At 41.8% G+C, this 72,089-nt stretch overlaps 2 protein-coding genes across 3 annotated transcripts in view; both read right to left on the reverse strand.

Annotated features, from left to right (window-relative positions):
- Nucleotides 1–6,276, reverse strand: part of LOC146629885 (E3 ubiquitin-protein ligase TRIM21-like) — a 14,147-nt gene extending 7,871 nt beyond the window's left edge. Inside the window, exons 1-4 of one of the 2 annotated variants that reach the window (XM_085355446.1) lie at nt 5,812–6,276; nt 5,410–5,438; nt 4,430–4,444; nt 2,434–2,587 (exon numbers count right to left, since the gene is read on the reverse strand). In XM_085355446.1, coding sequence (XP_085211572.1) covers nt 2,434–2,587; nt 4,430–4,444; nt 5,410–5,438; nt 5,812–6,276 — 663 coding nt within the window. Of the gene's footprint in view, nt 1–2,433; nt 2,588–4,429; nt 4,445–5,409; nt 5,439–5,770 lie in introns of both variants that reach the window. The other variant, XM_085355445.1, reaches the window with a different exon arrangement.
- A 6,714-nt stretch (nt 6,277–12,990) lies between these two features.
- Nucleotides 12,991–43,809, reverse strand: LOC146629886 (uncharacterized). The gene is made up of 25 exons (XM_085356704.1): nt 43,694–43,809; nt 33,208–34,897; nt 31,099–31,160; nt 30,115–30,144; nt 29,324–29,514; nt 26,827–26,934; nt 25,429–25,607; nt 23,856–24,071; nt 23,584–23,682; nt 23,296–23,330; nt 22,812–22,858; nt 21,750–21,787; nt 21,516–21,635; nt 20,652–20,783; nt 20,478–20,519; nt 19,560–19,694; nt 19,054–19,218; nt 18,443–18,835; nt 17,858–18,358; nt 17,629–17,769; nt 14,636–14,810; nt 14,325–14,555; nt 14,013–14,138; nt 13,730–13,851; nt 12,991–13,427 (listed from the first exon to the last, which is right to left on the reverse strand). Exons 2-25 carry the CDS (start codon nt 34,537–34,539, stop codon nt 13,371–13,373), a joined length of 4,677 nt encoding a protein of 1,558 aa, XP_085212830.1. The 5' UTR covers nt 34,540–34,897; nt 43,694–43,809; the 3' UTR covers nt 12,991–13,370.
- Nucleotides 43,810–72,089: the final 28,280 nt, after the last annotated feature.

The following is a 72,089-nucleotide window of genomic DNA, read 5'->3' on the forward strand; positions in this document are numbered from 1 at the left end:
AAGACGTGGTCCTCTGAGGCTGGAAGGGTTTGAAGGCCCGAGGGGTGTGGTGAGGCCGCGACATCACTCGTTGGTCGATCTTCAGGGCGAGGTCCACGGCCTCGTCCAGGGTTTTAGGAGCCTCATGGCCGGTCATCTCCTCCCGGATGTAATCAGCCAGTCCCTCCAGAAAAATAGAGCACAGAGAAGCATCCCCCCACTGTAGCTTAGCGGCCAGGGTACGGAATTGAGAAGCAAAGTGGCAGACGGGTCGACTGCCCTGGCGTAGATGAAGCAGCTGTGACTCCACTTCCACTTCGCTGCTAGGGGGAACAAATGTCTTTTTTAATTCCTCCACAAACAGGGCATAGTCATTGCAAGCTGCCGATTTATTGTTGTAGAGAGCCACGCCCCATTCCTGAGCCTGGCCAGACAAGAGAGAGGTTAGTAGTGCGACCTTTGCACGGGCGGTGGTGTATTTAGTGGGCTGACACTCGAACAGCATGTCTAAAGTGGTGAGCAAACCATCAGGCCGGCCATCAACTCCGTTCCACTTGTCTGGCAGTCCGATCCGGGGCTCCGCGCTCACCGGCACTGGCTGACATTGCAGCGAGGTAACGGAAGTGGAAAGTTGGAGGACGGTTTCGGTGAGGGACTCCATTTTTGTGCACATCCGATCTACCACACCGCGAAGATATAGCACTTCGGCTTTCAGCCGTTCGAATTCCGCTGGGTCTATAGGAGGCTCAGACATCCTGTCACAGCGGGGCGAGCTACACACAGTAGGACGGTGTGCCCGTGTGGTGTGCTGGCTAGACCCAAACGCGGCGAAGGCTAGCGGTGGGTTGGAACAGACACGCAGTTATTCTAGTAACGATCAGTGCACGAAGCGTGGCTTCGGAACTGTCATTACAGACAGAGAGCTAGCGGAGCCGGGATGAAAAAGAGGATCGAAGGGAAAAACACTCACGGTTGCTGAATCAGGCGGAGACTGACGTCGGCAGAGTTTCGGAGCTCCTGACATGAAGAGAATGATGTCTGAGCGGCGAACAGGTGGGTGGTGTCTCTCTTTTAAACCCGACCCCGTGATCAGCTGATCCCCGGCTGACACCTGTAAAGCAGGAGTGGGGCAGGCGGAGGTTTACCCTGGTGCAGGTGAGCCGCAGCAGTCAGTGGAAGAATCCGCGAGTTTCTCTGTGAGTTTCCCATTACGTCGTAGCGCACTTGTTGCTTGTTTGGAAGTTTAGGGGTTTTTCGCTGTAAAAAGAAGTTTTCTTCCCACGCACAGCGGACACTAATGTTTTTGTCACTTTTTATGGAATCAAACTCAAAGTAAGGTCAGTACTTCCACGCTTTAAACGCTGCACGCTCATACTCTCTCCCACAATCGATATATGATCCACTGTTGATCTGCACACAGCTGTTGTCACGAACGACACGCTCGCTTACGTCACTGTCGTGAGACATTCTCCCAAAAAAATCACGGTTTTAGTAACGCAGTAACGCAGCGTTCCTACGGGAAAGTAACGTAATCTAATTACCGTTTTTGCAATAGTAATCCCTTACTTTACTCGTTACTTGAAAAAAGTAATCAGATTACAGTAACGTGTTACTTGTAACGCGTTACTGCCCATCTCTGCCGAAGAGTTTATCAAGATAAAGAAATGGGATATTATAACAAAGTCAGTCACCCTAACTGAACTCTATAGAGCAGCTTATTGAATACAAAACTGAAGGCACAGAGACGCACGAACAAGCAGCAGCTGGAGATGGTTACAGTTTAGGGTTCGAAACATCAGGGAGCCGTTTTTCATTAAAATATTAAATACAAGTGTTATATTTAAATGTGTGTGTATTAATACATAATTCAACTTTTAAAAATTAAAATGTTGAAAATACTCTCGTTCACCTTGAGCCTCTGAAAAAGGGAGACTGTGTAGAAAAGCTTCTAATTCCTGAACAGTGAGTGCAGGAGTTTTGCTAAAGCTGCTGAATCAAAGCTGAAAGCCTGCAGTCACATCTGGATTCATCTCAATCCACTGTGGTTCTGCACAGACACAAACCTAGAGACATAGTTCTAACAGACTGTGCATGATAGCACAGCTGTGTGGTCCAGCCCAGAGTTTAGCAGTGAGGATGTTCACAGCTCCACCTGATACTCTGACCTTTGGACATGCCAGCCCAAACTGGAATCCATCGTTCCAGTTATTCTGTTGTGAAAATTAGAATCATGCCATGACAGCATATCAGGAGCCTGTGAGGAAAAAAACCTTCAACATTCTGAAAATTAAAGAAATACATATCAACATCACAATAACTGTAAGAATTCCCAACCCTACAACAAAGTTGCAACAAATCCCCGCAGCATGATGGTTTAATCTTCTCAAAGAGAACTTTTACTAAACCAGTCAGTGAGGCCCAGTTAGCTGTGAGCCAACCACCACATGCACAAACCTTCTTCAAGTGCCACTCTCGTTTGGCGGGGGTGATGTTGTGTCCTAGGTGATCTGACGTCCCCACACACGTGCTGCACACGCACACGTTATCAGTGCGACAGAAGAATTCCAGACCTCTCAGGTGGATGGGGCACGGCGGCAAATCCGAGTCACTGGACATGTCAACATTTGAATAAAGCCGTAACATGTAAGTGACTGATTAACCTGTCGTCTGGTTTCCAGGACATATTATTCAGTTGTTTACAGTTTGACACGTGTATGGTTACATTTAGCTGTTAACACAAAAGGTTTCCTTACTCTGCTTTTCTTATTTCCTGTCATATGTACACTGATACTACATGCAAACACTCCTCTAAACAATCTGTTTCACACAGTTTTTTTCCCGTCCGTTCATGATGTCATACTGACGAGATATCTTTGTGAACACAGCACAACCACTCACCTCCTGTTCAAACCTCCTGTTTGCAATGGCCAACCAGTCAAGAAACACTTGTTTTAGGCGGTGGGTGACCTGAGCAACACCCAGTATAAAACAAAAGATGCTTTTGAGCTGTGAGTAATGCAAAAATACTCCAGTGGTCTAAAAATGAGAATGGGAGGCCAGAAACGTGCACCATACAAATGTTTCTGTTGTAAACATCAGTGCTAAAACCTTGTCTCACTTGAGGACTAATACCATTAGTAATGGTTAAGAAGTCTCAGTACTCCTTCCAAGAGGACAACCATTACTAGAGTCTGCGTCTGTTGTTTTAAAAGTGAAGAAGCCTCGTGGATGCCAGGCCGGATGTCTTCACAAACCTAAAGAAGCCCACTCGCCTTCTCTTCAATCGTTTGAAACTGCTGAGTTGGTTTAATAACATGTATATTTCAATAAGTGATGAAACATTTGAACCTTTTTCTTTTTTTCCAAAGAAGAGGAGTGGAGGGGCTCAGGTCGTTCCAACGCAAATGACGGCTCGTGCTATTCATCGTAACAAAGGGAATCTCTGTGGCTTTGGACTGTTTATCAAACAGGCATAAACATAAAATGTGCTTAATACTGGAAAGTAGTTTTGTTGTAAAGTGTTGTAAACAGTCGGCGTGGTAAGGACTCCCTGAGAGCAGGGGTCGGAGACTATCTGAAGCATTTAAACTACCAAACAGCCACGAGGTGCTGATCTCTCCATACAGCAGAGCACAGAGCAGCCAAACGTCATATAACACTGTTATTAGTTTACAAACCCACGAGGAATGAAAAGTATTAGCAGGTTGTCTAGGCCTATATGTTTTTAAGACGTGTCTGTAGTTTAACTAATTGATTTGTGTGAGATGGATGTTTATTCACGTAAAATCTCTGAGCATGTATTTGATTGTTTTTTTCATTTTCCGATTTCTCGCTCCCTCATCGGGTCTGCTTGTCCACTGCTGCTGCTGAATCCTCCCATCAAAGCGTTTCTGCTGTTGTGGCATCAAGCTAATGTGTCCACTTAGTAAATCTGGTCCTCTCTGTGGGAGCCTTGTAGCATTTACAGTGGTATGCAAAAGTTTGGGCACCCTTGATCATTTTCATGATTTTCCTTCATAAATCACTGGTTGTTTGGATCAGCAGTTTCATTTCCCAGTACCTGCACTGGCCACACAGCCCCACAGCATGACGGAAGTGCCACCACATTTTACTGTGGGCAGCAAGTGTTCCTCTTGGAGTGCTGTGTTCTGTTTCCATACCACCTCTTGTTATGTCTAAATAACTCAGTTTTAGCTTCATCAGTCCACAGCACCTTATTCCAGAATGAAGCCGGCTTGTCCAAATGTGCTTTAGCAAACCTCAAGCGACTCTGTTTGTGGCAGGTGCACAGAAAGGCTTCCTCTGCATCACTCTCTCATACAGCATCTCTTTGTGTAAAGTGTGCAGAATAGTTGAACAATGGTAAATGGCCTGTATTTGTATAGCGCTTTACTAGTCCCTAAGGACCCCAAAGCGCTTTACACATCCAGTCATCCACCCATTCACACACACTGGTGACGGTAAGCTACTGTGTAGCCACAGCCACCCTGGGGCGCACTGACAGAGGCGAGGCTGCCAGACACTGGCGCCGGTGGTGCTGGTGTGTGGGTCGACTCTAACTGTTCTCACCATCCTTCGTCTCTCCTTATCTAAGATTTTCCTCGACCTGTCACTTCCGGCCTTAACCAGGACTGTGTCTGTGGTTTTCCATTTCCTCACTATTTTCCTCACAGTGGAAACTGACAGCTGAAATCTCTGCGACAGCTTTTTGTATCCTTCCCTTAAACCATGATGTGAACAATCTTTGTTTTCAGGTCATTTGAGAGCTGTTTTGAGGCTCCCTTGTAGCCACTCTCGAGAGAAGATGCAAAGAGGAGAAAAACTTGCAATTGGCCACCTTAAATACCTGTTCTCATGATTGGATTCACCTGTGTATGTAGGTCAAGGGTCAATGAGCTTACCAAACACATTTTATGTTTCAATAATTAGTGCTAAAGGTATTCAAGTCAATAAAACAACAAGGGTGCCCGAATTTATGCACCTGCCTAATTTAGTTGAAGTAACTATTGCACACTTTCTGTAAATCCTATAAACTTCATTTCACTTCTCAAATATCATTGCGTGTGTCTCCTATATGACACATTGAAATGAAATTGCTGATCCAAACAAATAATGATTTATGAAGGAAAAATATGAGGATTATCAGGGGTGCCCAAACATTCACATGACTCTGTGTAGAGGATATGAAAATGTCCCCCCACATACCTCACCACTACAGGCATAGACCTGAAAAGTTATAAAGTCAAATTTGGAACAAATAAAAAAAAAAATTAAATAATTTATGCTTTGTTGTGGCACTACTCTCACAAACATCCCGCTGACACACTAATGACAAACAATCATCCAGAGAAATCTGGATGATTGTTTGGTACTATTTGGTAACTTCGTGAACGTCTCTTTACAAATGTGAAGTCATTTACTGAGTCCAACTTTACAGACTTTTTGTGGCCCTCAGGTGACTGCTGCTGTGATTTGGAGATATATGAATAAAACTGAACAGTAGAGCAGGTCATCTATTAGCTACAGTGTTAGTGGTTTAATCCCTGGCTGCACCAGTCTGCGTGCCAAATGTCCTCAGTGAAGACAGTAACTCCAAGCTGCTGACGCATCCATCAGAGTGTGAATGTGTGACTGCTACATGGGAAGCACTGAAGTGTAGAAAAAGGTGGCTGCATGAACGGGTGAATGAGGCATGTATAAAGCACTTGGAAAACATAAGATCCAGTCCATTTACTATTAATGTGGTTCAGTCAAATATATTGTAATGCAATATTTCAGTATATTTCGGTACCTGGGGTAAGGTGGTGGGGGGTCGTGATGCTCCGTCCTGACAAAGGGAGCACCATCTCGACTCTGGCTTTGGGGGAGTGCAGCGTGAGGCAGCCCGGGGTCTGGCAGGTGCTGAAAACGTGACATCATTTCTGCAAAGATGTTCTCGGGCATCTCCCCCTGCCTCTGGAATCTGGGTGGCAGTGGTTGATTATGATGGGAAGGGGACCTGGAAGGCTCCGTTCCTCCAAGTCTGTCAACCACAGGAGAGCCGGCCATCTGCTTGAATTGTTCAGTTATTTCCTTCAGGGTCAGGTTGATATGGAGAGCTGGTCTCTTGAGGAAGGACTCTTTGCAGAGAGGGCACTGGTACATTTTTGTACTGTTTCCGTCCCAGTAGGAGGAAATGCAGGTTTGGCAGAAACTGTGTCCACATGGTAGTGTGACCGGTTTGGTAAATACTTCCAGACATATAGGGCAGGTGAACTGTTCTTCAGACAGGAAGGCAGCAGGTAGTGACATAGCCATTTAGTTTTAAGCTGCATATAGAGACAGACAGAAGATTAGAAAAATATTAAACCGTGTGCATCAGCAGACATGACTTTCAAAAGCTTTACTGTTCAGATCTCATCTAATTCTCGTTGCCACAGGAAAAGACTGAGTTTATACAGAACTGGTCTGGAGCTTGTTCATGGGAACTCCAAACTACGCTGAATCAGAACCAGAACTCTTTAATTATCCCTGAAAATATGTGTTCCCAGTTACTCGAGGCAGTGAGAACAGTAACCGACTAATTAATACAATATGTTACAAAGTTACAAAATAGAAACAAAATAGCTCTAAGAGATACTAATAGCAGAGAATATTAAATATATATACATGGATATGTATGGTTAAGATCCCGTACTTTGTTATTTTCTCTGTAGAGGATGCAGTAGTAATGCTGGAACTACTGCACTGTGTGCTGTGAATGAAATGGAGGAGTTGTACAGAGATATCCAGAGACAGGAATGATATCCTGTCATTTAGTGGTGCATTATGGGTAATCTCATTCTGCTCCTGTGATTGGCCAGTGAGTGATGGAGTGGATGGAGGTATTATCTTGGGCAACATCCACCTCTCCAATACAAGCTGAAGTGATAAACTTTGAATTATTAGATGTTTTTATCTATCCATCCACCTGTTCTTCAAGTGTCTGACACACCCAAGCCACGCCCTCTGACCAGCTTCCTTCATTTCCTGTCGAAGCACCTGTTGGTCACTGCTATGAAAGATGGGAGCCATATTCCATTCAGCAAGTCCTGGCCCAGCTAACGTACTCAAAATTCATGACCGCAGACGAGGAACAGTCACTGTTACACAATAATATACAGAACAGTGACAGTAGTGCTGCAAACACTCGCTTCATCCTGAAACCTGGACGAGCTGGACTGATAGGCTGGTTTCACTCGTCCAGCCTGGATATCTGCACTCTGATACAGCCTAACAGCCCCAGTCTTAGCTCATATATTACTATCATTAAAATGATCTCATTATCACCGGTCTAAAGCTCGACTTCAGCAATATCCATCAAGAACCAAAAGTGAAGGACAAACAGGTACCGAGAGGATTCATGCCCCTTTTTGCTGGGTAACATGTAACCTAAGTGTACTCTAAAACATTCATTGTTCGCCTAATCCATCAACTGATTCAGAAGCTCTTTGGAGCTGCTGGCAGCATGAGACTCTCAGTGTGAGTGTGCACTTCCTTAACTTAAACACACTAAAGCTAAAACACACAGTGAAAATATACAAAGGAGTAGTTGCGCAAGATCAAGAAATTCAGGCTCGGCTGGAATATTCTCGGCCAGGACGTCATCATTACCGAGTTAAACGAGGCAATGAGGAAAAAATACTGCAAGTCATTCGTGTTTCTTTAGTGTGTGCTGTACTGAGATCAGCTGACTCTGACTGGCAGGATAATATGTATTTATGTCGTATAAGCACCTCGCTCCAGCATTCAACAATAAACTGTTATTTCATGAATAAGAGAAGTGAAAGGAAGCCTGCTTCTGTCACAGTGACCTCATGAGAGCGATCTTTCTGTTAGTTTCTTCATACCAGGCAGAAATGTGCTGTCGTGTGAAATTAGCAGAGTGGAAGCTTCACTAATCCAAACATCAGCTGCTTTTTGTACAGCACTGGAAAAAATGATGGAACACAATATATGAGTGCTTTAGGAAAGTAAAGAAGCAAAATAAAATAAATAACAGACAGATTTACTGGCTCATGAAAACGTGCGAGCAGCCACCGTACAGGAAGCACCACCAGCATTGTTGAGCCATTACTCAGTCATGTGGTAAACAATCCGAAGACAGTGGTCATTACTGAAATATGCAAGACATCACAGAGCTGTCGTGTATCCGAAAGCTTCCTCAGAGAAGATGATAACATTTATGAAAAGTAATGTGTAAAATCTGTGTGTAACACTTTATACCAGTGCTTTATATTAACACTGGTGAACCTATGATGGAGGTGAGGTTTTGTGTTGTTCTCACAACCTCAGTGCTAAGAAAAAGTATAGGTCACAATTAAACGTGTGAGATTAATGATCACTTTTTTTATCAGACAAAGATGAACTGAATACAAAACGTGGTTTTTAAATAGTGATTTAGCCACGCCTACCCAGTCCTATGTGAAAAAGTGCCAAAATGGCCATCATGACAGAGAATCACTGTTGACCAATAAGAACACAAAGACCATGTGAAATTTGACCATTTTGACGAGACTTTGGGGGAAACACTGGTATAAAACCAAAAGGCTGAATTTGAACCTGATCAACAGTCAGTGTGACCGACAATGACCCATCACTGTCGTTGTGATTCTGTTAATGTTTTTGGTTTATAAATCCAGCTTTGGTAAAAGTATCGTGACGGCGCACACATGTCAACAACAGACTGTATAACTGTTGAGCACACTGGTGTCAAAGGCTTATATAAAGTTTCATGTGGCGTAGCGACCCACACCCACGGCTGCCTTTCTCTGCTGATTTCTTTCACGTCGTCATGAAACAGATTTGGAGTATCAGACCGTACAGGCACACAGCTCGATAACACCTGCCTGCACAACCATTTCCTGAAGTTACATCATTTAGCTTTGATATTAAAGCTGTAAAGCTGCAGTATAAACAGGTAGCGTGTGTTGTTGCATGTTTTTACACACTTTCACACACTGCATGATAACATTAAATATCAGTACTTGTGTTACATATAGGCATATACAGAGCTTCCTTTGACATAGTGCACAGACAGCTGACGCTCTACAGGCTGCTGGGTGAACTGATCCTATTCAGACACCAACTAACAACAGGAACAGAGTCCACAGTTCACATGTTAGTGAACATGTCTTACCTGCAGTTTCAGCAGAGAGGTTGTATTTGAGTGTTTGTACGAGATGTTCCCTGTAGCTCGTTCCTCTCCTTCTCTTGCTCCTGTCAGTCTGGATTTCACTTTTCTCATTCGTGTCATTTTTCCTTCATTGTTTTGTTGATCCCTCCTCTTAACCCCCCCACCCCACCCACGACATTTATCCAAACAGACCTGCTCGACAGGTGCAGCTGCAGAGGTATGCTGTTTTAGATCAACTCTGTCTCACAGCTCTTTAGCAAACACAGCTCTAATTAGATAATGCACATGCTTTTTATTTCAAGAAACTGTCGCGAAATCAATCAATGTAGAGCAGTGTCACAAACCACGGAGGCCCCAGAAAAGTGCAATCAAACGATGAGTTTGTAACAGCCCGGAGAAAACATCAACATATGTCTTCTGACCAACATACATGTTGTGGATACTTATAAAGCAGTGGGGTACACGCCCCCCCATGGCGTCAATGACAGATTAAAATAGGTTCCAGACATTAGTCACAGTCAATCGTACATCTTTAATAGCTATAAGCAGACATAGAACTTCTCTTTTCTATAACACCTTCCATACAAGGTAATAAACTTCAAGCCCTCAGGGTCTCTGAGGCTAATTATTGACTCTGATCATCTGTTACCAAGTAGAATAAAATATAGTGAGACACCAAATGAGTTAAGGCCTCAGGTCTGACACATTCCTAGATTATATGTATTGTAAGCATGCATTGCAGTTATCCTTCTATGTTCTAGTTTCCCTCAGCATGGATCACCTGGACAGTCACGCCAGTGAAGCTTAAGACCCTTAATGAACCGAACATCAACTCAAAATAAGCACAGATATGCAATGTGTATAAAATACTTCTAACCGTACCTGTAATAAAAGTTAACATAATGGAAGGATCCTCAAATGGACATCTTCAATAAACAGCTGTAATGCAGTATCAATACTGTGAGAAATATTATTAGATGGAATAATGCTGTAAAGAATGTTATCAATGCAGTTATAATGATGCAGATTATATGGCAGCAATATAAGAATTTCTGTATCTCCACATTGTCTGTTAAATCATACAGGACACTTGATGCCCACATCAGAGTTTTGCACACTGTCATGATGCGTGTTTGTTCTGGGAGTTGAAGCAATAAAGAGATAGAGTCTGTTTGAGATGCTTCATTACATGCACCTGGGTGTAGCTAAGACTGATTAACTGAACTGTGTGATGAATTAGGATCTCTACTGCCGTTCCACAAGTCCTGGTATGATTTCTTTCTCCAAGCCACCTTTTTTTTAGCTTGCAGAGACTATAAGGAATGCCCATTTAGGCCTGCACGGTTCACGATGTTCTCCACCTCACACTGAAGTGCTTCAAGTTTTCTCCTTTCCATTTCTGATGCCTTCTTCCACTGTTTCTTAAACCTCCTAACTTTCACCAACCTGTCAATGTCTTGCTGCGCCCTGATGTAGCGCTTCCCATTTTAAAAAATGATTAGGGACGGACTTTATCGACACTCACTCACAGGAAGAGCACAACCAGTTATTGGTGCCAAAAAAGCCGTTAGTAAATCATTTCCCAGGTGGCTGATGGCAAATGTTCATCTACAACGCTTTTCTACTCTTCCTGAGCACTCAAAGTACTTGATACAATTGCCTTACTCACCCATTCATACAAGCAAGAAGGGGATGAGCACACTGTACTTTCTAATGAAGCTCATATCCTTTGATGATGGAGATCTTCTTCTGTGGTAGTGAGTACCATCTAGTTTGCTGCTGTCTGCTGGGGGGCAGCGTCAGTGCCAGAAATGCCAGCAGGATGAACAAACTACTCTGCGAGGCCGGAAGCATCATTGGTCAGAATTTGGGCCAGGAGGTCACTGAACCTACCCTCTCCATCACAGACAGCCCATCACACCCACTCCACACCTCTGAGGCAGCAGAGTGATTCAGCCTCGCTGCCATAAAGAACACTTTAGAAAACCTCTCTCTATAAAGCTGTACAATAACTTCATTCTGGGACAGGTTTACACGCCTGTCAGGCAAAAGACTTTAAAGCAATTTGCACTTCTCTCCTACACATCAGTCTTAATTTTACTGTTTTTAACCAACTTCATTTGAACTTTTATCACTTTTTTATATATTTACATTTCTGTATTATCTCAGAGTATAAGGCACTTTTATTTAACTGTGTTTATTGTAGACTGTACTGGTTTCACTCTTGCTGCTAGGGATGGGTATTGATAAGATTTTCACGATTCCGATTCCATTTTCGATTCTGTTTAACGATTCGATTCTTTATCGATTCTTTTTAAAAAAGGAGAACACTAAGGTCGATTAGCTTAGAACTTTGTTTTATATCGTCTCTTTGAACAGGATAGACATTTAGGAGTAACATGGCCTTACAAACCCAACAGTGAGATCTTAAGAGATCCAGCCTACGGCTCTTCAATGGGGTGTCACAGGATCCCCAGGAAAAACATTGTAAATGTAAAATAATAAAATGAATATTCTTCAGTAGCAATTACACAAGAATATCCAGTAATGTCCCTGCCTACAATTAAACACATTCACTTACTGAAAATCATCTGCTGTGGCAAATGGGTGCAAGCCTTTGACCAAAAACGTAGTCACTGCTCGGTGACATTCGTCTATCCTGGCCTGAAAGGAGACGCTACCGGCAGCCTGCAGCGAGAACTGCCAGCATCTGAGCCAGACTCTGTCTCATCATGGTCACTAAACGCACAGTAATGGCAGGTTTGTAATAAGGCAGATCGCGCTAACATAATATGCACTGTTGTTGATTATTTACCTGCCGCATTAACGGGAGAGGACGTGCAAACGTTACTGAATTAAAAACACGACATTCATTTAAGGTCATCGCGTGTTTTGTGAGCAAATGCTTTTGCATATTCGTAGTGTTTCCTCCCTTAAATGAAATATCTACTTTTCAAATATTGCAAGTTGCCCTGTTGTCATCCGTTCTCGTGAAGTATAACCAAACTTTTGAGCGTTTGAGCCGCCATGTTTCCTGCCAGGTAAATGAAGCTCCGCAACGTGGTGACGTCGTTCTGGAATCGATAAGGGAATCGTTTGCAAACATGGCAAACAATTCCAAGGAGTTGAAACAGTGGGAACCGGTTCTCAACAAGAACCGGTTTTCGATACCCAGCCCTACTTGCTGCTGTAAATCAATTTCTCTTGTGGGATCAATAAAGTCTATCAGGGAGCCCACACCCCTGACGCTTGAGGCTGTTTCATTTCAGCTGGAAGATGTTCAAACAGGAACACTGGTACAGTCTGGAAAAAAAAAAGTGTTTGGCAACCTGGTGGGCATTCGCCTCCCATTGGGTAATAATTGCTGGGAGGCCCGTTCAGCCTCTGTTGCCCTGCTGTAATGGCTCCACCGATGCCATCAAGCTGGAGACTCGTTGGATGGAAACATGTCGAGAGCCAAGTGCACGATAACAGTAATCGTTTTCTTACTGCAAACAAAACATCACTACCCTGCAAACACAGACTGTGTGTGATGCTAGGCTGTGTTATGGAAATCTCTGATCAGTAACAGCTGTACAGCCTGACCAACAAGTTTGTTTTGGTAACTGAGCTTCTAGTATTCCATGACTCTGTTACTCAGCACTGATCAGCAGCTGTACTGTGCATTTCCCCTTATTCTATAATGCGAGTTCTCCTTCTCTCTTCAGATGTACGTAGATGCTCCAAACGCTCGCCAGTCAGTGTGCAGAACATTTTTACACTTTTTACCCTGACTGTGAAACCTAAACGCTGCATGCTTATTGGATAACAGCTTGTGATGGACACATCTGGCCAATCAAATATTACAGATGTGGGTGCTCAGAATATTGATATCTTTATTTCACAACTGAAATGAGACTCAGGAGGAAAACAACAGTTCACTAAAAACATTTCGATTGTGTACGATTCCTGATGGAGTTCATCTTCAGCCGCACAGTTTCCATCATTAATGTTATCTATCAGATGCAATCAAAATTCAGCATCCCCCACCCATCAAGAACCAAAATAAACATCAGATTTGGATGTGGCGACCGCCGTGAAGCAAACAGCCACGGTCTTTAGAATTAGCTCGAGTAGTTAAAGTGATCAATGAAACCTCGAACATTACAAAAAAAACTTAACAGTTCAAGTTTAAAATGTGACACAAACTAAATCTACATCGACATGAGAATCTGGACCCAAAGTATCAGGAGCACATTCAGCTGGAGTCGGGCTTGGCAGTCTCGCTCGTTGTTTTGGACGTCTTCAAGTATTTCTAGGAGAACGTGGACAGAATCCATAAGAAACCGATTAGAGCAGAACAAGTTCTTTGTGATCAAACAAATGTGTGGACATGTAAAATGGTCTGTTACAATCAGAGCCTAAAGTATAAGATGAATCTAACCTACGCCAGGTGTGTTTTACCTGTAAGGCTTTTATTTTGGTCACGTTAGCAAACTTCTTGCCTACTTAAGTCCTACTTATTTAAAGGTGCACTCAGACTGGTAATAAGTAGGAAACAAAAACCAGACTGAGCTCCATCGTCATACATCCAGACTAATAACTGCGTGTTGCTACCTGCAGGGTCTCGTAGTGTTTGCGGGTTTTGCAGTGGCTGATTTCAGCCTCCTTGGAGCCGCTGAAGAACCGAGCGCACACCTTACAGAAAAAACCCGTCTTTGGGACCAGGAACTCCATACCTGTGGATGGACACACAGAATGACTCTTGGTCTAACTGTGGGGTGCATTTTAGCAGTAATGCATAAATCCTGCTGACTCAGAGTTTAAATTCAGATGTCAGGACATCCAAACAGCTGTGAATGAGCCATGCTAAACAAATACAGACAATACAGTTTCTTACCAACTGGGTTGCTGGGGTCAAAAGGAGGGAGGGAATGTTCTGTTTTTCTGGGAATTTCCATTTCTAATTTGGGCTTCTCGCTCTCCTCTTCAGCATTGGAGTTTCTTTCAGATTGCTCCTGTTTCCCTGCAACAGACCGGACAAAAACAGGGCTTAACTCAACCCCTCGATCTTATCCCAGGTGACCAGTGCTGTTTGTTCAAACAGAGTCCAGTGATTTCTTCGGGGGGCAAATCTGTGTATGGCACCATCAGCCAACCACTTCTTCTTCTTAAGGTGCTAAATGTAAGAGGCTAAATGAATCCACCTCACCAGTTTCTGCAGCTGTCTCTCTCCTGTCCTTGTTCTCCTGATCCTGCACCTTCAAGTGTTCCTCCTGCTTGACCAATCCCATCTTCTCTTCTTCAACAGACTCACGAGGTTTCAGAGGATTCTCCTCATCGCCATCTTGGCTTCTTTCTGCTGCTAAGGAGGAAGCTGCTGCAGGGACAGGGATGGGAACACTTTGGTCCTCTGGGGTGAACTCAGCAGTTAATGAGGTATCTGAAGGGCAATGACAGACTTCAGGTTCAAGTATGCCACATACAAAAGGGCTGAAAAAAAACATGGTTTATTCAGAGTACCTGGCTGAGGTGTGATGTCAGCCTCGGATGGTTTATGCACTGGGCTGTGTGCAGGCTTGGCTTGTGAAGCTGGCGGTGGGGACACAGCAGCACTGGGAAGCAGATCAGCTGTTACATCCCCCTCAGGTGTGAGCTCACACTTCGCTGGAGCTGCTGTGACATCAATGGCTGCGTCCTAGAAGTAGAAAACAAGAGGCGGCACATGCTGCTGTAAAGTTTCTCACTCACACTCAGGTCCACCTCATGTACCAATGACACAAGGATCAATAATGCACACACCAAACCCACATTAAAATCACTTTCTCAGTATCTCTAAAGTTAGAAATATCCTGTCTCAGAGTGACACTGAAAAACTAGTTCCTGCATTTATTACTTCCAGGCTGGACGACTGTAATTCATTATTATCAGGACGTCCTAAAAACTCTCTTCAGCTGATCCAAAATACTGCAGCAGGAACTATTTCTCCCACAGTGGCAGTAAATCCAGAACTGAATTTAAAATCCTTCTCCTCACATACAAGTGAATCTTCAGGCTCCATTTCATCTTCTAGACGGTGCTGCATCAGCCCCACAGAGCTCTCACACTGCTGTTTACCTGCTGTTAGTAGACTGGGAGGCGGAGCCAGTTTCAGAGGCTTTTCCTGTTATAAAGGAGTTTTTGCTTCCCACTGTGGGGTTTCTCTGTATTATTGTCCCAGCCTATAATACAAAAATGCAGTGAGGCGACTGTCTCTGTAATTTAGTTCTGTAAAAATAAAACTCCTTCAGTGTTGAGAGCCTCTGAGTGGATTAGACATGCTGGCTCTCTGTGACTCTCTATAACACAACACTTGTGCTGCTACACAACAGGCTGCAGTCCACAGACTAGCAGCTGTTGTTCTAAGACTCCCCAACAGATCTTTTTGATTTCTTCTTATCAAATATGTATGAATAATTAAAAAGTCATTAAGATCGCAATTACTGACCGAAAGAATGGCCTGCTTAATAATTCCCAGATTTGTAGCAGCCCTTACTCCAGCTTCATATCAGGCTTTTAAAGTCTTCTTTGAGCTCTGGTGTAGATTTAGTTTCAGTTTGACTAAAGAACTGAAACACAGGATCTTTGTTTTTACCACAAGCCTGCAGCATCCATTCTGGGGCGACCGTGGCTCAGGGGACGCACATCTGTAACCGGAAGGTCGCCGGTTCGATCCCCGGGCTCTCTGTCCTGGTCGTTGTGTCCTTGGACAAGACACTTTACCCTACTTGCCTACTGGTGTTGGCCAGAGGGGCCGATGGTGCGATATGGCAGCCTCGCTTCTGTCAGTCTGCCCCAGGGCAGCTGTGGCTACGACTGTAGCTGCCTCCACCAGTGTGTGAGAGTGAATGAATAGTGGGATTGTAAAGCGCTTTGGGTGCCTTGAAAAGCGCTATATAAATCCAATCCATTATTATTATTGGATGTCTGTGGGTGCAGATGAAGCAGTGGAGTCATGAAGATTAGGAGACTTAAAGTGTAAACATGGATAGAGTGATGGAGACAGGCAACCAGCCTGTGGACAGCTAAAACCAGGAGGGTCTGTGGTGACAAGAAACCAAACAGACCCATAAATAAATAATGGCGGTGTTACCGGTCACCCTCCTAGTAGAAACACCCGTGGTATCTATTGGAAGCTCCTAAAGCTCGTTCTCTGGTTACTGCATTCACACTAGGGCTGCCACAAACGATTATTTTGATAGTCGACTAGTCACCGATTATTTTTGCGATTAGTCGACTAATCACATCATCATCCATTGGATGTAAAACGTACAGCTTATTGCACCAGCAGCATCTGCTCTTATATAACTATCATTAGCTTACAGCTTGAAGTGTTTAAGTTAAGTGCTAATTAAAAATAAAGACAAGATGATAGTTTATTAAAGTTTAATGAAGTTTGCAGATTGTTTCGGTGAAGTTTAATAAACTCCTTGCTATCTAAAATATAACAGGACACCGGAGTAAACTCTCGAGCATCTCACACTTCTGATAATCAGCTGTCTGCTTGACGTTTATTCAGCTGTGTAAAAACTATAACTTTAATCTCAGCCAAACCGATTTACTCAGGAACAAATAAAATACTAAAAAAAAGCCAAACAATAACATTTTAAGCTAAGTGATGGCAGTGGGTTTGAAAACGATTTGCCGGGAGTCCGGTGTTCTCACGGCGCTAGTGAGCCTAGCCCCCGGCTAGCTATCGAGCTAGTGGGTAACAGACGTCTCCGAAAACGTCGGAGCGCTTTTGAAAATACGTGGTGTCCTGATAAACTGAGCAGATATTTGAGGTTTACACAGCTACATTCTCCATGAAAATATGTTAAACGTTTATTTTGTGACCCGGAAAGAATAATAAGAGTAATATTAAAACTAACTAGCTGCCGCCATTGTTGACAACAGAGCTGGGCTGCGCTATGAATTCTGGGACACAGCTGCTTCTTCTTCTTCTTCGGGGTTTAACGGCAGCTAGCATCCTCGTACATGCAGTGCTGCCATCTTCTGTTTCAGTCCGTTATTACACTCTTAAATCCTGCTATTATTCCTGCGTCTGTTGTGATCTTACAAAGCTTCAAACGACGCGTCGACTATTAAATCAGTCGTCGATGATTTTGATAGTCGACGTAATCGTGACTAGTCGACTAATCGTGGCAGCCCTAATTCACACAGGTGTCCGTGCCACCCGCCTGGCAGGGTGATGGAAGCACCCCATCAGCCTTTACAGCTGAGGGGTAAAAACATATTCTGGGTATTTCTTCTTTATAATCCCCGAGAGCCTCCATGTCATTTCAAGGTTAAATGAACTGCCACACCTAGTGACAGGTTGGACTTCAGAATTCACCGAGTATAAAAACACCAGTGGCTAATAGGAGAACAGAGCATCGGCTGAAACGTCCTTAATCACAAGTGATAACCGCAGGAGAATAAAAAGTCCCTACCTGTCGATTTCAAGCTCTATGTGCACACAGCCACGGTGAAGCTACCTGTGGAGTGTCCTGTGGGACACATGTGGGCGGGGTCTCCCCTTCTTCTGATCTTTCGAGTGGAAGCTCGGCCACATCTCCGACTTCGTCCACTGTGACAAAGTCACTCATGTCGAACGGGAACTCATCCAGCTCCTCCTCCTACGTTCAGGGAAGGACAAAGAAACAGAATTGCGAATAAAACGATGCCCTCCACACGCTTTAAACTTCAGCCTTTGCGTCTCCTCACCGCTTTGGTTTCAGCCTCCATACTGTGGCGCTCATCCCTCCCGTAGCTTTGCCTGGATCCCTCCGACCTGGAGGACAACCTCGACCCCGATAAACCGTTGCCGTGGGCCCTCTTCCTCTCCCTTCTTTCCCTTTCCTTCCTCTCCCACTCCCTTCGTTCCTCCTCCCTCCTCTCCCTCCTGGATTTTTCAGTCCACTCCCTCTTAGCTCTCTCCTCCTTCTCCCAGCCCCTTCTGTCCCTCTCCCGCTGCCTCTTCATTCTCTCCCTCACCTCCTTCTCCTTTCTTGCGTCCTTTTTCTCCTTCTCCTGCCTTTTCACCTCACCTTCCACACCCATCTGTTTTTTGGTCATCTCTTTAGTCTCTGTTGTTTTTTGGCCCAGCTTAGTCTCTGTCTGGTTTTCCCCCTTTTCTCCACTGGGGGGTGCTGCTCTGCTGCTGGAGTGGCCGGTGGGTCCTGTTCTGCACTCCACAAGCAGCGCATTAACCATGGCTTGAGTTACCTGGTGACGTTACAGCAGAAACACTGTTTTAATTGTCAAAGATCATTTTGTATGCATGTAATCACACGTTTTGTGCGTACACACCTTGGGCAGCTCGGCTGCTTCCTCAGAATCTGCTTTGCCATCCAGGCGAGGTGGCTGTGACTCTTCTGCAGGAGTTTGTTCACGTTCTGCTTCAGATGCACTGACTTTACTCTCCTCTGTCGTCTTGATGTCAATGCCTGACGTTCCCGTTGTGTCTGCTTCTAATTGATTCTCCGGTGCAGAGTCACAAACCGTGAGCTCGTCTTTTTCCACGTTACCGTCTTTGCACGCTTCTAAAACCTCTTCAACTGTTTCCTCCCTGCCCGTCATCTTATTAGCATCTCCATCACAGTGTTTTTCAATCCTCTCCTCGGGAGACTCTGAACTGTCTTGGTGTGCTGCTTCCTCTCTGTCTGCAGACGTCTGCTTTGCTTGGCCATTCGCAGGTGTATCCTGCAGATGCGCGCACGCACACACACACACACACACGCGCACACGCACGCACACACACGCGCACACACACACACACACACACACACACACACACACACACACACACACACACACACACACACACACACCACACAAGCATTTAAGAAAAGCTGAATCTCCAGAAATGAGTAAATGTACATGGACCCTCTTAACTATAACCAAATATCAGTGGTAGTGACCTCAGGTGAATCGTGAGGGGCAGTGATGGCTTTGGTCTGCGTGCTGGCTTTGGGGTCAGGCTTGCGGGAGAAGAACAGCGGGTTGTTCTGGATTATACACGGAAACGCCTGAAAGCGCTTGTACACGGACAGGGCCATGGCTGCAGTGGCCATCTCACAAATCACCTGAGCAGGAAAAGAAAACGTGACGTTAAGCACATGAGATTTCTTTGTTTTGCAAAATATTTGTCGGGACTGTGAGGGGTTCATGTGGACGTCACCCACTGCATTTTAAATGCTTACTCTCAACCACAAAGACAAACAAGCTTGTTAGCAAACTGCATCCATAAAGTGTATGTCTGCAACACACGGGCAAACACCTGTTTAATGCTATAAAGTTGAGTCCTATGTCAGTCTTTACAACATTCCTCGAGGTGAATGGACTCGCAGGTTTTTAAAGCCGAGCAGCTGAGTGCGAGTCCTGGAGAACAAAGTGGTGCACAGCTGCACAGACGCATAGCTCTCACCATGCTGCTGAGCACGAGGGTCTTGATGACTGTTCCAAAGCGTCGCACCAATTTCTCGACTTCAGAGGACCCGCTTGGTGTGTCGGGAACATTCCCAATAACCAGCAGGCTGTTCCAGGCGACTGGAGCTCGACTCTGTAACACACAGCAACATTTAATGACTTGCAAACTAGCACCGGATATGGTTGTTGCTTCATTTCCTTCAACTGTATTTTTGTCATTAGATTTTATTTAGGTCGAGTAAATAATGAATAAATATATGGAACATGGAAAAAAATGTGTTCAAAATTTCAAAATCCACCTTCGCCTTTTTCTCAACTTCCTGCATTCACACAATGTTCAGAAACATGACCTGTCACTCAGCGGGGATCTACAGGGGTGCCCCCCCTACAGCTACTCCAGTGCAGACAGTGCAGTTTATTAAAGCAAGCTGACAGTAACACTTTTAGCATGGCTACAACAAACCTTAAATATACCACATAGGCACCAAAGATATGGGCTACAGAAAATGAAGCTATAGACTATATGTATATGAACGTGTGTACTTACTGCATTTGAACCACACTGAATGCACATTACAGAGCTAACACCTGCATATGAGTGTAAAATAAATGGCTCTGATTTGGTCTCTAGATGCGCCCCTGCTCTGACCTTGAAGTCAAGGTCACTGAGATTCAAAATGGTCCTTTTTACAGTACACAGAGCTCTGGTGTTAACAGGTGACTTTCGGGAAGCCTGACCTTTGCTCTGGAGGTCACTGTGATTTTTGTAGACACACTTCTGGTATTAATTTAAACTCCTACGTCACTTCGCTCTCGAGCTATCTGATTTACAAACCACCACCAGCCTTTCATGACTCAGGGGGAGAACTCAAAAGACCTCATAATGTTGGAATGAAGGACATGAAGATGTACTCACTAATGGATCCACTGGTCCCATCAGAAGATTGTAGAGCGCCACCTGCGTGAAGAGTGTTGTGTTTAAATCAATCGTTGTTTAAGGAAACCAGATCACTTCTTTCAAACTTAAGATGCATGACACAGAAAACTAGAAGTAACAGAGGAGTAAAGACAATCCACAGCACAGTCGTACCGGTGTGTTGAAGCTGATGTGTTGTTTCAGGGGGGTCAATTTAACCTCACAGTCTTTCACCTTGGCAGGCACAAACGTGTGGACCTTTACCATCTCCTGAACAACGTCCATGTCTGGCACTGACACAAGTGCCTAACACACCAAAGGAAAGTCATTTGTTACACAAACAGCATCATCATTTTCCACTTTCAACATTTCTGAACAAGGACACTGAACAATATAAAAGGAATCTATACAGGAAACAGTCTGCAGACATATTGCTTATGGACACTATTAAAAGTGAAAACACACTCTTACGAAATGTGTTTACTAATGCAAAAAGACGAAGGGGGAAATCCCACTGATCCAGTTCCAGGTACTGGCTTTAACCATCCTAGTGCGAGCTGATCCGCAGCCAGGCAGAAATATCATTTTGTATTTATGACATTTATTGAGAAACTAACCACAGAGACAGTTGAGGCTAGTCTAAGAGTTAACCTACAGAAGCCAAACCCATGTATGTGTAACATTAGCCTGGAAGAGTTGGTTTAGTCAACAAAGGTAAAAAAAGAACCTGAAACTGTCAGCTCTGCTTTCAGTTGGTTGAAATCTGTGCATGCATGGTCACTAATAAGAGCAGGTCACATGACTCACTGCTGCTAGCTGCATAAAACAAACTTGTGAGTTGCTGCTTGGTGATGAAACGTGACATCCTCGACGTCATCAGTCATATGCACAGATGTACTATCTAAAGCAAACTGATGGGAGAGACGACACTTCTCTTAACCTGAGACTTTTCAGGTGAGGATGTCTGTCTCACGTCGCTGTGCAGCTGTGTCAAAGCACTTCCTCATCTATTAGAAACAACAAAGTTTAATTACTAACCTTTCCCATTTGTGTTGCCAGGATGATGTCAGAGGGAGTCCCAAAGGGCTGGATCAAGTTAATGATGTCACATTCTGACCAGCCGCTCTCAGGAAGTCCTGTGATCAGCAGCCTGCCTTTCTGTATGAGACAGGCTTGTTTGTATTAACCGATGTCTTTCTCGTTACTACTTTTCCCAGACAGACATAGTGGAATATGTTACACTAACTAAGCTTCAGTATACAGATTATGTACCTCACTAGATGTCTTCTGGTCAGTGTTGCCTTCTGCAGCTGAGGTGAGAGGGCGACAACATGAGTTAAACAGAGCTTCCAGATACAAAGGCAGCAGCCATGAAATACACATCTGCACATCAGCTGGGTGTTTAATTCATCTAAGACAGACAGTGGAAGTCATGATGTTTGGATTTTGTTGAAGTGAGGTATTTGGATCATGTAGTGATGACTGAGTCTTATCTTCTGTTACTATGACTACATTAAAAGTTTGCCAAAACAATGTGGATGGAGCAGCTCTCATTTCTAGAAATATGGACGAATTTATTAAACCCCCCAAAATATGACCAGAGTTGGGACCAGGAAGCAGAGTTGCAGTCTTACACGCCTCTCTGCAGCTTCTCTCCTAAGAAAGAACAACACAGTATCCACATCTGAACCAAAGAGTAAAACAGTGAAATGTGGATTATTAAATATTAGGTCTCTCTCCTCCAGTTTGGATTCAGGAGACAGACACTATCTCTACTTTTAAGATTAGGCTTCAAACTTTCCTTTTTGCTAAAGCATATAGTTAGGGCTGGACCAGGTGACCCTGAATCCTCCCTTAGTTATGCTGCAATAGACGTAGGCTGCCGGGGATTCCCATGATGCATTGAGTTTTTCCTTTCCAGTCACCTTTCTCACTCACTATGTATTAACAGACCTCTCTGCATTGAATCATATCTGTTATTAACCTCTGTCTCTCTTCCACAGCATGTCTTTATCCTGTCTTCCTTCTCTCACCCCAACCAATCACAGCAGATGGCCCCGCCCCTCCCTGAGCCTGGTTCAGCTGGAGGTTTCTTCCTGTTAAAAGGGAGTTTTTCCTTCCCACTGTCGCCAAAGTGCTTGTTCATAGGGGGTCACATGATTTGTAGGGCCTACCTTACAATATAAAGTGCCTGCTGTGATTTGGGTCTGTATAAATAAAAATGTAAATAAACTGAATTGAATTTTTAAAAACACAAACTAACATTTATGGCAGTAGCTGGTAGTTAAGTAAACCATGACTCATGTCTTTGGCGGTACTGCAGATGTTTCCTACCTGTGTCCGTTCCAGCTGCATCTTTGTTCTGTTCTACGGACGGTTTGCTGTGAATGAAAGCAGCGACCAATGATATGAAGATTAAAGAAAAACAGGATTTCAAAAGAACCATCAGGAGGGGTCATTCTGACCCTGTCCAGTCACGTTTTTCATTTTTTAATCATATTCTTCTTTACATTTTAATTAAGACAAAACAAGTATTTAGGTACATGTTTGGAGGGTTTTTTTTTTACCTCTCATAAAGTTAAAATAGAGATTAGAAGAAACTAATAAAGGGTTCAATAAATAAGAGATTTAAATAATGTCATTATTACAGAGGAAGAACACTGAAGTTTTGGACAACGTGTGGCATTCGTTATAAAGATGAGACAGACTGAACAGCTGACTGGCTACATTCTAACACCGGGCCTACAGCTGACTGCAAACAGAAACACATTACATGAAGTTTGGTAGTTCTAGTGTTGAGCCAATAACTGTGACAAACCTGTTAGCATCAGCAGACTGTTCTCCTTCAGGTTTCTGTAAGAAAGAGGGCGGAGCAGTGAAAAACAGGTGTGTATTAACACTTCTTCATCTTTGCATCAGCAGGCTACAGGAGGGAGGCACAGAACACCTTCTGTAGCTGTCACAACACTTGTTTTCCAGCTTTAAGCCTCACTGAGGAAAGTTCTAGATTATCATCTTGCTCTGGAACCATCTCAAGGCCAGAAAGCCGGCATTGTCTGGATTATTACACGGACATGATTCAAAACAGGAAAAACATTTCTCACACCTTAGCTACTGAAGCTGTGATGTGCTGCTCTCTGATGGAGAGGTTTGTGGAGGTGGCCAGAGCCTGGGCGTCTTCAGCCTTCACCATACATACAGAGGCCTGAAACACCAGCAAAGAGATTAGACGAGCCAGAAAGAAGGAACACATGCAGCAAACTAACAGATTACCACATTTACAGAAAGGATAGATGACACAAAAACCAACCGCACTTTTTATTTTTACTTATCAGAAACACCCCGCCCACTGACCCACATCTGACACTTCAACCGCACCTTCTGTCCTTGGCCCTTCTCGCTCTCCTCTGAACACGGCATGAGGATGACATTATTGATCTTTCCAAAGGCCCCGACCAAATCGGTGACCTCCTGTTCAGAGGCGTCCTCTGGGATGCCCGTCAGATACACCAGACGATTGGCAACAGACTGAGAGTCCTGTGAGGCTGGAGTCACAGTTTTCTTCTTCTTCTTGGCCGGTGGAGGCTTGGCAGACTTGCCAAAGAGAAAGCAACAGCACATGTTTAACCTCAGTTTGTGATAAACATGAGCATGACAGTCAATATGGGTTAAAGAACACAGGTTTAAGTTGGAAATATAGTTGCCAGTTGAACAAGATCTGGATGAAATTACACAGGTGAGGAGGGAAACCTGTAGCACACCTTTACTGCCTTAGTTACCTTTTTTGCCAAGGTAACTTTTTTTATTGTGTTGTCTCAAATTAAATAATCTAGTCCTTGCTCTTCCAGCGGCTGCCACTGTCCGGTTGTTCAGTGATGACGTGACGAATCCTACTTCCGGGTCTAAAGTAGTCTGCGTTTAATATGGCTTTTGTGTTGTTAACATGTTTAATGTTTTGTATTTTCTTCTATTTGATCTCAAAAAGCTCCTAAAACAGTCAGTGATCACTGTTGACCTCCCTTTATTACCGCTAATCATTTATTTAAGCTCAGTTTTTAAAACCTTAGGATGTAACTACAGCCCAGCCCATGCTGCAGTATATGAATGACTAACCTCGTATTGTGGATGGATTATCTCAGTTGTTCTCCTGGCTGAAGTTTGGTCCTTTTACAGCATCCTGCCATGCGATTACATTTGTTCCTGACCACCGAGAACACTCACATTAACTTTTATCGAGTGGAAAAAAAGTTAGCTTGTTTATATTATGCTAACATAGCTGTGTCGCTAGCGGTCACGTAGCACATCATTATATACCAGCTAGCCCAACTTCAGTAACCCTACAAACCTCACTGCTGTTTAGTTTTCTGTCTTCATTTATGCTGGAAGTGATAACAGAGCTGTACGTTTTAATTTGTTTCCAAAACCCCGCAGTCAGGACATGCTATATTGTATTTAGATAGAAGCTAGCGAGCTAACTCCATGCTAACTTCTAACTCCGTTAAATGTCATAAATTCCGTTTTCATGGATGCCTGGATGTTAAACTCAATTGTTATACCTGGTAGAGCAGAACGCTGATCATTTTATTAAAGATGAAAGACTTTAGACAGTTTTTCAACTCTCAGTAATGCCACAGTGATCGTTTGATATATGGACCTGCAGCGGAGTTTAGACCCAGACACGGCTAGTGACGTCAGACTGAACAACCGGGTAGGCAGCACCGCATGCCTGACACTACATTACGCTACAGAGATGCAGTGTAAGCGTAAGGATTACATGATCTAAATGTTTTCTAGAACATCTCCATCTGTTCTGCTTTTTATCAGTTAAACATTTACCCAACAAGTGTTACCAAGTTAAAACTGAAAATGTGGACTGAGGTGTGTCTGAACTGTGGCTTTTGTCAAGACTAAAATAAACTATATTAAAGGTGATGTTAGTTTTGTCACTTACTATCTTAGCCGTCTTAGGTCCATGCTTGCTCAGAGCCTTAAGGCCTTTGGTGGAGGGCTGTGATGACCCATGCTTGGAGCCGTGACCCCCCAAGCGTGAGGCTCGATCTCGGCTAGTGTCAGTGTAGTGCTTGGTTGAGTCACCGCGTGGACGCTTCACAGCAACGCGAGAGAAACTCGCTGAAACGGATATGCCGGGAAAACAAAAGGACAGCATGTTGTACCGTGTATGTTTCATTACTACAAGCTAGTGCATGTATAATAATATCAAACTGTTCTGTCAGGATCTGTAAATGTAGAAAACGTGGGACGGACACCAGAACCAAACCAGGATGTTTCTCATGTGCAAACACACACAGTTACACCAGTGTATATATTAGAGATGCACATTTCGGTGCTTTATTTTCCTGAGATATCACACACTTTGGATTCCAGCCAATCATTTTACCTTTGCAAGCGTAGTAGGCGGGTCCAGGTACGTACGTTCTTTTAGAGCAGAGCTACAGATTAAAAATGACCAAGGCGAAGCGGTCAAAGTCTGGCTGTACTTCACAGCAAAAGATGCAAACTCAGCAGCAACAAGTGCTTTAAGCTGATACTGTGATACTGTCAAAGGAGGCAACACCTCGAATCTGATGAAACACCTGGTGATGCATAGCGTTTTTTTAAAAGCCGAGAAATGCTCCGTATTTGATAGCTTGCTGCAAGACCTCACACCGAGCGCATCTACTGCGGGTGTGGTGCCTGTTATGGGACCCGGAGTTAGCAACATCCCCCAAAAACCCGAAGAGGAGAGTCCTGGCCCCTAGCCCTGCCAGTGTAGCAGAAATGATGAGGATGATGATGCAGCAGCAGCCGTTCTTCTCTGCGTGAGTAGCTTAATGTTGCACGTGTATAATTTACGTTGAGTAGGCTAACCACGTTATTACATTAATGCATGTAAGGTGAACTAGCAAACATCATCATAGCTACATGCGGCTGTCTTCTTGTTTGATGGCAGATGCTCCCTTCACCCTGGCCAAAAAGGCTAAAATGACCAAAGAAAAAGAGGAAAACAGCTAAACATGAGAGGTTTTTGGACAAAGTTTGTGTTTTTTCCATTGTTTAAGCACTGCTGCCAGCCAAGAGTGATGCCATATATGACCCATAGCTGCAGAAAAGGCTAACATTGTTATCTTTTTAAAAAAAACAGCTGAACATGAGAGGTTTTTGGACCAATTTTATGTTCTCCATTCTTTAAGCACCGGTTCAAGCACCGGTTCGAGCACCAGCACCATTTCAAGAGTACCAGTTTGGTACTGGTATTGGATAAAACCTAAACGATACCCATCCCTATATATCATATGTTGGGTGTTTTCTGACCAAAACAAACAAAAACCCACCACACAGGGGTACTAACCTGTTGAAACCCTGTCCCTCCTGGCGCTCCAGTACTGTCTGAATGTTCGGTTCATATTAGAAGGACTGCGTGAGCCAGTGTGGCGGTACTTCAACCGATCCCTGTGTTCTAAATGCAAAAAATGAAGATGAGTGAAGTCAGTGGTTTTCCAGCACAGCACCTCATACATAACAAAAGCATAGTGCACACCTTATTTAAAAGCCACAGGTTGCATCATATCTGATCTATGTAAATGGATTTCATTAGGCTACTGGTCCTGTTAACTGTTACCAGAAAGTTAAAAAGTGATTAAAGATTTGACTTGTTTAACTATGCGGCTAACAAGTCCAAATATATCCACTAATTAAGACAGACTACACCTCTCTTCATTTGGCCGTGCTTCAGTGGTCTCATGATAAATAAAAAGCTGCCTGTTAGTGGGAAATAAACACCCCAAGCCTCCATACAATATAATTAGAGCCTATGCATTTAAACTACGGCTCAATGCAACAAAAGTCATCTTTAAAACCAAACCTAAAAACTGATTAGTGAACAGCTGAACTCAGTTTGGGAGCTGTTAAAAGGTGACTGCTGTTGTGATTTTGGGCTATATAACCAGTGTTGGGTAAGTTACTTTAAAATAGTAACTTAGTTACATTGCTAGTTACTTCTCTCAAAAGTAACTCAGTTACTTCAAGTTACTCGTTACTTTCAAAGTAACTAGTTACTAGGGAAAGTAACTTTGGTTTTACTCAGAATTCTCTTGTTAATGTGTTGCTTCCATAACTTTGCAGTCTTCTAGCTTGTTTACTTGCCACAGTGCACTGTGCCACCGACCAATAGAAAGGAAAAGATAATGTGCACATTTCCACGAGAGAAATCCCACGCCTGGACCGTCATTGACTGCTGCCATGATTCTAGCCTACGTCACAGCGTCATGTGCACCTTTTACATCCAACACAAAAACTGCAGTCGTGGTGCTTTGATTGTACTCAGAACTCAGAAATTCTGCCTTCTGAATAGGAAGATGTAGGTAACACCAGACTGCAGATGAGCTGCATACATGGCTGGACTGGGACAGAAAATTGGCCCGGACATTTTGACTAGAAACTGGCCCACCATTATAGGAAAAATCATAAAGCCTTTGAATGAAAATAAACACTGTTGTGACAGTGATGTTCACTGTTCTGATGGTATATATGCATCAATCTATCAATCGTTTGTTGTAAGATTCAGATAATTATTTTTTAAAAGCGAGACATTTTAAATGAGAATAAGAAAGAAAAGTATTTCTTTGTGCCCCCCTCTCCCTGTTAATGCCCTACCTGCCCCCTGGCAACACTTTGCTAGACCCGCCCCTGCACAGTTACCAGCTGTCAGCTACTTAGAAAAGGATCCTGGTGTTATTTGTCTCTCAGAAACAGCTCATAACTTCCCTTCAACTCATTCATGTCACCTAAAAGGTAAACCTGTTTCTCCATCACAGCTCTGATGATTCAGTAAGGACATCTCCTGGTTTCATCTTCATGTTTCCCTCTCACCAGATAACCAAACCGACATCATGACCAGCAGCTTTACAGCTGTGGCTCCAGCAAACATCAGCTGATACTAGAAATTAATATTAAATAAATTCTAACAACAGCTGATCAAGCTTAAACGTGCTGCTGTTGTTTAGCGCGACATCTGCTGGTTTCCTCTTTCTGGCACAAAGTGGGCGATAAACAAACAAGAGAGACGATCAGCTGATCATTGATCAGTTTCATGATTGTAGAAGTAGAAACGGGAGAGGGAGGGGGGAGAATGAAAGAAGAGGCAGCTGTGCAGCGTAAACACAGAATAACTCCAGCTTTGTGTCTTTTTCATTGCAGCTGAATTACGGGACAAACTGTTCCTTTTCACCTCAATAAGAAACGCGTAATATTTTCTCTGAATACCAGACGGGACGGTTGGCAACTCTAATAACTTATGAACAAAATAAAGTTAAACATCATTAACTTCATAGCACCACCCAGCTGTATAGAAACTCCGTCATGCTAGCTAGCACGCAGTACGGAAAAAGTCAGAATAACGAAAATAAACTCCACCTAAACTTGGTTCATATCTGACCCAGAGAGACTGCAGGTCATAACTTCTTACCTGAGGTTCAGTTCACACTTGGACCGGCGGCCGCCTCGGGTCCCCTTTCCTTCATCCACCTGCTGGCCTCCACCACTTGCTAATGTTACTGAATCTGTGGAAGCTCCGTGATAGCCACCACTCGAAGTAACGAGTAACGACCCTATCTAAATCCCAGTAACGAGTAACGCGTTCCTGATTTTGGCATAATAACTAGTTACCGTGCTCGTTACCACAATAATAACGTAGTTACTGTAACGCGTTACTTAATAACGCGTTAGTCCCAACACTGTATATAACAAAAACTGAATTGAAATGGCACAAAATTATATTTCAGAGGAGTGCAGCGTGGTTACACATTGTGAACTGTGTACATCATGTTCCCTTCTGGCATGAGATGTACCTGTGTCATGCGTCTGCTGTGGGTAACGCTGAGGGGAATTACGCCTCCTCTGTGGCCTGAATGGGTGGCTGTCCACCCGACGTTTTTTTGAAGGAGGACTTGGAGAACGAGACAGGGAGTGAGACATGGAACGGGATGGAGAGCCATCCTTGGGATCCCACAGAGCACGGCTGCCATATCGTCCACTCCGACTAGAAACAGAAAGAAAAAAAAGACATTAAGTTGTAATGACCCTTCGTTTTAGCCAGGTCTCACACTATGGAGAGACCCAATCAAAGGTCAGGCTCCTGTTTCTAACTGCAGGGGGCTTTGGCTCTATGATGGGACACATATCTGGATCAGGAGAGCGATGCAGGAGGAGCTTCATGAAATTCTGTTTGCTGTTTCTTTCTATTTGTCCTCAATTTCTTAACAGCAGCCAATACTGCACAGACATGTGATTTTTTATAACTGGTTCCACTGTTGTGTATAGTTAACCCTACAGAGTGTTCAAGTGCCCATACTGAACAATAACAATTTGATAAAGCTGTTAATACCAATAAAGCACATTCTATGCAAGGAAGCAAACTGTAGTGAAGATTACTTTTACTCATCCATCACATATGGACTCATTTATGGAACAAGACAATTCAGAACCACCTTCAAATGTATAAGCAACACGATTTCTAAGTAATTTCTCCTTTTTTAAACACTAGCAAGTTATGTGAAACCTTTTCAAGCCATCTGATTAAAGTGACTTCCACCGGTTGTGCAGCTAAAAACAGAACCATTAGAGGACAGGTCTGACTGACCTTGGCAGATTTGGTTTCCAGCCAGGGTACCTTTAGAGAAAAACAAGAAGATGAGATTATCAAGAGAGTCAGGAACCTATCAAATACAAGACTCTAGGTCTTTTTCCTTGGTATATGATGAGACGATCATATCCTGAGGAAAAATACCTTCAATAGCCTGGAAGGTATTTGTTTAAAAGGTCATTGTCCTGATCGTGGCTCAGGGGGTTGGGAATCGCATCTGTAACCGGAAGGTCGCCGGTTCGATCCCTGGCCTCTCTGTCCTGGTCATTGTGTCCTTGGGCAAGACAATTTACCCTACTTGCCTACTGGTGTTGGCCAGAGGGGCCGATGGTGTGATATGGCAGCCTCGCTTCTGTCAGTCTGCCCCAGGGCAGCTGTGGCTACAACTGTAGCTGCCTCCACCAGTGTGTGAATGTGAGAGTGACTGAATAGTGGCATTGTGAAGCGCTTTGGGTGCCTTGAAAAGTGCTATATAAATCCAATCCATTATTATCATTATTATTATTTTGACAGCTGAATCATTGTTGGCCTCATCCCTTCCCCTCTCTAACTGTATTCTCCCCTGAAAGGTCACTACTGGTGCTCACCCCAACTGATCGCTGCACATGGCCCCGCCCCTCCCGGAGCCTAGTTCCGTCAGAGGTTACTTCCTGTTAAAAGGGAGTTTTCCTTCCCGCTGTTGCCACATGCTCTGTCATAGGGGAGCGTCTGATTGTTGGCCTTTCCTTTCTAATAGTATCAGCTCTTTTTGTCCTGACCACCAGCACCAATAGAGCTGGAGTCCACTTACATGACAGAGCATTTAACTTATTGGCCCGGTATTCATCTGTCACAAAGTAATTCACAAACAATATGTGTGTAACTTTGCATGCATTTCTTACTTTCTGACACCTAAAAAAGCACAACAGAGAGCCAGTCATCACTGTTTATCCTGCTACACTGCAGGTAGAAGGTTTCAGGAACACATTAAAGATTCCTCACTTGTTGCGCAGATCTCTGCAGGCAGCTGTGTGGTTGACAGTGTTAACATGTTTAACCCAGTCCTGGAAAAGAAAAAAAAAAATCATCAAATCTTCATCAAAGACAGAAAGTCAAAGAAATTTAATGTAAATTCTGCGTAATGGATCTTTGTGTCAGCTGGCAGCATGGTGTGCAAAGGCCCGTGTCTGTGATTTGGTCTTTCTGCTCACATCATGTTACAGATGCTGGCAGAAGTGACATCATTTGTTTATCTGGTTGCACTCTTCTATTTCCATCATCTGAAGTGTAGTTACTCATCTTCAAACTAACAGAAGTTTCCTCGCTGCCAGAGAAAAAGGCAAATGCTGTTCAGACCAATCCAATGTCTTTTTCGGACACTGGATTGGTCTGAACAGCATTATTTATGTACCAATCACTTTCCTATGCTGTGGAATCCCTGTTAGATCCTGGGATGTATGAAAATGAATATATTCAACCATTTAAAAAGGTCATTATGCCAAGTGATTAGATGGTCTCCACCTTACTTATTCTGTCTTTTTGTGTGTTTTTTTTAAGAAAAGCTAAACCAACTGTCAAATATGGGAAATGTTTTTGTGTCTCGCAACTATACAGGTTCTTAAAGTTATATTAATTATAAGCCTAAACATAGGTGATTACAGACAATTCAACTTTATTTATATAGCGCCAAATCATGTCAACAGTTGCCTCGAGGTGCTTGAAAGACAGAGTACAAACAATTTTCAAACTTTGATGTCTCAATGAAAACACAATCTACAGGGATACCCACCACAAAACCAAAAACTAAAGCACTGAGTAAAAGAGTTTATTTAACAGTAGTAATTTTAAGAATTATTTCATTATCCTTGATTTTCCTGAGTTTTAACAACTTTTTAAAAGGATTTATTCAGTACACACGCTTATTACTACAGCTATTAAAAAACCAAGAAGTAGTATCCTGTTTAAGCAATAACTCGATGGAGTTTTATATAAAACAGCTAATCGGGAGAGTACTTTTTGAAAAAGCAGTTCCAGGTTTAACCTTTTGATAAGTTTGCGGAGTAACATGTTTCACAGTTAAGAAACAGCCGATTTCTCCTGCCATAGTGGCAACGCTTTCAAATCATTTAACTTCACCAGACAGTTGCCTCTTCTCTTGAAGAAAACCTGGTAGTGACAAGACCCTGAGGTTTCTGAAGAGGAAAAACCAAACGTCTGACTCTTCTGTTTGTGGAAGCACCTCCTAATTTGGGCGAGGATACGCAGATGCTGTCGGATGACTACACATCAACCCCCACCTCTAATGGTTGTTCTAAAGTATCAATGAAATCATTACGAGACAAAAGGAAGTAAAGAAAAATAGGTCTTTAAGTTGTTGCCATCTTAGCAAGTTGATTTCCCAAACAGTCAAAGAACCAAACAAGCAAAAAACAAAAAAAACAAACAAACCTCGATTTAATTACTATTGTGATTTAGCATCATGGATTCTCCATGAGGCTTTGCCATCACCAATGTTTTTTTTTTACCTGTCCCCAAATAGTTGACTAAAAGTTGGTCAGTGAGAGGCATCTTAGTCAAAGTTCACAGGATGTGGCAACATTTAGAATACTTTAATCATCCCTAAGGAAGGAAATTATGTTTTCAAATAACCATTTACTGCACTCCATTGATATTTAAGAGTAATTAAATATAACGGAGTAATTTGAAAGTGTGGGATTGCTTTCTTTAAAGTGGGGAAACACATGAAGTCCCAATGAATTTTATTTAAAGCTTGTTAAGTCCTACCTACTGATGCTTGTACCTCCACAGTTCTCTTTTTATCCCTGTGGTAGGGTATGTTAGCAACACTTAAGGGAACTTCAGCTGTGACAACAGCTTATATCCAAGACGGTGACGGCCACGTGTAGCTGTCAGAAGTACAAATATCTGGCTTAATTATTGATGATTTCTGCCTTTTTTGTGTATAGGAAACATCATCCATGCAAAAATATATAAAAGACAACATCTCGACAATTGTCTGGTGAAGATTGCGGACTACAATTTATTACTCAGAGGTACTCTTTTAGGAAAACTGTTGGACATTGTTAAATGGGCATTCACGAGGGCACTCACCTTTTCCTGGTCACACACTATGTGGCATAGGGAGCAGGTATGGGGATACACCTTTGGAGACACAGCTGAGAAATCACTTATCATGGTGGGTGTAGGTAACTTCTTGCCGCTGCTGTGTGGTTTTGACCCACACGAAGAGGACAGGGACCTTTTCGAAGAAACGTCACTCCTCGTTTCGGATGGCAGTCTTTGTTTGGTTCCATCACGCCTGTAGTCTCTGTCTAGATCACGGGATCTAGGAGATAGAGAAAGTTCTTTCCCTGGTGAATGACTGCTCTCGCGCTGGAGGCTGCTCGTCCTGCGATAGTCACTGTCTCCATGCTTGCTTGGTTCAGTGTGTTCCAAATGAACCTGCCGTCTTTCACTTTTATCTACTTTTGTAGCTGATGAAGAGGACAAGGCTGGGAACATTTTAACTGTCCGTTCACTAGACAGTAGTTCTCTTTTGAAGTTCCCCATGTTAGTGCTTTCGTCCTTGGTGCGACTGGCATGCCCATAGTCAATGACTTTACCAGCTGTCTGTGTAACAGTAAGGAGGCTGGGCACTTCTGGAGAATGAGAACATGCCAATGCAGACGAGTGGGAAGGAGGCAATGGCATGTCATGGGCGCTGTGTGAAAATGAGGATGAGCTAGTGGAAGCCGAAGTCTTCTGTTTCCCTGACTTGTTGATTTGGATATCACGGAGTATGAACGGCAAGGTGTCTGGGGTTAACTGATCATCAGGGTAGTGACTCAGGACTTCCAAGTCCTCATTTGAAAGTCCAAAGCTAGCCAAGATACTTCCTGCGCTCTCTGGTGTGTATAAACTCGGACCCTCCCCACTGGCACCATGGACATGCCGAACTTGGTTCGAAAGAGATTCACATACAGATGGAGTCCAAATTGAGAGTCTTGGTCCTGCTTGGGTGTTCTGAGGCTGTTGGGCCCCTTGTTGTGACTGATGACTTGAAGAAGGTGGAGGAGCAGCAAACAGTTTAGCTGGAGGTTGGTAGCTTGACCAATCTACTCTCTGGTGGTGTTCAGACTGACTGTCAGTGGGGAGGGATACTGGGTTAGAGCCAAAGTTTCCATGCTGACTGGTCCCAGAACCTTGGTTCTGGTGTGGATCTGGTTGGGTCATGTGATCAATCTGGCGGTGGTCCATGTCCCTGGCACCCCGGATTGCCAGTGCAGACTCAAGCTCATCAGGTAGTTGGGTCGGACGAGGAAACTGGAAACCCATCACCTGCATATTAGAGCGAGTCTGATGTTGATTCGGAGGTGGCTGACGAGGTGGTGGTCTGCCCCCATTAGAAAATGGCTGTGAGCCCTGTGGGTGTTGGTGATACATGGCAGCAGACAGACAAGGCCGTGTGGTTCTGTAGGTTTTATAGCTTGTGTACCCCACAGCCTGAGGTCGATTGAAAAGAGTCAGGAGGGCCAGGTGAGGAGGTAGCGCTGCTGTAAACCAGTTGCTGTGACACTGGCTGCCGAAAGTGATGGTGGCTAAAGCAGCAAGCTGCCGAAGAGCAATCTGTGCCTCGGTCTCAACCTGCGCCAATCGGAGAGCTATCACTCCAGCAAGACCAGCCGTAGGCCCAAATATGAAATGGGTCCCTCTGGTAGTGTCGGCGATGTTGAATGTTGCACTGGGCTCCAAATTAAGGACAGGAGTAAGATGTGAATTACTGTCTGTACGGACAGCGAGGCTGAGGTGAAAAGCAGAAATATACTATTACAAATAAACGAGAGTTCATTTTTCATTTCAACAGCAGCTTTTAAATAAAGTCTCTGTTTTATCTTCCAGGCACTTGAAAAAGTTTACCAGTCCTCGCTGTGTTTGCGGTGCCTTCTTGAAAACTTTAAGAAATTTGGTCAGCTTTAAGTCTAGTAGTGGAGCGTGTCGCCCATCCTGCTTTTCCTTTGTCATGGAAAAGCAAAGCAACATTATGCACAAACAACTAACAGTGAGAATGATGACCCCAAACAGCAAATACTAACGAAACAACCAAATTAAACACTACACATGTTAATCTAACCTGACAGGTAAAAACCTGAACATTTCATCCAAAGCACCAATCATTACCCTCCTATATATATATATTAAACACAATGCAATGTGGCTATAATGACAGTCATCTCCTGGGTAAAATGTACAGAACAAAATCACCCTACAAGTGCATAATGCAGTTTTACCTCCCACCATTCTAATATTTAGAAATTAGGATTAACACTTACCATTTGCTGAAAGAGTCAACATGATCAAGCAGAAACAACAACGTACTTGTATAGCATTTTGATTAGTCTGTATGATTAGAAAAAGCACTATAGAAATCCAAACACGATATATTAAAGCTAATAAACTAAATATGCTTCCTTTAACAAGATGGACTAGTCGGGTTGAATGGATTTTTAAACAGCATGAGTAAGCATTGCGTTCTTTAATGATCCTTATAGTAAATAGCATGACCAAATTTTCTGCGTCTGAGGTCAATGTTTTTGAATGAATCTTAAGAACCTTTAACCAAATTGTGTGTGTGAGAGAGGGACAGAGAGAGCATTTGTTATTTAAAAGCAATGCAGTTTTTAAACTAAAAGGTAATCTAGGCTAGGGCTGTGCGATATGACCAAAATCTCTTATCCCGATATAAGACATCTATCGTCCCGATAACGATATAAATCACAAACATTTAACATTTTCCGTAAATCCTGTGAATCTTGGGTAGCTGAAGTGTTTCCAGCTGGGCGTCGTGTAGCTGGAGTCGAGTGTTTTAACCGATGCATGAAACGATACATTTTTAGACGTACAATGTAACGGCCGCCGTTTTCTTTGTGAGTATTTATTACACGACGTGCTGCAGGGAAAAGCCTGATCTAACGTTTGAGTCTAAGGTTTATTTTTTAGCACCTGACGGCTCTTTTTTGCTTCTCATCCATAAACACTCTGCATACTTTTTCACTTGATTCAGTTTATTTTGAAAAGTCTCAACAGGATCTTGAGCTTTATTGTGAAAGGTTTATGTGGAACATAAACAAGCGGACACACGATGGTTTTACCATCGTTGTTGCTAACGACAACGCATAAAAACAGGTGCTTGTCCGTCTGTAGTGTGGTTATATTAAATATAAGAGAAAGAGAGAACTTGAAGAAATTAATATAGACAGTTTATTTTGCGACACCACGAAACAAACAACAGCGTAAAATGGAACGATAGACATTTTTATATCGTCATCCGATATATATCGTTATATCGAACAGCCCTAATCTAGGCTCTTCAAACGCAACATTTTTCCATCTCTAACAGAGACTTGAGTTGTCAAAACAAACAAACAAAACAAAATGGATACACCGATATCAAGTGACAGTAAAGCTTACTGCTGGATTGGACACATTTGCAACATCACTGACACCCTGACACAAAACATCACACAGCATGGATGCAGACTTATTTTGAAAAGTCTCAACAGGATCTTGAGTTTTATTGTGAAAGTTTATGTGGAACATAAACAAGCGGACACGCGATGGTGTTACCGCCGTTGTTGCTAACTAGGGCTGCTCAATTAATCGAATTTTAATCACGATTACGATCTGGGCTTTCAACGATCATTAAAAATGACTGAGCCGATTATTAGCCCCTCCCTCATTTATCCGCGACACCTTAAAGGCCGGTCCGTGAAAATATTGTCGGGCATAAACCGGTCCGTGGCGCAAAAAAGGTTGGAGACCGCTGATTAAGAGGACCCGAGGGAAGCTCGGAAAGCTAAGCAGAAGTTATTTGGAGAGTGACTGCCGTTGGTTGAAAAGAGTTTAAAAAAAAAAAACTTCAGTGGTGTTGCACACTATTTTATATTATTTTTTAAAGTCATTGTTAACCCTTTAAAGCCGGTCAGAGGAGCACGCTCCGTTTTGCGTAACTATTTTTAAATCCCTGTAGAATCTGAACCGTGTAAGCTAGCGCAATAATTTGTTTTGCATATGAAACCGGAGGAGTTGTACTTACATCTGATGCCATCAGCTTGTCCTCGGTCACGGTTTCCTTCCACATTTAGCTTTGCAAAAACTGCATAAAAAGCGCTTGCAGGAACAAAAACATAATATTCCAGAAACACGCTTTGCCGTTCCTATCAGCTGTTCGTAACACTTCCCACAGTGAAATGATGCACCTGCTGTTTTCTTTGCAAATTTGCATCATAGGATTGTTTTTTGTTTTTCCTGCAGTATATAAAAATTGCTGTATCTCCAAAATAAAACTATGAAGACACTCAAAATAAATTTCCTGTGGTGGGAAACTATTTTTTGCAACTTTATTGTATTTAAAGTTTTGAGGGATAAACCTCTTAAACTTCTCCAAGTAGAAATATATGTAAACAAAACAAACGCGATTTTCAATTTTTTTTTGTAGTTTATTGCACTTTTTTGCAATTTATGTAATTACTATGGACTTAATGCATACATATTATTAAAATATGGGCTATAACAGTTGTATTGATGTATAGCAACTTGAAATGCTCCCACAAATGGCACTACAGCATGTAAAAAAAATAAATAAAAATAATATAAGCTCTGGTGGACTTGGTTCTATAGTAGGTCTTAAAGGGTTAAATAAATATCGTCAAATAATCGTGATCTCAATTTCAGTGAAAATAATCGTGATTATCATTTTTGCCATAATCGAGCAGCCCTATTGCTAACGACAACGCATAAAAACAGGCGCTTGTCCGTCCGTAGTGTGGTTATATTAAATATAAGAGAAAGAGAGAACTTTAAGAAATTAATGTAGCCACTGCAGTGACCATCAAAACCATGAAAAAATATTGCTGTAAACAGTTTATTTTGCGACACCACGAAGCAAACGATAGCATAAAATGAAACGATAGATGTTTTTATATCGTCATCCGATATATATCGTTATATCGAACAGCCCTACTGACTACCTTGACGTCGGTCTTTCAAAGTCCTTCTTTGGACACTGGCTGCTTTTTCATTTATTTTCAGTCCAATTCTTGTACCTGACCATTTTCAGAGAAATGTTATCTTCTTTGTTAATCCACGTGATGCTGACATGAATCACACAAATATAAAAAAAGGCTCTTAACTAGTGGAACAAACCAGTGTTGTGCCTACATATAAACAACAAAGAACCTAATTTTAATTTACTGCACTTTTTTACTAGAACGCTGCCACAAAACCCATAACTTGGTTCCATTTTCTCAAATTGAATCTATAAAAATGCTAAATGTAACATAGTTTAATAGGCATAAAATAAGTTTTACACAACAAGGTGTATCTCGGCTGATGTGCAGCATATTTTGAAATAGTCAAAAAAAGTAAATAACAAAAGAAAAATTGGGAGCCTACAACCCTTTAGCCAGTGGTATTGGGGATCTCATCAAAACTGATGGAATTATGAAAGAAGAAAAGTGCCATTAGATCTATCTGGAACAAGACTCCATTTTTCAGTATGACATTAGACCAAATACAGACCCTTTCCAAAAAGATAGAGTATCATGGAAAAGTTGATTTATTTCTCTAATTCCATTCAATATGTTAAACTTTCATAGATTATAGATTCAGGGCCCACAACTTAAACAATTTCAAGTACTTGTTGTTTATTTGTACATGATTTGGGCTTCCAGCTTATAAAACCCACGAAAACAGGAATTCAAAAAATTAGAACACTGTGAAGACATCAACGCAAATTTTACAGGGCATGAATGTTTTAATTCAAACAGAGAAGATTCATGAATCTGGCAGAGATCCAGAGAGAGGGGAACGAGGCTGGAGTCACAGCTTCGAAAACCACCACATTCAGACGCATGCAGGAGATGGGCTACAACTGTTGGGTTCCTCGGGTAAAGTGTGCTTTTCATTCGGGAATCAAGGTCCAAGGGTTTGGAGGAAGACGGGTGAGGATTACAACCCAAGCTGCTTGAGGTCCAGTGTGAAATATCCACAGTCAGTCTTGATTTGGGGTGTAATGTCCGGTACAGGTGTTGGTAAAGTCTGCTTTCTTAAATCCAAGGTCACCACAACAGTCTACCAGAGTGTTTTAGATGACTTCATGATTCCGTCTGCTGAGGATCTGTATGGAGATGCAGATTTTATCTTCCAGCAGGACCCGGCCCCTGCCCATAACACCAGAAGCACCAAAACCTGGTTTGATGGCCATGCCATCACAGTGCTTGACTGGCCAGCAAACTCAACGGAATTTTTTTTTAATTCTGTTTTCGTGGGTTTTATGACCTGGAAGCCCAAATTATGTACCAATAAACAACCAAGTACTTAAAATCATTTAAGTTGTGGGCCCTAAATCTATAATCTATGAAAGTTTAACATTTTGAATGGAATTACAGAAATAAATGAATGTTTCCATGATACTCTAATTTTTGTAACGGGTCTGTATTTTCTCATATTTGCATGGAAATATTCTTACCCTGCACAAAAAAATTAGTTTGCACACAAAGTTACCGTTAGATTTATGAAACATGCCCTAAAGCTAGAAGAGGTGCAGTAATCCAAGGCGTTTCCGTGGAATTGATGACTGCTTAAAATAAAATGTAAAAAGCATCAGACCGACCCTGAGATACTCAAGTTAAAAAATAAAATTATGGAATCAAAGTTGATATGTACCATATGTATCAAGCCTGCACCAGTGCAAGAGAAATCATGTGACCGATACAGCTGCTGTGTCATGTAGTCACTGTTAAGCAGCACACCAACACAGTGTCTGTCTAACAGTGCCGACACAATAAAGTGCTACACACTCCATGAAGCACACTATTAGCTGCTGTTATCCAGCATTAGTGGCATCATGGACTTGGGCACTTAGGAAATAAACTCAACGTGAGAATGTAATCAAACTGTTTATCAGAGCAAAATGTGGGTTTTAGGACCCTCAAGCCTAACATTAGCTGACATAATATCGGCTGTTGTTGTTTAGCCAGCTTGTTGTCCACTGTCTGGAGACGGGAGGGTCTGTATTATCTGCTGACAGTAACTACAACAATACTGTAAATAAATCAGCCTTTTAAGCCCATTTTGTGTGTTAGAGCCCTGACTTAAGGAGGAAAAGGATGACATCCAGATACAGGTAGCACTGTCTCTTTCCTTTGTGTTTTCACGCCTTTGGTGAAGGGGACCCCTTCTCACATGAAAAACACAGATATGATGTGTTGTACCTTACTGAAGCCAATGAGTGAAACACAAACTGTGTATCACATTCTCCAGGAAATATCTGTGCATTAACTTGTGTAGCAATTGATAAAGTATTGTTCTACTTGACTCCAGTCTGCCGATGAGTGTTTTTCACACAGGATGAAATACACCTGTTCAATCCATCAAATAGGGCTGGGCCATATTATACCGTTCACGGTAATACCGGTATAATGTTAGGCAACGATAGGAAAATGAAATATCGCGATAGAATGGGAGTAAAACGCGCATGCGCAGTGCCTTTGTTTTCATACGCACATGGCCGATTGTTGAGTGAAACAGATGAACCAGAATTGGTTTGTAAAAATGGTGAAACTTCCGTGATGTGGAACTGGTTTGGTGTTTGTCCGTCAGATACACAACAAAGCACATTTTTTTGCAGAACATGCAAGCGGCCGTCGTTATTGTCGTATTTGTCGGACTAAGATGCTCTTAAATCTGGGAGTAATCTGGGTCCTAAACTCCGTATTCTTCAGGTCAAACAACACTGCAGCATCACTGAGCGTTAAAAACTGTCTAAATTCTTTCATCTTTAATAAAACGATCAGCATTGCTGCTTTACCAGGTGTAACTATAAAGTTTAACTTCCAGGCATCCATGAAAACAAAAGTTATTACATTTAACAGAGTTAGAAGTTAGCAGGAAGCTAGCGGAAGTTAGCTCGCTAGTTTCGCTAGTTACCTAAGCATGATATAGCATGTTCTGACTGAGAGATTTCTGAAAAAAATCAAACGTACAGCTCTGCTATCACTTCCAACATAAATGAAGACAGGAAACTAAACAGCAGTGACGTTTGTAGGGTTACTGAAGTTGGGCTAGCTGGTATATAATGATGTGCTACGTGATCGCTAGCGACACAGCTATGTTAGCATAACATAAACAGTGAAGCTGGAGGACGAACGCTAACACTTTTCCACTTATAAAAGTTAACGTGAAGGTTCTTCATGGTTAGAGACAAATGCAATCGCATGGCAGGATACTGTAAACGGACCAAACTTCAGTCAGGAGAACAACTGAGATAATCCATCCACAATACGAGGTTAGTCATTAATATACTGCAACAACATGGGAATAGAGCAGCTGCCAGAGAATTCAACATTAATGAATCAATGGTACAGAAGTGGAGGAAGCAAGAAGAATGAGTTTAATAAAGTTTGATTTATCTGACTGCTTTGTTTCCTTTAATGTGCCTTATAATCCCGTGCACCTTATGGTCCGAAAAATGCGTACTGCACACTGCAGTTTAATGTTGCAAAGCACCTCTTTTTAACTTCAGTGGATATTATACATGGTTATGCTCAGGATATGTCAGCCCATTTCTACTGGAAATGCCTTTTGGTTAAACTTTCAGCAAGGAATTTGCATTTGCACTGTTACATTTTTATGAAGCTTTAATGTACATAAAAACCAGCTTCTTGTTTAAGTGAAAATAAATGGAAGGTTGTCTTTTTGCGCTAGTAATGTTGTGGAGTTGTATTTTGTCTCGCATCAATTATATCGTCGGTTATATCGTTATCGCAAATTTTCAAATATATATCGTGATAAATATTTTTGGCCATATCGCCCTGCTCTACCATCAAATCTTTTCACTTTGCTGGGAGCCAACCGGCTGCAGCAGAGTCTGCCTGAGCCTGGTTCTGCCAGAGGCTTGTTCCTGTATAAAGAGTTTTTCCTTCCCACTATTGCCAACGCACTTGCTCATAGGGGGATATCTGACTGTTGGGGTTGTCTCTGTTTTCTCTCAGTTACTGTATGGTCTTACTTTACACATATAACTACAAGTTGTGATTCGGCACAATATGAATAAAACTCAATTGAAGTCTTTACAGACTTCTCATCAACCTTTGATATTGTCTCTGAAGTAGATATGACCAATCTTCTGTGGAAGAAGAGTCATGTGATCTATGAAACACCCAGATTGGTTAGATGTGCCTGGAGCACTTCATTCATGTGATCAACATTGTCAGTGTAAATGAATCCAGATAATGAAAAGGTACCCTCTGTGCTACAGGGTGCTGTCCGTGGAGAGAACGAGCCACACATTTCATCCTGAGCCTGGTTCTGCTGGAGGCTTCTTCCTGTTAAAATCATTTTTTCCTTCCCACTATTGCTAAAGCGCTTGCTCACAGGGGGTCATATGATTATTATATTCTACTGTTTTTACATCCATCCATCCATTTGCTTCCGCTTATCCTTTTCAGGGTCGCGGGGGGCGCTGGAGCCTATCCCAGCTGTCATAGGGCGAGAGGCAGGGTACTGCTTTTACATATTTTAGTGTTTTTACTGTGTTTATTATTTTATCGTATTTATTATTCTTATTGCATCTCTGATACTTCTATTGTTCAGCACTTTGGTCTTGTGTGTTTTTAAAGTGCTATATAAATAAACTATGATGATTGTTGGGATTTCTATACTTTCTTTGCATTATTGTAGGGTGTTCATCCTTTATAACAGCAGGGTGCAAGATGCTAGCATGCAGGACATACATGGAAAGCCATAACCAAGTGGTTGTCATAGTATACAGAAACACCTGTGCCGAGTACGGAGACACCACCACCGAGCTAAGATCCTGTGGGACCCACAGCAGATATGTTATAAGGATTTTTACAGCTGCTGCTGATTCCACAAATGTAGATTTTGGGAGAAATCGACATCTCAGCTTGATATTTCGGACAGGAGCCACGCCTCGTCATTTCACGCAGCACTCTTTTCTGACCATCTAAAAGTGAAACTATCCGCAATTTCAGGTGCAGATGGACTGAAAGCGCACAATCCTCCGGACACGTCCAGTCAGAGCTTCAAGTGCGACAATGTGGCCTTTGCACTGCGCACACGCAGAATGCACAGGGCGAGCATATTTTCTTATGTCTGTCTTGTAGTCTAATGTTTCTGGTTTTCACAACCCCACAGAGACTTCGTGAATTTTCTGCACGGTGCGCAGAAATCCGCTCGCGCTGCAGGGCCTACACAGGGAGGTGCTGGTGTTCTGAACCGGGAACAGCTACCTTATTTACCCTTAGCGTTACCGCTTACACACCGGTGCAGACGTACAATCAATCGAGTCCCTAAATGGAATACAACAGGCTGCGCTGGAGTAAACGGAATACTATATTTGTGCTAACGAAAATCGGGAAAACACTGAGTCTCGCTACATACCAGCCATTTTGGCTTTAACTGGTTTTTAGCTAGCAGACCTGCTAACGTCTGCTACTGGAAAGCATGCTAGCAGTTCCGTCACACGAACAACCACCGATACAATTTCCAGAACACGCCCCTGCATCTGAATAAATACCTTTCACTGTGAGTTGACGTTAGTCTTTGTTTTTGTCGAAAACCGTGAATCCTCTTCAGCCAGTTGGTGTTTGCCCGTGTTCCGCCATCGGCTGCAACGGGAAACGCTTCCGCCGTAGTTTTTCAAAATAAAAGCAACCTGACCCTTACCTCTAACCATATTTCAAAAAATATTCATAATAGTAATTTGGGTGCATTGTGTTAAATCTGTATCTCACCAAAAGCAACAAAACCGAGTGTGTTTCTCAAAAATAGTGTTGCTGATAAACTGCAATGCCGCATTCAGACCAGTAGGGACAGTAAAGTCCCCCCACACACACATCTGTTAAAGCACTCTTTGCTTTCAGCTGGTGTGATGAAAGAGGTGTGAGAAACATTTGTCAGTCATAAACTGGACTCCATTTACTTTTCTTCTTCATAAACACAAACCGGACAGCCTCTTTCATACTACAGTTTGAATTACGTGTTTTTTAATTAATTGAGGCAAAGACGGAGCACCTGTCACAGGTACTTGCCTGTTGGCCTTACACAAGAAAACAGAAACCTACAGAATGGCTGGATGGAAATAACAACTAGCACAGTCTAGGTATGTGAAAAGTGTGAGACGACAGTTCCTGGGTTGTTGCCACTGGAGAACGTGAATCTAAATACGTTATCATGCAAAATGCACGAGGCTGTGGAAATGCACTAAGCTCAGATAGGACATACATTCTGTTATCATTTTCTTCTACGTGCCCTGAACAAGCAGCTATATTTTCATCATTTATAGAGGAAAACAATCCCAGGTTACTTTTCAGTCCTGTAAACACTGTACAGCGTAGTGTCGAGCCTCGTATTCATTTAATTCTCAGCACTAATGACTTCATGAACCTCTGTACAAATCAGCTTTGCAATTTATGTTTGGACTGTTGTAAACCCAATGATCTCTTTCGTGTGGGACAGTTAAGTAACTGCAGAAGATAACCTGCTCAGCAGTGTCTTCATTTACACTTCTTTTTAAAGTCTGATTAGTTTGCCTTAATAGCACAGCCTTTTTGTTTAATAGCTTTAACTCATGACAGAAAGGGTTACTGTGAGGAATATGGCCGTACACTTTCTACGTAGTATGTCTATTAACTTTAAATGTTCTTGTCACATGATGCTCGTGAAATATGAAAGTCCTCATAGTATAATATCCCAGTGAAGCACTTCACTCTCACAGTGCACATTTGGTTCCTATAGTTTCTAAGAGTAGGGCGGCAGACCCTCCGTGTTTGGGTTCAGACTCCTTGTCTGGTTTCGAGATGACCTTTCTGTAGCTACACCCTTCTTATTATTTGTTGTTGTTCCTCAGGACTCACTAATGTGTGTTTTTACTGTTGTAACTATAATCATTAGTATTATATTGTCAAACTGATATTAGTATGTGCACTTAGTACCATCCTTTATTTAACTTAAGCACAACAGTCAAAAACAGTAAATGAAAGAACCAGTCCTGGTAACTGTTGGAGCGAGACGGTCAGCACAGTTTTAAATGTCTGAATCATTTTTTTCATGTCTATTTAATCGCAATTATGACAGTATGTTTGCACTGAAGCACCGCAGCAATTTCCTAATGTTGTAAACCTGCACAACATTTGGCAATAAACCCCTTTCTGATTCTGATTTCTGATTCTGATTCTGATAGATGTTGACAGCAACACAAGTCATGCTCGTCCCGTAATGTGACAGATGCAGTGATATAGCTCGGGATTTCTTACTTTACACAGCGGAGTTTATGTTGAAAAGATTTTTTTTTAACTTTCTAATGTAGTAAATGTATACTTCTCATGATCAGGGAAACACAGTTAATGTACAATAATTTACTGTGTTTGAATTTACACTGTTACCACTGTTTGAGCATTGAAGGAAAAAGGCTTTCAGTCGTCACATCAAAGTTCAGCATCAGTTTGATGAATGCAGCAACTGCATCTACGTTTTCCTTCTTAAAAACGACCGACAGAGTGGGCCTGTCCCCCTGGATACTCTGTGACATTTCAATTTAGCACGAATAGAAAATAATAATTGAAGTTTCATTTACATAGGCTGCTCCTTGGGACTCCAGAACAGTTGTATTTTTTAAAAATTACTAGAAAATGTTCAGACATCATTAAACACACTGAAAGACGCCGATCCAATTTACTAAGTTAACCTTAATTTAGTAAATCTGCTTCACCAAGTTAATCCTTATAGATAATAATCTCTACCTCACAACTGATCCTAATACATTTATACTGCTGCCACAATTTTGTGGGAGGATTTCAACTTGACATGGTAGAAAAATATTAAACTACATCTATTTACATTGTTATCTGGCTACTCATTACAATATGTTGGTAGCTACACTGTTCCAAAAAATAGTAATGTCACAGTATCTTACTGTATATTTTACAGTTTGGTCTTTCTAGAATATCATTACATTTACATAAGTAGACTGTGACTTTACATGTCAAAGGTAAAATAGCATCACTGTAAATATAGTAAAACACAATTTACTTGTTTTTTAAATATATTTTTTGTACATGTGCATATTTAGATTGTAAAGATACATTCAGAAATGTATCATAATCTCACAAATATTTGTCTGTTATGTGAGAGAATGATCTGTTAAATTCAAATGTAATACTATGGAAAAATATATAAAATGATCGAAAATTAATGAGAATAATCAATAATTAAAGGAGCATTTGAATTGTAAGTTTGCTGAAAAGTTCATGTCATCCAGGTCTGATTCAATAATTCAGAGGTAACAAGTGAAAATATAATTAATAGGAATAAAAACATAAAACATTGCACGGCCACGCTGTGCTAATTATATATTTTAAAAAATAAATGTAGAGGTAGGAATTGCAATTAATATAAATCTCAAAGTATTCCCAACATTCCTGAACAGAAAGAGGCCTCTGCACCTGGGGTGAGGGTGTGGCCATGAAAACAATGTGACATGCCATTGGATGTTGGGACACCTAATAACATGACACTAAGCATCGGCCAATGAATGTGAACTAACAACCACAAGGTTGCGGGTATGGCTGCGCTGTAGGAAAATCCTAATGTGAAAGTATTTTACTGCATTTTACAGTTTTGTAAATAAATAAACCACAATAAAGAGGCCTCGCCTCTGTCGGTCTGTCCCAGGGCATGCAATCCATTATTATTTACGTTAACTGTATATTTCTGTACATTTACGTATTATGGTTCATATTGCCACATTCAGTGACCTTGTTTACAGGTAATTTCATTGTTTGATCACGTTAAAATGTTCCTAATTTAATGTCTAAAAGCACTTGGAAAAGGCAGAATCCCATGTAAAATTAGCGCAACAAACCCTATTTACATTACTGAAAATAACCGCATTTTCATGAGGAAGTTATTTTCTGTTAGTTTACGGTAGTATTTTGGCGCCCTGCTGGAATATGACCGTTTTTCAAAGATTTTTTTTAACAGCACGCCGGTGCAGCCCCCTCTAGCCTCTGCTCGGTGGCTACTGGGTGATCCCTCGTCTGGGGATCCTCAGCCCTTCCCATGAGGGTGGCACGGATGCCCCTCCGGTGGTCCTCCTTGAGCTCTCGCACTCTGGGGCCTCTGGATGTCTGGGTCCTGGATCTCCTCCATGCCTGCTTCGTGCCCTGGGGGATGGGGCTATGGCTCTCTAGACCCTCTAGCAGACCATTACACGGGGAAACCTTTTGAATACAAGCGCGCTGACCCACACAGGTGTGCACACGCGTGTTCACTGTTCATAGACTTAAATTACACCTTTCTTGGCTGCTACTTCAAAGCACATTGTGCGCTGTCTGTCCTGCGTGCTGCACAACAACATTCAATATTTAGTATTTACTGCTCTTTACACTTAGCTAGATTAATGTGATGGTGTTGTGTTTAGTATGTTGCTCTGTTTTTTTTGCTTGTTTTCTATTCTTTTTCTCTCAACAGGTGATCCAGGAGATTTTTTTCCCCTTTCTCACTGTCCCTCTCCCCTTCTGTTTTTCTTTTCCTTCCTCTTTCTCTCTCCCTTTCCTATCCCTCACTCATATCTGTCCCGTCTGTAACAACTGAAAATAAAATAAAATAAATAATAAAAACAAAGGTTGATCAAATGGACCAATACGGCAATGCCACGATGATCCATTTGGCAAAATATCAAGTAAATCCATTGGGTCTCCTTGTTGGTCTTCAGACAACAATTCTGATGGCTAAAGAACCAAATGGGACAGGCAGAAAAAAAAAACAGTGTACTTTAATGACTAGATGCAATTTGCAGCTACTGAGAGGCAAAGTGTGCACTTTAATAATAATAATGGATTGGATTTATATAGCGCTTTTCAAGGCACCCAAAGTGCTTTACAATCCCACTATTCATTCACTCTCACATTCATACACTGGTGGAGGCAAGATACGGTTGTAGCCACAGCTGCCCTGGGGCAGACTGACAGAGGCGAGGCTGCCATATCGCGCCATCAGCCCCTCTGGCCAACACCAGTAGGCGGTAGGGTAAAGTGTCTTGCCCAAGGACACAACGAGCCCGGGATCGAACCGGCCACCTTCTGGTTACAGATGTGCTTCCCAACCCCCTGAGCCACGGTCGCCCCCAAGCTTTAGTGGAACTTTAATGAACAAAGCTTCATCAAAAAAAGTCTAAGGAGCTTGGAAATAAAGCGATTTAAATTCTTTAAGTTTCTTAAAGACGTTTCAGCTCTAATCCGAGAGGTTTCCTTAGTTTTAAAACCAAGTGGTAGAGATTTCCAGGTATTTAAACCCTAGTGGGAGTTGTCCCAGTCATCTCCCTCGTGCACGAGATCACACGAAGAGCTCTGGTGACTTGTGTCTTGCTTTTGCCATTGTAGTAGAATTGTCTCGGCTGTTCCAGCAATAGGTTTGTGCCAACATAAACCTAACACCATAGTTCACATTTTGGACAGACATGACGGTTTGAGAGAGGTCCTTTATGTACGCCGTAAACGACCATCTTTGAATATAGGGTGTGGCTTGCGACAACTGTCTGCAACTTATGATGCAGTTTTGAGATGACTTCCCAGGTGCCACAGCCTCCCACGCACATCTTGGGTCAGGTGACCTCACTAGGTCACATGACTGGGTTAGGCAAGCTCTCACAGGAGGTGTCACACGAAACCTCTGCTGATTTTCACACCTTGGCTCATGTGGTGCGGTTGATGATCAATAGCGGGTCAATGAACCTAGTCGATCCGAGTAGATACTAATGGAACTCCCACTAGGGTTTAAATACCTGGGAATCTCCAGCATTCGGTTTTAGACCTGAAGAAGCCTCTCGGATTAGAGGTGAAACGTCTTCAAGCAACTTAAAAAAGTCCAGTCGCTTTCTTTCCAAGCTCCTTAGACTACCATGACCTGGAAAACACTATCCCATTTCCTGTGGTGGAACTCGTTACTCAGTTGAGGAGGGCCACCGTGTAGATAATGGTTAATTGAGCTTTTGAGAGGGATCGAACAGCGAGGGAGAAAACAAGCAACAGGTCGGAGAGCACCTGAAACAGGAGGCATGATAACAGATCAAGAGCAAATGAAAATCTAGATTACAAAGAATGAAAAAGTCCAAACTCAAAGACCTAGTGTCAAGGCTCTGTGTGCGGGCAGGCAGAGATGAGGATCCAAATGCAGGACTCGGAAAATGGAATGTAACTCAAAAAACCTCAGCTTTATTGCTGGCAGGAAAACAAACATGAAGTGAGGACGGAACACTGAGACCAAGAACACACAGGCATAAACTGATGGTACAACGCGACACTGAGAATGGGAAAACACAGGGCTTATATACACAGGGTAGTAACGGGGAAATCGGCAACAGGAGGGAGACACAGCTGGGAGAGATCAGGGCTAACGAGACAGGGGGAACAAAGCTGCACATACTAACATCAGACAGGAACAAGAACCTTCAAAGTAAAACAGGAAACAAAACACACTTTACTAAGACACAGACTAGACAGAGACAGACTTGACACTGACCAAAGGCTACTAAATGATAATCATAATCACAACAGTATCAGATCATAAATCATAATATAGAAAAACACCAAGATAACTGAAACACCAAGTACCAGAGAAACATAAAGGAAAATCCATGATGCAAAAGTACCAAAACATAATGAACTCAAAATACTGGGTCCAACGGACCCAGAACCGTGACACCTAGTGTTAAGAAGTTCTATTTCTTTCTTACTTCAAATTCTGAGGCGCAGTTTGAAGTTGTAAACTAGAGTGTCCAGCACACCTCTGGATAATATTTGACTCAAATGTCAGAGTAGCAAACTCCCCTCTAGCTACATTTCATAGATGACTTGTTGGTTAGTGCCACTATGATTAATAGGCCTTCTTGCTGATTTAGAATCTTACCACTATAGAGTATATAGACTGCAGTCTTTGTCGAGCAGTCAGACATTAAAAATAAAGCAAAACAACTCTCTCAAGTTCAATTATGCAACGTATGTGTTATGTGAGAGACTCAAGTCTAATGGCTGCAATGTGGTCATCTGTTTCTGCAATGAGTTTGCACTGCTGGCTCATTTTAAACTGAATGTCAGGGGTTGAACTTTATCAGCAACTGTTCACTGAGTGTGTGTGTTTTAGCCTTGTGGCGATGTGTTATGGCTTCTTGTCTGCTGTGACTGAGGTTTCTGTCTGTCATGTCTCTCACACTTTGTTTTGAGGTTGAATCGAGCTCGTCAGGGCTCTGTCTATTTTACTATAGCTTTCAACATAACTCCCATTAGTTTGATGAATTTGAGTTGCTGACTTAAATAACACTACCACTGAGAATACTTGGACACATGGAGTCTTGTTCAGGATGAGCCACATGCTGTGGAGTTAGACCTCATGTTCCCACTCAACTCGATACCTGTATCTACACCCAGATACGATTCCTGCCTTGAGTCATCCAGATGACTTAATTAGCGCATCCATATCGAGTGTTTGCGTAGAGAGTAGATTAATATGCTGTCAGGAATAACAACCACTGTTTAGGTCACCTGAATGGAGCAGAACAGGCTGGAAGCGTGGTGCAGTTTCTCTGAGTTGGTGGTACCACAGAGTCTTTTCCCCACAGTCACAACATGCATGTAAGCGTGTTTATCTAAGCTGATTGTAGCAGTGAATGTGAGCAAGAAGGGTTGTCACTCTGTCTCTGCAATATTCAGGATATTCCCAGCTTTTCCTCTAGTCACAGTATTTACACACATCCACTATCTCACAGCAGTAGCTGCTTAACTTTGGGAAAGCAACATGGCTCAGTTGTGGTCTGACATAGTGACTGATTCTAGCTGCAGTCAGTTGGTTCTGACGATACTCTGCAGCTTCCATGTCCACAGAACATTCAGTCCATTTTAAATGGGCTTTGGTGCAGAGACGCAGACGGCAATGTTCACATGTGGCTTCTTCTTTTCACACTGCAGCTTTAACCTTTAGCTTTGAGGGCTCTTCCTCAACTTCCTCCGACCACAGGTACAACATGCCCAGGACCCACTACAGTTTGCATACAAGGCGGGTGTCGGAGTGGAGGATGCCATCCTGTACCTCCTACACAGAGCCCACTCACACCTGGATGGGGGAAAAGGCACGGTCAGGATCCTGTTTCTTGACTTTTCCAGTGCCTTTAATACCATCCGGCCCTGTATGCTTCAGGAAAAACTGAACAGGATGGAGGTGGACCCCTGCCTGGTGGCTTGGATCTCCGACTACCTCACCGACAGACCACAGTACGTCAGGCTGAAGGACATCACGTCTGACACTGTGGTCAGCAGCACAGGAGCACCACAGGGAACTGTGCTGTCCCCTCTTCTCTTCACCCTGTACACCTCTGACTTCTGCTACAACTCTGAATTATGCCACATTCAGAAGTTTGCAGACGACACAGCCATCATGGGGTGTATCTGGGATGATCAGGAAGAGGAGTACAGAAGTCTGGTGAGGAACTTTGTCGCATGGAGTCACACAAACCACCTGCAACTCAACACCTCAAAGACTAAGGAACTGGTTGTGGACTTCGGGAGGTCCAGAGAAGGTCCACTGCCGGTTCAGATAGAGGGGGAGGAGGTGGAGGTGGTCAACAAGTACAAGTACCTCGGGCTGTGGGTGGACAATAAACTGGACTGGTCATGCAACACAGAGCACCTGTATAAAAAAGCCCAAAGCCGACTGTACTTCCTCAGGAGGCTGAGGTCTTTTAACATCTGCAGGAAGCTCCTGAGGATGTTTTACCAGTCAGTGGTTGCTGGAGTACTTTTCTATGCTGTGGTGTGCTGGGGGAGCAGCACAGCAAAGAAGGACTCATCCAGGCTGGAGAAACTGATCAGGAGGGCTAGCTCTGTGGTCGGCATGAAGCTGGACACTCTGGTGACAGTGGCAGAGAAAAGGACATTAAAGAAACTGCTGGACATTATGGACAATGCTGGGCATCCTCTGCACACGGCCATAAACAACCAGAAGAGTCTGTTCAGTGACAGGTTGCTTCTCCCCAAGACAAGAACTAACAGACTTAAAAACTCCTTTGTCCCACACGCCATCAGACTGTTTAACTCCTCTCTGGAGGGGAGAGGGAGGGGAAACAGGAGGACAAAGGAGGGAACAACTGAGCTGTAGTGCCTCTTCACCTCACTGTACAATACCTTGTGCAATACTTTTTGTAAATAGTCAACAGTGCAATAGACTCAATACTTGAAATGTGCAATTCACTTGTATTTTTATTTTTTATTCCTATTTATTCTATTTATCCCCTTTGTATATTTTATTTATATTTGTCTCTGTATTTATATATATGTGTGTGTGTGTGTGTGTGTGTGTGTGTGTGTGTGTGTGTGTGTATATATATATATATATATATATATATATATATATATATATATATAACAATTCTGTAACTGTAACTTCGGTCGTTGCTGTGCTTTTTGGAAGTCGAATTTCCCAGAGGAACCCACCCGAGGGATTCATAAAGTTCTATCTTATCTTATCTTATCTTATCTTAACCTGCAGGAAGGCACAGTACTGTATTCACAGGCAATGATTTGTGGAGCTGTTCCTGAGCCCATGCAGTGGTTCCCACGACAGAATCATGCTTGTTTCTAAATGCAGAGCCTGAAGATCACGGAGGCCCACTGTTGATTTTCAGCCTTGAGATTCCTCCAGATTCTTGGAATCTTTTTTAAAGTGATCTTCAAAGTCTTTGTAATTTTATATTATAGTTTTTTACATTATAGTGAAGGGTTAGGGTTTCCCTTTTTGGACTGCAGTTAACGGTGGGTTTATCTGAATTTAACTGAATCATTGGTGTTGTGTTTGCTCTCATTTGTTCATATAAAGTATTTATAAAAAGTGTGTGTGTTTAAAAGAGCCTAATTAGAAAGTCTATACACCACAACAAACAGTGGTCACTAAATTTTTTAAATGAGTGAGTCTTTAATAAGACAAGCTAACTGTAGTTAAACCTTTACTCAAAAAGCATCTCTAGACCCAGCAGTCTTAGCTAATTATAGGCCAATCTCCAACCTTCCTTTCATATCAAACATCCTTGAAAGAGTAGTTGTCAAACAGCTAACAGATCATCTGCAGAGGTTTATTTGAAGAGTTTCAGTCAGGTTTCAGAGCTCAGCACAGCACAGAAACAGCTTTAGTGAAGGTTACAAATGATCTTCTTATGGCCTCTGACAGTGGACTCATCTCTGTGCTTGTCCTGCTAGACCTCAGTGCAGCGTTCAATACTGTCGACCATAATATCCTATTAGAGCGATTAGAACATGCTGTAGGTATTACAGGTACTGCGCTGCAGTGGGGCCTGTTTTATCTCAATGACCTTGTAGTACCATATCACCCTATTAGAGCACTTCGCTCTCGCTCTGCAGGCCTACTTGTTGTTCCTAGAGTATTTAAAAGTAGAATGGGAGGCAGAGCCTTCAGTTTTCAGGCCCCTCTTCTGTGGAACCAGCTTCCAGTTTGGATTCAGGAGACAGACACTATCTCTACTTTCAAGATCAGGCTTCAAACTTTCCTTTTTGCTAAAGCATATAGTTAGGGCTGGACCAGGTGACCCTGAATCCTCCCTTAGTTATGCTGCAGTAGGTGTAGGCTGCTGGGGATTCCCATGATGCACTGGGTGTTATTTTTTCTATCACCTTTTTCTATGTGTTTATACACCCATCTGCATTTAATTAATAGTTATTATTAACCTCTAGCTCCCTTCCCCAGCATGTCTTTCTGTTTTCCTCCCATCATCCCCAACCAGTTGGCCCCGCCCCTCCCTTTTTTGTTGTGATTTGGTGCTATATAGATAAAATTGAATTGAATTGAACTGAATTCATGAATTTACTGCAAGTTTGACTTTGGCTGGTATGTTCCACTCTGTATTGACTTTACAGTGACAGCTGTGAGTCTAGTACAACTATTTTAAGAGTCTGTCTAAACAAGAACAAAGTTGTGGACCACATGAGCTGGACAGCAGAACCATGACTCTCTACTTTAAATGGTTGTCAGTTTCCTTGATGTCTGAAGGTCAAATAGTGTCTGTCTGTGTGTCTTTAACTTTTATGACTTATGTAGTCACGGTGAGGATTAGGGATAATTCAACTCGACCATCTATCCAGACCTGTGTGGGCCTCAGGTGCCGTTTCACTGTAGAGACTCACAGGAATGGATCATTTTGATAAGCCCATTCAGCTGTTATGGTTCCACTGATTGTTAAATTGATTAGACATGACTTCAAAGCATGCTTAAATGGCACAAGTTATGTAACAATGGGCCCAAAGCAATGACAGCAGTCACTTTCTGATGGTCTTTAGACAGAATGCAGGTGTGGATTGTCTTTTGGCTGCTTCTAGTTTGGTATTAGTTATGTTTCTCTTAGATCTTCTGTGTTAGTCTGTCATGTTTCTTATCTTCTTGTCCATGTCGTGAAGTTGTGTTGTCATGTCTCCTGATTTATTTTGAAGGTCTTTGTCCTATGTCAGTGTAGTCAGCTTTGCTTCCTTTGTCTCGTTATGTCAGATTAGTGTCAGCTGTTTCCCCATTTGTTTCCATTTCCCCTAACCACCCTTGTGTGAATTTAGTCTGTTCATTCATTGTCGGGTCGTCAGCTTTTCTTCGTCATGTTTCCATGTTTCCAGGATTTTCCATGTTTATGGTTTTGCTCTTTGTATTTTTTGATCAGCATTCAGTTTTCCAAGTTTAGTTCGAGTTAGTTTCCCCCCGGTGTCCGTGTGCCTTTTGGTTTGCAATGTTTTTATTTTTTATTTTTTCAGCCTTATTAAACGGCTCGCTTTTTGTTAACATTCAAGTTTTGTTCCACGTTCCTTGGTGTGTGCGTTTAGAGTCCTCTTTGTCACCCCATTCAGTCTGCCTCTGCCAGACTGTGACAGCAGGTTTATGATGCTTTTGCGCTGGCTTCACATTTCAGAACTGGAAGCTGTGCATGTCCACTGTTTAGATACGGTTGATGATCACGGACAAATCATTTTTGATATGGGTGGTGTGAGTCTGTCTGTCTGTAAAAATTAGATTAAGCAGTTAGTCAGAGATGGCGAAGCTTCAAACGCCATCACTAAAATAACTGTAATTCAAAAAAGGCTGAGACTGGATGTGATTGTCTCCATGTACGTGACCGTCCAAGAAACCGTGAAAGGATGTGCTCAAGTGCTCCCTCCCTCCCTGTCTGTGTGTCCAGGGAAATGGCTCCCATATTGTCTGTCTTGTGACCGGCGTCCGAGAGCTGTCTGGACAGGACGGACCAAAGCGGCTGCTCGTCGTAAAGCTGTCTGTGATTGCAGCAGCAGGGGGATCACAAGGTGCCCGCTCCTCTCTTGTGGACTCTAAATGCCAAACTGCGTCTGCTGTAGCCTTTGACTTTTATATAAGACACAACAAGCAGCAGGAAACTTTACCGATGCCTGATTATTTGATAGTGCCAAGAACATTTGTTTTTAAAGTTAAATAAAAGTGCTACACACACGTGTCTGATCTCACACGATGCATGTCTCAGGTGGTGTTGACAGCAGCATTACTGTCTTAAGACCTGCGAGAAGTAACAACATTGGCTTCATCAGACAGTGAAAGTGATGGCACTTTGAACAACGTCCACTGTGTTTGTGTAATATATAGGACGAGTCAGATTTATTATTGTTATCGGGGGCGACCGTGGCTCAGGGGGTTGGGAATCGCATCTGTAACCGGAAGGTCGCCGGTTCGATCCCTGGGCTCTCTGTCCTGGTCGTTGTGTCCCTGGGCAAGACACTTTACCCTACTGGTGTTGGCCAGAGGGGCCGATGGCGCGATATGGCAGCCTCGCTTCTGTCAGTCTGCCCCAGGGCAGCTGTGGCTACAACTGTAGCTGCCTCCACCAGTGTGTGAATGTGAGAGTGAATGAATAGTGGTATTGTAAAGCGCTTTGGGTGCCTTGAAAAGCGCTATATAAATCCAATCCATCATTATTATTATTATGGGCCATAGGCTTTTTGGACATCTACACCCATGAATGCAGCCATACGCGTTTACTATTGTGTTACTTTAAAAAAGTGTTTAACCCTCTGGGGTCCAGGGTATAATCGGCCATTTTTAACTACTTCTGATGTTTCCTCTACATTTCACCTTCACTAGTTACTTTGCCTTGTTTGGTGTCATTCTTTCCAGCACAACCTCACGTGTCTGAATTTACAGTTATGTTTTCATTTTGACTACTGTGTTAACACAACTGATCTAAAATCAGACAAAATTCAATAAGATGCCACAAATTATTTGTGTCACTTCAAAAACATAATTTCTGTCCACTATAAAGGAAACATCACAGCCTGATACCTGCAGGTCTGACAGCAGCAGGTGTGTCACTCCTGTTTCTACCTGGAGACAGCAGTCGCCTCATTGTTCTGACACACAACACAACACTATCCACAACACCACACACTAACTACACAAGACAACACATTAACTACACACTCCAAACATCTCTCACATCTCAAAACTCGCTCTCTCTCTCTCTCTCTCGCCGTCACTCCTAAATCTTCCTAAACAACCAAATGTCATGTTGCCATATCAACATGGTGCATTTTTGCACCAACATGAACGGGCTGATTTTGGTTTGATTTTTCTTTTTTGCTCATTAGCAGAGAGGTCTCGCTGCGCTGTCCTCAGACAGTAAACACACGTATATATTGTTTATCATGACTCTGGTTTTACGTGGCCTATCAGCACAATTTAAAAACTGGCACCTTGTTGCTTTGTCATCTTGAAGTGGTCATGTGATCGGCTTACCACGACTACTTTATTCTTCCTCAGTCAAACAGCAGCACTCATGCCATTGTTTTGCCCCCTGAGCTCCAGGTGTTGTGCCAAAAAGTGATCGTTGGGCAGAAAGTGATCGCTGTCCGCGGGAGCGCAGCTGCTTCTGTGCAGCTGATATAAGATGCTGTAAACTACAGACAGCTTCAACCGTCTGTTTGCTGTAAAATAGTAACGCGACCGCGCCGCAGTTTCTTGTTAGTAACGGTAACGGCGTTGTAACGATAGGAATAGTAATTAGATTACTCGTTACTGAAAAACGTAACGCTGTTAGTAACGCCGTTACTTGTAACGCCGTTATTCCCATCACTGCACATAAATTGCCAGATTCTGTATGTTTTGCAAGTAGAACATATCAACCTATATATCAGAATATGTGTGCTATTATAAATATATTACTTTATGTATTATTATTTATTTATTGTCCCTAGTCTTAACAATTTCACAAGCAGTTAAAAACTTGTCATTAAGGCTCTTCAGGGTATCTAAACTGGACTGGGCTGCACTGAGGCTTGACCTGAGCAGAAGCTGCCGTAGCTACCATATGGGCATTACTCTGATAATAAAAGTGTTCAGCAGCGTTGCAAAAGACAGGGAAGTTACATGTTACTTGCACAAACTATCACATAAAGTGTCTCTGGAAAAAAGAGTGTAGAAAGGCTGCATTCACCATATCGTAGCCAGTGTATCCCAGTACAAATGCACATGCCCGACCCAAAAATAGAAATGATGGCAGCGATGAAGTAAAAGATATGTAACACTAGACCGTGTCATCACTGCGAGCCAGTGAAGGGGTTGGATCGCACATCGTGTTTCACACATGTCTGAAATATAATTACAGAAGTCGTGGGATGACAGCTAACCGAAAAACATTAGAGACGTGTACCGTTTATCTCTTGGATTATCGTGCTTTAGTAGTTGTGAAATATACATACCGATCAGTCGTAGTTTTTTTAGGCATGCTATTCAAAAGTGGACACCAACACAAAGCCTATGTCTTTACGAAACAGGAGTAATGCAGCTTATTTAAGATTACAGAACCACGAAACAATCTAGTATAAGATTAGTAAGTATGTATAATAAACCTTTCTCCATATTTCATAATAATGTGAAGCAAATTCAAAAGATGGATTCTGTTCATCTGGACGTTTTCAGTGGGAGAACTGAAAAGACCACGAGTGGCTGCGATCACTGCGATAGCTTCAGTCATTGTGCAGATGTACTGTTTAGAAGTCAGCTGAGACTAAGGAAGTCACCTGGATGAGTGATGAAACATTTCTCCCACTGAAAACGTCCAGATGAACAGGATCAGCTTTTGGGATTTCCTTACCCGGATGACTGAACATGCATCATGACATGAAGCAAAGTCTTGTGCTGAAATCTGGTGTTCCTTCAAGAGGATCAAGTCCAAATACAAACCCAACATATCCACAAGTTCGCCAGCAGTTAGTTACACCCTCACACCTGAAACATATTCCTTTAGTTATCATCCATTTCATGTGCAGATGTTGTTCAAATCTCGGCCACTAATCGAAGCAAACATAAAGTGAGCCAGTCTTGTCTGAATACAGCATTTTTATCACAGTTTAAGAAATCTCACCAACAATGGCAGAAAGAGCAGAGACTCTGTTTTCTAACAACATTTCAAAGTTTCGACATCTTTTCTTGTTGGCTCATGTTATTCATCCATTTACATTTTAAACAGCATCACTAGGAGAGCGTGCTGTCAACTTCCTTCCTCACCTTAACGTGAGCGTACCAGTTTATTTATCTCCAGCTAACAATGAGCTTTATCTTTATATGAAGTTAAAATTGATGCATATGTCTAACTGATGCTGGTATCAAAACACATCCAGAGACAGGGGTGAATTCTTACAGCAAAAATAAACTCATGAAGGCGCTGCTCTGACACTTCGGTCTTTATATACCAACATCTTTGTCTTCTTTTCTTTATAAGATGTTGTTAGTGGACAGAACAGCTTATGATCCAATAATTACGCGTGGTTCTTCCTATGGTCAAAGCAAAACAGAGAAAAATCCTAATGCGTTAGTAGTGCCTCTTACTTAATGTTTAAATCAACAGTTTTCTTGTGGTAAGGTAATATTGCTGTACAACAAAAACAAAGTAGCGTAAGTCAACTACTGCAGTAATCCATATGACAAAACGTCCCCAGCTAAATAAAGAGAAATCTCACTTTCTCATGTACACAGGATGATGTCAGAGCCTCACAATCTGAAATGAGGTCTGAAACAACTACTGATGGAAAGTAAGAAAAACGAGGAACAGACATTAGGACAGTGAAGCTCTGACTTTGGTCTGATGCCAAATGTAATTTTTTTGTTTTAAGCCCCAAAAAAGGCCCCAAAATGTTTTTTGTTCACACCATGACACATGTAGACAAGCATTCATTCAGAAGACACATTTTAACCACAACATTGTTCTCTGACGTAACATCCTGTTTGATTTGAACATAGCAGCACAAAAAGACAGAACAGGCCCTATAAACTGACCAACAAGCAGAGGGAGGAAGTGCTCTGATGCTGAACTAAACCCGACTGAGATGCATATGAGACATATGTGTGTATATGATCAGGCAGAATCACTAGTACACTACCATCTTGGAAGGTATGAGTTTCCTATTATCACATTATCACTTACAAAAATATAACAATAATATAAATATAATAGGCATACATGCTTACATGCGTGTAGTATTGGGTAAAAAAGGGAAATAACCTTCTACACAGTCTACACAACGCTAGGTATTTCACCAGATGGAAACATTTTGTAAATAAAGAATAAATCACCCAACGCTGTTAAACCAGATTCCCCTCTTAAGTTTAAGTTACACCCTATTAAATTTTCTTTTTCCTTCTGTATAATTGTTATATTTTACTAATAAGAATATCCCTGAGTATCCATGATACTCTTGTCTGTTACTCACTGAGGAGCTGATTTTGTGAGGTTGCTGCTGGTCCTTGGAACTCGCTTCTTCCCGCCGGTCTTCTGCATCTCCTGAGCACTCTGTCTGAGTCACAGTCTGGTAAAGAGTCTTAGAGGTGTTTAAAGTAAGGGAAGACAGACCAAAGCTAAAGTGTAGAAGAGCTAATAAGTCCAAAACATTTAACCTTGAAACATTTCACAGCAAGGGAGTTAAACTGTGAATAGTGAACACTCTTCCCTTCGCAGGCAGCACAGTTTGAAGAGTTATGACCCTGCTCTGTCTCCTTTTCACTCCCTCCCACCTAAGCATTACACACACACACACACACACGCACACACGCACACACGCACACACACACACACACACACACACACACAACATTAACTTTTATTACCTCACTCAGACATCCATACCCAGAGGACCAAATATATTCCTCCCTCGTTTCTCCCACTAAGGTAAAAAGGGTTAAAAAAAAACCATGACACAGAACTAACAGGATAAAACTGAGACATATGCCTCAGCTTTCCAATGACGGTAAATAAAACATCTGGCATTCCCAGTTTTCATGTCTGCATAATTTAACTGGTATTTAACTATCTGGAAAATTTCTTTGTAGACAGTCAGTGTGGCAGGAAGTACTGGGTCACAAGTCAAAGCTTGAGTCTCCAGTTACACCGAAGCACTGATTCAGAGGAGGAAAATGCAGGAGGACGGTGAGAAGACAGACGACCTGGAACGATGAAAACAGAGCGACACGTGAGAAGAAAGCAAAAGTAGTGTGTATACTGGGAGTGAGCAGGAGGGAACACCCTGAGAATATGAGCATTAGCAATAAATAAATATAGTCAGTCGGCTGACTGCCAGGGTAGAAATGGACCCAGGAAGAAACCTCCTGCAGAGCCAGGCTCAGGGAGGGGCAGCCAGCTGCTGTGGCCGGGTGGGGGTGAGGGGAAAGAGAGCAGAGGGAGACAGGACACACTCTGATAGAGAGGGCCAAAGATTAATCATTACACACTTATTAGTGATTAATGAATTATTATTTGTCCAATTATTTAATAATTAATTACATAATTAAACACCAGTGTCAAAATAGTGGTGTCCAAGTCCCCAGCAGCTGGTTCCACAGGAGAGCAGCAGGAAATTATTCAACTCTTCATCTCTTTAATACATATATTTATTTTAACTAGTTTGTGTCATCTGACTTCTTGAATGAATACAGCTGGGTTTAAAGCTGGGCTTTGTCTTTAAAATGTTTAAATTTAAAATCATTCTCCCCCCATTCTTATTCCTGTCTCTCTGTAAATAGTTATATTTGATATATTTATGTTTAATGTTTGAGAAGTTTAATATTATTTCAAATACATTTTTGTAATGACTAATGTCTCAGTTCTACTACACCGCAAATACTGGCACACAACTTGACATGTAGAATTGATTTCATATTATACTAATGAAAAAATATACTAGGAACACAGTGAAGGCCAGTTATTTAAGAGAATAAAGAGAGGTTAGGTTATTTTGGAGGCAAGCTCCATTTATTAAGAATTTTTTTAAAAAGGCAGGAAAGCTCTTCAGAGGTTTGTGGGTGGCTCAGAGCCGTTGTGGGGAAGTCGCTGGGACTTCAAATGGGCTGCTCTTTTGGCTGCCAAGACGCTGCTCCCTCCGCTGAGAAGTGGGCCATCGCCCTCACCAGGACAGCCTCTGTGGAGTTGTTGGCTGCTACACGACCCAGGCCTGTTTTGAAAATGAACCTGTGATAAGACAGCATATCAAGATAGAATTGTTATTATCATATAACTAAAGATGAACCAGACTGTTCACAGATCTAGCTCTCAGTTTTAAAAAGCCTGGTGACTGTTATAGAGTCAGCTGCAGGGATTATATACAAATATTCAACTGGTTCTATACCAGAATTAAACCAGGTCTAAATAAAACAAAAGAAGGACTTTATAAGATAAACCTTCTGAGTATCACTACAAAGATTACCTACAGTGGTCCTCATACCACCGTTTGATATCAGCAAACATCGAGAGCATACACTGATATGACACCACAGCCATGCTATCATTCAAACACTGATAACAGCATACATCGAATATGGACTTGATGAGACCTTTTGAGTATGACTATAAATTTTATAAACAGTTGTCTCTAGAGCAGGGCGATCTGACCAAAAATATTTATCACGATGTACATTTGAAAATTTGCGATAAAGATATAACTGACACGAGACAAAATACTTTACAACTCCTCAACTTTATTAGTGCAAAAACCCATCAATGTATTTTCACTTAAACAAGCAGCTGTTGTTTATGTGCATTAAAGTTATATAAAAATGTAACAGTGCAAACTCCTCGCTGACAGTTTAACCAAAAGGCATTTCCAGTGGAAACTGGCCGACATATCCTCAGCATAACCATGTATAATAGCCACAAAACTTAAAAAGAGGTTATACACACACAATACGGTAACATTATGTTGAAGCACAGTACGTATCACTCCGCGAGGCTCCGCCTACGATAGCTGTAACGCTCCCACAATCCATCAAGCGGTGCGGCTTCGTAGCTCAGCAAAGTCGTACTGAAACATTTGACAGATTTTCGAGCGCCGTGCACATAAAATCGTTGCAAATTGTCCCTAATCATCACAAAGTATGGCAATGTGAACACTGCATCCATGTGACCAACGATTTTGATCAGTGTTGTCACAAGTTGTTCTAGTGTAAAATCTTCTGTGGATTGAATTGCTGGAGTCTCCCATGAAAGCCGTTTCCTCCTCCACAGAGTCGACGACCTTGCGTTACTGCTGAGCTCAGCTCAGCTAACTGCAGGCAGTCAGTCAATTTTTCTCCTCGCACCAAGGAGGCTTATGCCAGCCCACATCAGGTGCCTGATTAGCAGCACAGTGAGCATGGACCCAGCTATAGTGCATTACCATGTCCAGACTGAAGGCCAAGTTTACAAATGCTGCACCATTTAAGGGAAAATAAACAGGCTTTGCAGTGATATAAGATTTATTTTCAAGGATCATTGTTACGTATTCCATAAAGTATTTTCTCATCTGCCTCCACAAGCACATGAACTTTAGTGCAATCCCATTAATAATTGATAGGGTTTAATATGATGTCGACATTCCCTATAACAGCTTCAACTCTTTTGGGAAGGTTTGAGTTGAGGAGTATGTTTATGGGATTTTTTTTTTTTACCATTCTTCCAGATCAGCGTTTGTGAGATCACATACTGGTATTGGATGAGGTCTGCTCACAGAAGTTCATCCCAAAGCTGTTCTACCGGGTTAGGATCAGGAATATGCACAGTTAGGGGCCATCCCCACAAACATCTTCATCTTCTACAAGCTTAGTTGGCTATAGTCATTTCACCACAGATGAAACATCTGCAGATAATTGGGCTACACAAAGACCCTGGCACAGAGTCGTCACATGTCACTGTGAGGGTGGTGACCAAAATCTTGCCACAAAGTCGGAAGCATGTCTTTGCATGTTAAATCATGAAATGTTCTTTTCATGGAACCAAGGGACAGAGCCCAACTCTTGAAACAACCTCACACCATAATTCACCAGACGTTATACTTGGCACAATAAGTGCCATTCTCTTGGCAACCATCATACCCAGACAGACACATGTGAGCCAGCACTCCAGAGAGCACGTCTCCACGGTTATCAAATCCATTGGCAATGCTTTGAATTGTGCTTGGTGATGTGAGAATTGGATGCAGCTGCTCGGCCTTAGAAACTCATTCCATGAATGTCTCTACGCACTATTCTTGAGTTAATGTGAAGGCCACATGAAGTTTGGGGTCTGTACCGTTTGACTCTGCAGAAAGAAAGACCTCTGCACACTATGCATCTTAGCACCTGCTGACCGAACTCTTTGATTTTACATGGCTGAAAACGTCATCGTTGAGTTGCTCTTCCCATTTGTTTCTACGTTGTTTTAATACCACTAACATTTGACTGTGGAATATTTAGTAGTGGGAAAATGTTATGACTGGACTTGTTTCAAAAGTGTCCTCCTATCACAGTGCCATGCTGGAATTCACTTCTACACAATGTTTGTGCAGAAGCAGTCTAATGCTTGATTTTAAACAACATGGAAGTGACTGGAACACCTGAAATAAATGATTTGGATGGTGAGTGAATACTTTTGGGAATATAGTGTCTGCATTTGCTATTACAGTGATGTTTATTCCCTGTTCATTTGGAAAAATTCCACATTTATTTTATGGCATAACATTTTACCACTGTGTTGTTTTCACTTATGTGATGATGGTGTTAACTAGTAGTAATATTAGTGTTCGTAGAAGATCATTTAAAGCACACACAGAAAGTGCATCAGAGCCATTCTCTATGAGCTTAATGAAGCATGTGAATTTTAATTGAAAATGGTTTTGATGACACTTTTATCTGAGCGCTAGTGCTGACTTATTACAAACTACCCAGTAACCAGTGTTGAAGGCTGTGGACACAGGACTCATCATACAAGTAAGTGCAGCCTATTTGCTGTCAAAATTTGAAAGAGTTTTGATATAAACCCTTAAATATAAACGTTGTATATTAGAAAAATATACTTTCAAAACATTTACTTTCTAAGTTAAATCTAAACCTTCCTTTTCAAAGTAATAATAGTAAATGTAACTATAACAATTATAATTAATTCAATTATTATAATTATCAATATATAACTATAATAATTGGTCCATTATTGCCATAAAGGTAACCAGTTGCTTGCTTGAGACAAAACAACCACAAAAGAAAACAAAAGAAAACAAAACAACCACAAAAGAAAACAAAAGAAAACAAAAGGTAAACTTGACTTTTTCCTGCAAAAGCACGAATGTTATAACAAACTCTGCTGTATTGTGTATTTCTTGTGTGACAGTGACTGGGTTGCTTAATGGGACTGCATTCATTGACTCTCCATGGTCAAATCCAGAAAAGTGGGTTCTGGTGACTGTGTTGGGCTTGGAGATGACCATGGGTGTTATGGGAAACAGTTTAGCTCTGCTTGTCAAAGTTCTGGTAAGGAGGTTTGATTGTTCCTCACACTGATGTTTCATCTTAGATATCTTTGTGTGTAGAAAACCAAACCACTAGAGGAAGTTTTATCAATGTTATTCTTATAGAAATCAATATTTACCATTAACTGACAATTACCAGTGGTTTAATTGTTATTCAGTTGTGTTATTATATCAAAAGCAATGCCTCATTATGAAAACACCCTTCTGCTAGTAAAACCTTGTCTATTATTAGCAGATTTTAATTTAAATATTTTAAATTAAGTTCTTAATCAACAAGAAATGTTTTCCTGTTCCAGAAATCTTGAGGTTTGTTAAGATGAAACTTTGCAAAGCTAATACCTGCTGCCATGCTCTTTTAAAGAGGAGAGGCTTTCTTCTGACAAACAAGTCATACTAGTTCTGTCTTTTTCTAATAGAACTGTCTGTCAGGGTTTCTGGGTCTTTGACCCAGTATTCTTAGTTCATGTTCACTGTTTATATTCTGTCTGCTTCACCTCCTGTTTTATTGTGTTAGCCTTGGTCCATGTGCATTATGTTCCGTCCTCTTCCCGTTTATCATTAGGTCATTATGTTCAGCTGTGTACTCACCAGGTTCTAATCTCTCATCACTCAGCCTGTGTATTTATGTCCCTCAGTTCAACCAGTCCAATGTCGTGTCATTGATGTTATTGTGATGTTGTTCTCGCCGCTGTTAGGTTGTCCTCTGTTCAGTTCCGTCAGGTCAGCCGGTCAGTTGTCAGTCGGTCTTTCATTCATCCATTCAGTCAGTCGTGCAGCCGGCCAGCCGTTTCCTACTTCTGTTCTGTTTGTTCACTCCGTTGACAATAAAACACCAATCTTCACCTACCTGTGAGTCCAGCGTTTGGGTCCTCCTTCTTTCGTCCACGACCTCATCCTGACACTGTCATTAACTTTTACATTTAACATGCTAACTAAGGTCTGTAGAGTTGTAACTCTTCAGTTCAATTCAGTGAGCTAGGCCCTTACTTTTATGCACCTGTGGCAATGGGACTAAAAAACATTTCAATGTACAAATGAAGAGGCAGCATAATCCTTTTAAATCAAATCAAATCACTTTTCTTGTCACATCACATGTGCAGGTACATTGGTACAGCACATGTGAGTGAAATTCTTGTGTGCGAGCTTCACAAGCAACAGAGTTGTGCAAAATACAATAATGTAAACAAGCAAAATACAAGAATGGCTACATCTGAAACTAATAAATATATGTACAATATATAATAGTATATGCATTTCTGGATGTGTATACTAAATATTTTTCTACGTGTGTGTGTGTGTGTGTGTGTGTGTGTGTGTGTGTGTGTGTGTGTGTGTGTGCATATTTTACAAATTAAATAGAGTAAACAATAAAATAAAATATATAAAATATACAGAGTTGAATATGTGCAAAACAGTGGCATTACTGTACAGTACGGAGTGCATAATGTTGAAGTTCCAGTAGTGACGCTGAGGTGTCTATGACGTGTTCACCAGTCTGATGGCCTGATGGAAGAAGCTGTCTCTCAGTCTGCTGGTACGGGACCGGATGCTGCAGAACCTCCTTCCTGATGGAAGTAGTCTGAACAGTTTATGGCTGGGGTGACTGGAGTCCTTGATGATCCTCCCCGCTTTCCTCAGGCACCGCTTCCTGTAGATGTCTTGGAGGGAGGGAAGCTCACCTCCAATTATCCGTTCAGAACACCGCACTACTCGCTGGAGAGCTTTGCAGTTGTAGGCGGTGCTGTTGCATAATCAGGGTGTTTGTCAGCTGAATAAATGTCCATGTCCACAGCTTGTTTAAAAATATTGATATAAAATCAAGGTGGTTTATGCATCAAAACAACTGGTTTAACTTACATGTCAACCAGTGTGTTTTTCTTTAATAAGCTTCTAATTTGGTAAGCACTTTTTTAAAGATGACTGTATGTTCACTCCTCCTCTTGTGTCATTGATTCTAAGTGCCGAGGAAAGTTCTGCTGTCGTTGCTGGTTTCCTTTTATGAGTCTAACCCTCTCAGACTTGGGTAAAAATGCACCAACACCAATGGCTATCCATTATTTCATTTGTTCATTTATTGTATGCTGGCTTTGGCCGTTTTTAAAGGGTGTTCTAAATAAATATAAATAATACTACTGATTAATTAATAATAATAATAATAATAATAATATTTATAATCATTTTTATACTTTTCTTTGTTTGTTGGTTTCTCAGTGTCATGATAACTAACTCATTTCTGATAATGAACTGTGTTGTCAAGGCTCCTGCCTCCTCCTCATCTCGTCCTCCATGCTGACCATACTCACAGGAGGTCAAAAGTCCCCGTGGTGTGAGGTGGTCACCCTGCTAAAGTTTGTGCTTGTCAGCTCATCTATAGGGAGTACAGGTACTACACAGCTTCATACACATAGGACAACAGGGCTCTGTTCTGTGTTTAAACCCTTGAAAATGGAGCTTGGCTAAACATAATGGGCACTGAGTTTAATGTAAGGTAGATGTTCCATTCAAATGTTATGAGGTAAATAACTGAACCAGACAACTACTTAACTGAAAACTTTTACTGAGTTTTATTTCATGCTTTATTTCATTCAGTGCTGTGTACAAATATCTACCCTTTTAAGACTAAACCAGTAAAAAAAATAAATTTTAATTTAATAAAAAATAACGTTTGTCCTTTGAAATCAATACACAGTACCTATTTGTAGGTAGTAATAATAATAAATAAATCTAAATGAGGTTTTTTAAAGAGAAACAAGAAGAAAAGGTAAAAAATAAAATGACAGAGCAGAAGTAAAATAAAACAGGTTAGCAACCTGTAACCACACACACATGAAAAGCAAACAAACAAAAAAACAAAACAAAACATACACAAACGAACATGCAAGCTTGCTGTATTGTGTGTGAACGTCTTGTGAAAACCAAACTTTTCCATAACTTTATAAAGAAATTCCCATCCAACTGAATCAAATGCTGCTTTTCTACAGCCAGACTCAAACATAGCCCCCACTTCTTCTCTGTTTACACATTCAGTGGGATGAAAAGCTCTTCCTATATTATCATGAGTCTTCCTATACTGGGTGATTCCAGACTGGTCATTGATTAAAAAATACATCACTTCCAGTCTTTTTGCCAAATGGTAGTATACATTTTATAGTCCCGGTCCAATACAGTGATTGGTCTATGTGCCCCCCATTCTATTATGTCCTTACCAGTAGTTGACTTACACTACTCATTGGACCCTTGTGATTTTGAAGAGAAAGGAACAGCATCACTAACAGCGTCAGCTGTGTTTGTGCTACACGTATGCCGATCTCACAGTGTATATTGACTTGACACAACACAGGGATCCAACAGGCTGTGGTGCATTGCTCCAGCTTTTAGCTCAAGCTCCAGACTTTACCAGCCCACACTCAAGTCTCACTGACTCTGCTCCCAGACCTTCCTCTCCAGCGCCCTCCTGCCCTTTCAATCTCTGACACACCCTGCACGTTTCGTACAGGCCTTGCTAGTTGAAGCTCCTGCCACACACCACATCACACCATGACGGCCAGTTGGCCCTATACAGCCTTTTGTCAGGATACTTAATTAGGTCAATTAGTCAATCTTTTGGTTTGGGAAACATAATCTGGCAGAATATTCTGAAACTCGTGAAGCTAAAACAGTTCTGAATTTACACAAGCTTTAATACAAATAAACCAGAGCTAGCAAAACATTTAAAACACAATAAGAATGACTTTGTATTGTTTTATTTCATGAATCTAGGTTGTTTTTCATGTTTGGGCCATTGTAACAACATTTTAAGGTAAATTAAGATATACTTTATTTATCTTACAGCAGTCCTATGTGTGCAGAGATCAATTGGCATCAATTCGATAGATGGCGCCATCTTTGTTGTCATGGTGACAGCATGTTTGGCTTCTTGGGTTACAGGGGTAGTTTTTGGGAGCATCCCTGTTGTCTATGCTTGGATCAGGTATGTAGCTAACTGAAAGCCTTCACATGTGCTTTGCAGTTCTCTGTTCTTATATCCATGTCAGTCTTACCGTCTTTGATTTCCAGGTACGATCCTGCTGAGACTCTCTGTACTGTGTTCTGGGAGAGCAGCTCCTCAGACATGCTGGTCTACAATCTCTGTGCTTTCTCCATTTGCATCTTCTTCCCCTTACTGCTCATCTTTGGCTGCTCTGTAATAATGGCTACTGGCTGCCACTTCAGTGACAGGTAAACCAGCTGAAAGAAGTGCAAAAACAGTTTGAGGCAATGTTGAATAGTAGCAACTGCTTATCAGACGTTGATGACTGTCAGTTATACTGTTATACTATTCTTTCAAAGCCTAGTTTATTAATTGTCTGACAGAAATCAAGCAAGGGTTAAATGACATCCTCCTCCAGTTAGATACAAATAAAACAGAACGTTTGATTATTGCTCCTGGCCATATAATCTCAGGAATTAATCAGCTTCTTAGACTCTTCTGTTCAATAAAGTCTCAGAAATTTGGGCGTCATATTTGACAGGTAAGGTCGTTTTGCGAACCACCACAAACAACTTGTTCTGAATAGTTTTGATGACCTAAGAAATTTCTAAACTCAGACTACTGGTGTCACAGGTGGAACTTCAGATGATTATTCGTGCTTTTACTGCTTCTTTTGTGGTTTACTGTAACAGTCTTTGGTAACACTTTCTATTACAACTTGGTAATAAAAAGGTAACAGTAGGGTAAAAAGGCAGAAAATAGAAACATGATATGTGGTAATTTCTAAGATATTACCTCAGATATAACCTCATGCTTCTTCTACAGCTCTTGGGTCTTCAGGTCAGGGATTGCTGTTGGCCCCATGTACTAGGATCCAAACATGTGGGGATTCTCTTCCATTGTCTTTACGCTGTACATTCTCCACTGACTCTTTTGAAAAGCAGCTGAAGATATTTCTACACAGACAAGTTTTTAATCCATTTGTTGTTTTATGTTTTCAATTTATTGTTTTATATTATTATTCTAGGCAGCACGGTGGCACGGTGGTTAGCACTGTTGCCGCACAGCAAGAAGGTCCTGAGTTCAATTCCAACATCAGGCTGGGGTCTTTCTGTGTGGAGTTTGCATGTTCTCCCCGTGTTTGCGTGGGTTCCCTCCGGGTACTCCGGCTTCCTCCCACCGTCCAAAGACATGCAGCTTGTGGGGATAGGTTAATTGGATAATCCAAATTGTCACTAGGTGTGAATGGTTGTCTGTCTCTGTGTGTTGGCCCTGCGACAGACTGGCGACCTGTCCAGGGTGTACCCTGCCTCTCGCCCTATGAGAGCTGGGATAGGCTCCAGCGCCCCCCGCGACCCTGAAAAGGATAAGCGGAAGCGAATGGATGGATGGATATTATTATTTTATTTTTATTTCTGGTTTTATTGTGAAGCACTTTGTCATTTTTATCTGTGAAAAGTGCTAAATAAATAAATAAATAAATAAATAAATAAATAAGCTTGCTTACAGTCAACAGCCACATTCATTAATTCCTTAATGATCTATAGCACTTGGAAATTTGCTAGGATTTACTTTAGTGGCCTGGAAAGTAGGAATCTGTTTATTTTAAAGGTTAATGTAACCTATAAGAACTTCAAAAGAGGGGATGTTAATATCCATACAAACAGCTCAGTCAGTAATAAATAATCACAGAATCAAATTCTTAAAAAATTTAGGAAAAAACTAAAAGCTTAAGATAATCAAATCTAAACTGTTGCTATTTATCTACTACCAGTTTTGCTTGCTTATTTTTGTGGACGTGGAGAACACCCTGGTCATAGCTTAATTCTTCTCCCATGCAGGATATAATCCATTTTGAGGAGGCAAACCTCCTTACAAAGTTCCCAAAAATTCATCTAAGTTCCGATCCAATGGCAGTGAGCAAAACTAGGAAATTTTATTTGTGATCTACAGTGAGTTGGGAACAATAAATCCTCTGGGTTTCATGCTGTGAAATCCTCAAATAGCCACAAGTTATTTTATTTTTTCATTATGTTGCACATTTAACTTATTTGTTCATTCTTACCATTGTTTCTTTGTTCTGAGTCTCAGTGTAGCTCAGGTGTTGGAAAGGGCCTGCCCAGCATTTCCTGACTTTTAAAGTGCTGATGATGTCATGTCTGACATCACCAGGCTAAACTAAGAGAAGGGTTTTTTCAATAGGAATGTTTTCTTTTGTTTGTTTCAGGACTATGTAATGATTTGTTGAGAATATCTTTCTTATGTAGAGACATTTAGCTGTGTGAATGAGTTAATCAGGAGGGTTCTGAGGTTTATGTGATTCTTATCTATCTGTGTTGAGTTTAAGATTTCATCTTAAGCTAGTGGTACTGGCTAGACCAGGGGTCAGCAACCTTTAACACCCAAAGAGCCACTTGGACCCGGTTTCCATGCAAGAGAAAACACTGGGAGCCGCAAATACTTTTTGAAATCTAAAATGAAGATAACACTGTACATATTGTTTTTTACCTTTATACTTTGTGTGAACAACTAAAGTAAGTAAAGTTTATTTATTAAGTGCTTTTCACAGACAGGCAGTCACAAAGCACTGTACACAAATATTAAAATAAACAATACAATCAATAGACATTATACACAATGTAAAATATCAAATGTACATAATGTAAAGAATATAAAATACGTGGATCAACAAAAGGCTTGTTTGAACAGAAAAGTTTTTAACTGCTTTTTAAAAGAATCCACAGAGCAACTAAGGTGTGTTGCTTAAATCCATGAAGTTGCAGAGAAAATTACATTTTATTTATGTAATTAACACATTTTGAACTCTTAAAGAAATATAACAAAAGGAAAGACACCCAGCTGAACTAAAATGATCCAGCAAACAAAAACTGTTGTGAGCCATCCTCATATCGCCTTTGGGCTTTTGGAGCCTTGACCTGACTTTTAAAAAATAATTGGAAAAAAAGCACTATGCTGCTGAAAAAAAAATAGATATTTGCAAAATTCTGCCTAAATATGTATTTTGCCTGGTTAATGTGTGTGGCGGGGCGTGGTCTGCAGCGCCGCTGAAGGGGAGGCGGACGCACCTTGGTTGTGTTGGTGTGTGTCGGGCTGTGAGCTGCAAAGCTACAGCCGGC

This window comes from Diplotaxodon limnothrissa, linkage group LG6 (assembly GCF_057381915.1).
Source record: "Diplotaxodon limnothrissa isolate DT_005_m linkage group LG6, D_limnothrissa_male_GT1.1, whole genome shotgun sequence".
NCBI classification, from domain to species: domain Eukaryota; kingdom Metazoa; phylum Chordata; class Actinopteri; order Cichliformes; family Cichlidae; genus Diplotaxodon; species Diplotaxodon limnothrissa.

Coding starts and splice junctions, on each gene's coding strand:
- LOC146629886 (XM_085356704.1), bottom strand. CDS start 34,539: ATGTATCACCAACACCCACAGGGCTCACAGCCATTTTCTAATGGGGGC. Junction 29,515..30,114: donor TGGAAACCAAATCTGCCAAG/GTCAGTCAGACC, acceptor TTCTGTTTCTAG/TCGGAGTGGACGATATGGCA. Junction 13,852..14,012: donor TGACCCCAGCAACCCAGTTG/GTAAGAAACTGT, acceptor GTCCATCCACAG/GTATGGAGTTCCTGGTCCCA.